Here is a 71,844-nt window from a genome sequence, read left to right on the forward strand (position 1 = left end):
TGATTGATTTCCAATTGGTCTCGCCCTCTTTGCGGCCCTTGGGGTGTATGCTCTCGTTGATTTCCCAATTCAACTCGATCCAACCGTTCGTTAATAGATTCTAACTCACCTCGGATCATGCGTTGGATTTCTCGTAACAAGGCTTGTTGAGCCAAATCCGGCACTCCACCTCCTCCAGGCGCAATGTTTCGGATTGGTTGCCTTCCACCTCCTTCTGCCATATTTCGTTCAGGACTTTGAGACATGTAAATAAAAACCTCACAGCAAAAACCTCACAAAATCTCTCACAGAAAGAATAAACACTCCACTCGTGTTTCACTCAATTTCGGCTTTTAACTTGATGTAACTCTCGTGCCTTTTACCACTCACTTTCCTCTCGTGATTTCGTAAGCGACTCGTAGTGACTTAGTCTTAGTTCAGTGGGTCGGCTTCAAATGGCCTTACAAGGGATTGATGTTAGGTTACGGGTAGGCTAAAAGAAACAAGAAAGGCTTTAGGCTAAGTGTGGCTTAGAAGATGAATAGAAGAGAATGCCAAACTTGCAAACTCGAAACACTTTTTTTTTATATCGAATTTTTTTTATAATTGCGTGAAATTTCACTACGGGGGATATAAAAGAGTGTAGAATGAGATTTTGGAAAAATTTCTATTGAAGTGTCTCCAGACTCTTTTTTTTTACGGATCTTTCACGTTCTTTTCGTCCGCACCTAAACCGTATGCAATTTTTTTTTTCAATTTTTTTTTCGAACTCTTTTTTTTACGTACCTATTTCAAATTGACTTCGAGTGCTCGTACTTCTCATTTTTTACCAGCTCTGATACCAAATGATACGACCTCGGTTTAGTAGTTGAACCCGAGTCGTTTAGTTTCCGATCGTAAACGAAGAAGTATATTAGACCAGAAGAAGATAGAATATATTTGAGTTCAAAGAAGTAAAGTAAGTCCGTGCAAAGTTGGATATGGATTTGGTTTAAGTCGAAATGGTATGACTAGAATGGTCGAGTTCGGTTTAGGATTAATTAAGAAATGGTATTTGGTTTTGGTACGTTTTGGTATTTGGGAATTGGTACGAAATGGTAAGGGATTTGGTACGAAATGGTAAGGGTTCAAAAAGGTCAAGAGTGAACCAACACTAAAGAAAAGTGTCGACCCGAAACTTATAGGACCAAATTGAGTTGGAAATGGTTGATAAGGACCTTGACCCAATACTTAGTAAAGTATGAACCAAAGGTATCAAAGGTGAACGCCACACTCGGGTTTAGGGAGTGATAAGTTCGAAAGAAAGACTCGAAAAGACGCCACTAGAAGCTAGATAAGTCTTACGGGTCCCGAACGAAATTTGAGAGAAAATGCCTCACAAATTTGGCAGCAATTCGTTACTTAAAAAAATGTCAAAAGTCCTTTACAAAGTAAAATTCAGCTATTTATAAGCAACACCTAAGCTAGCCGAATGGTCACTTACATTCCTTAAAAATTAAGCAAATGAATCACTTAAATGAACTAGCTAGATTCGGCTGAACATGGAACTCCATTAGACACCTTCTAGATGAAGCATTGGACTTGGAAAAAACTTGGATGATGCATGGATAGCTAGGTTCGGCCAATGGGCATAAATTAGCTCATTTATGTTGCAACTTTTGGCTGAAAAGTGACCAGCAATTAAGAGGGTAATGAGCACCAATTCAAGTGTGAAAGCTCAACATTGAAGAGTCATGGAGTGTGAACACATGGAACCGAAAAGCCAATATGCATCCAGCAAATGTGAAAGGATTAATTGACAGCTTTGGAGTTGGAAACATTAGCTCTCTTGACTGAATAGTCACCTAGGAATGCCAAATTCAGCTCACCAATTTGATGCATGTATCTCCAGGTTCATTGAATCTATTGTGCATGCACCAAGCTTAAATGCTCCATCCACATTCGGCCAACCTACATAAAACATGAATGAGCTCAAATTAATGTAATATTAGCTGAACATAATTAAAATAAAACTTTGACAAGTTAAACACATTAATTCGGCACTAAAAATCTGCACATATAATTTAGTTTGGACAACACATTAAAACATGTAATGAAATTTGACTCATTAAAAATGCATAAAACATATTAATAAGCTGTAAAAATTAAGACAAACTAATGACATGTAAAAATAACTCAATTAAGATGCAAAATTAAATTTCTCCAGATTTTAAATTATGCAAACAACTAAAATTAATTGAGCTGTAATAAACTAATTAAATTGACTCAAAATAATTATTCAGCTACTAAATTAATGTCCAATTGATATTGAGCTGAATCGTAAGTATTTGAGCTGAAATTGAGCTGATTCGAGCTCATTGAGCTGAAATGGAATTTAATTCAGCTCGTAGTAAAGTGCACGGAAAGCTCATCGGATTAGTCCAAGCTTCTTCAATGTGTCCAACTAAAGTCTCGCCCCAAACTTGATCTACTAAGGCCGAAACTGCCTCCTTAAATTGTTTGGCTCGTGATCGGGTGATAGGACCTTGAGGTAACTCCAAAGGCTCCTTGCTCGAACTAGGTAGGACTTGAGGCGCGGCCGCATCAATATAAGTCTCTACAAATATTAAATTATTTATTGAGTTCGGTGTCACAAGTCATCTAGACATCAACTTAGTTCGGTATCTTTACTAATATTAAACCATTTACTAAGTTTAGTATCATGAGTTAATCAAGCACCAACTTATAATAGGATTTATACTCTCATTCCTACAAAGTAAATTATATTATTTTAATTGTATTTTTTTCATTTCATTTCTTTTATATAGAAAAATAGAAACATAAATACAAATAATAAGATTTGAACTCAATTCTTTATAATTTTTAACTTTTATATTTAACCATTCAAATCAAACCCTTATTTGATGGAAAAAAATGCTTTTTCCAAACTCAAAAGCTATCAATTATAACTTATACGTTTGAGTTCAAAAGTATGTTTAACTTCAAAAGTTGTTGTTTAGCATTTCTCATGCCTCTAAAAATATTAATATAAAAATTATGTCTTAATAAAATAATTTTAGATACAAAAATTATATCTTTACAACACAAAATTTTCTAAATGATATAATATTATTATCTACCATGGCAAGCAACTAACAGATTGCCAATAAGGAATAAGATGTAGAAATTATGGAAGGCCTTTAAGTTAAACCATTAGGAAGAATTATCTGTTGTTGTTTCTTTGGGGTTGTATGAATATTCTTACACTTTTCTCCTCAATAATTAATCAATTATTTCAACTATATTTGTGAAGTTTAATTCGTGTGGAAGTGAAATTGAAATTTTTATACAAATAATATAATAAACGAAATTCAGATATAAAACTTCAAACTCATGTTCTCAAAGCAAAAGGACAAAAAAGGAAGTGAAAAGAAGAAGACAACTGGTACATACAGATACTATGGGATTTTATTAGAACAGAGTATTGAGTAGGTTTGAGGTTGGAATCTCAAACTCTAAGCCTTTCCCCTAATTGAGACCAATATGACATGAATAACTACGGAAATGTCTATACTTGCGACACTTAACCGGCTCATGATAAGAAATATAGACAAAAGTACTACTTCTAAAATAAAAAAGATAGCGGGAAAACTTGTGGGAGTGGCTAAACATTTGCCGATGGAGTAGCATTAGAGGGCAAAGTTTGAGAGTGCACCCTTCTTCCTCTTTCACTTCTGCTGTTATCAGCAAATTTCAAGCTTGCCTGATGTAGACCTTTGCCTTGTTCTTTTGAACTCCATTCAGACAAGTAATAGTCTTCTTCTGTGGCAATCTTTTCCGACGATGGACCACAAAACATCCCACCCCATTGTGGGAAATATATGAGAAATATTGGGAGGGTGCAGCATACGATCATGACACCCATCAGAGTTATTCCAGTTTCTTTAGAATATTTGGAGCCTTTGAAGAAAATTAATTGAGTCAGCACTGCACCCACATTTCCACCTCCTCCTGTCATCCCAGATATGACACCCAATGACCTGAGGCAAATGTAATCCATGCTATCATTACCACCAAACAAATGGAAATTATAGTGTACTAGGCAAACTGTGGAAACCTTACCTTCGGGAAACGAAGGGAACCACTCCAAATGTAAGACCACAAGCCGCTTGAACAAAGACTGAGAAAACAATCATGACTACGATAGATGCGGTCAATGATCCAACCTGCCCCAGAATGATGCAGAATACCCCTCCCAAGGTCTGCACCGCCCATAAGGCCCAAAGCCTACCCCTCATTCCAAACCTCTTCGCCATCATATCAGACAGCACACCTCCTGCAGGTCGTGAAACTATATTTGCTAACCCAAAGCTTGCCGCAATAATTCCTGCTGTATGGAGTTTCAGATTGAACCGGTCGTAAAAGTACTCGGCAATGATGTTGTCCACTGTCAACTCCACCCCGAAACAATATCCATAAGTCAAGGCCAAGATCCATCCTCTGTAATTTGTGATCCCATGGTAGAACACGCGAGAGAATTTATCTTTCTGTTTATTCCCTGAATTTTGCAGCCTTTGGTAATTCCCATCTGGCAAATCCTGGCCAAAGATCAGAATGGCAAAAGCTGATAATGTCTGGAACAGAGCAGGAATGAAGAATGCAATACGCCAAGCTGTGAATTTGACCGCACCAATGTCACGGATGAGAGAAAAAACAAGGGGCATGATAAGCTGTGTGGCGCCGCCTCCGAGGTTGCCCCAGCCGGCTGCTACACCGTTAGCGGTACCGACTACCGGACCTGAAAACATGGAGCTCATCCAGAATTGTGCCGACACAAAAGTGGCAAGGGAGAAGCCTGTGAAAAAACGGACGAGAAGGAAGGAAATGGGCGAGGAGGCGATGGAGGTGAAGTAAACAGCAGGCGCAGTGAGGAGGATGAGGGATGCTGATGCAAGACGGGGTCCGAATAAGTCACAAGCAGTTCCCATGGCAATCCGGGCAAAGACTGCACCAGAGACTGATGCAACCCCTGCATTGCCAATGTCAGTTGCTGTGAGGTTTAAGTTGTCACGTATGATAGGGAGGAGGGGTGGAGCAGCAAAAGTGGATACAAAACAGGAAAAGAATGAGATCCAGGAGAGGTGAAACGCTCGCATGTGCGGTGCAGCCGACGAGAACAAATGAAACTCAGTCGCCTTATGTTCGGAATCCACTGGAAGAGCAAACTTCTGAGGCTCAGTTTCAGTAATAGTACTGGATATTTCCATCTCTTAATGCTTGGCCTTGGATAGAGTTGAATTATGTTTTAGAACAAAAGAGAGACAGAGAGAGAGAGAGAGAGAGAGAGAGAGAGAGAGAGAGAGAGAGAGAGTAGTGTATCCTTATGCAGGTGACTTAAGTTTTGGTCTTTGCTCATTTTTGACAGAAAGTGTACTACTACTTATATAGTGCCGAGTCCGGTACTATACTTGTCATGGTGTTAATTTCTTATAGCATAATGTTGTTGTTTTCGGATTTCATCAGATGTGTGGGAATAATATTTTGATATTTATGCATTAAAAACAACATATTGGAAATTTCAGAGATGTACCTATTGGGGGTTGTAGAAACTGTGACTTGGAGGATTGTTTTCTGCGAGAAATTGCTTCCCGAGGGTGAAAAGGCAACCTTAAAGATCATCAGTACAACGGCCTTGCGCCGAGTCTCATTCTTTAACCATTACTTAACCTTGAAAAAGAAATTGGACTTGAATGCAGTGAAAGGGACAGGTTGGCATGAAATGCATTTCAAGTCTAGCGGCTGATGGCATGAAAACCAGAGTGATGATAATTGTGTGTACTACAATAAAGAGAAAAAATTAAGGTTTTTGGTAAACTACAGTCATGGTCACCCAATTATGAATTAATTTCTTTTTTGTCACTCAACTACAAAAAATTATGAAACCATAACTCAACTTTTTGAATTTTTTTCTAACTGGCGGTTAAATCCTTAACTAAAGATCTAACGTGGTTGTTAAATCAAATATTAATTGCCAGCTAGATTCCACGTAAGAAACATAAAATTTCCATGTCGTTTTACTATAACAATATTTTATAAAAACCTTTTATATATACAACCTCCAAATCCCATTTTTCACCCTAAAACATTTGAAATAGTTTTCTTCTTCTTCATCAAACCCTAAAATGAACCAATGAAGATTTTAAGCAAGAAAAGAAAGAAGAGGAAGAGAAGAAAACCAAAACCCTAACACATTCCCCAAAATTTGAAAAAAAAATAATTTTGGAACAATGCAAATAAAAACTTCTTACCGTGTTGAATAGAAGGCCCTCCCATTTGTCTCCTCCTGCGATCCATTGCTAGTTGCACCACAAGTCAGATTTTCCAGTAAAAAAACCTATATGGAACAAAAGAAAAAAAAAATGAAGAGATGCTTCGTTTGTCTCAATACACTTTTAGTTAGGTTTAAATTTTTATTTCAATTAAATTTTATAACACGTTTTATTTTGAAAACATTAGAACAAAAAATATAAAACCAAAATGCAGCGTTTCTTATGTGGAACCTAGCTGGCAACTAACCTTTGATTAAATGGCCACGCTGGATACCCGTTAAAGATTTAACTGTTAGTGACAAAAAAAAAAGATAAACTTAAAAAATTGAATCATCATTTTATAATTTTTATAATCGAGTGATAAAAAAAATAATCCAGAATTGAGGGACCAATACTGTAATTTACCTTAAAATAAAATTTAATGTAAAAAATCATTTGACTTAGGAGATGAGGGAAGTGGGGGCCCACGGTTTGGAACTTAAATGGCGTTGATTGACTTGGTCGGAGATTCTTCGTGAAGACTTTTCGTTTATTGCTGTAAAAAGACCAGTGTGCCCTCGTCTTTTTTTCTGAGTCCTAAATTGGAGGAAGAAAAAAAGGGGAGGCACAATGATGGCGTGAAGAAAGTGAAGATAGCATACAACATGACTTCAAATGACAGACCACGTTTTACAAATTTTCAAGATCTTTGGGTACAAATAAAAATTTTGGAAGTAGAAATCAAATCAATGCGGCTTCAATTCTATCCGTTGATAGTTGGTTGCTTTAATTATTAAATACATGCTGTAATGCAGTTAAGAGTATTAGTGGAATTTTAGAAACCATTAACAATGGATTAAATAATCTCTCTTTATATTTTAATAACTCGTTTATTATTCATAGGATTGTAAAATTTTCATGAAATAAATGTCCTTTTAAAGTTACCGAATTATGAAAAAGGCATTTTAATTTTGTTTGTATGGATGCGGGGTGCCGTGTTTTATAATCAAACTTCACCTTTGACAAAAATGCAAGTATATTCTTTTGTGTATGAACTGGGTTTCGCCCAAATGATTATTTTAGCATTATTTTTTATTATTATTAGTTTATTGAGGTGGAATATTCAACGGGTATTATAGAATCATTTGTATGATTCAGAGAATATTCAATTCCAATTTAAAAAATAAAACCATTTGCTAAACCCTTGTATCATGAATTCCCCATTTGGCTTTTCTTGTTGTCCACTGCCACGTGGGTAATCCTAAGTTGTTGCTGGAACCCAAAAGTCAAGTGTCGTAGCCAATGACAATTTGATAACATGTTGGCTATTGGCTGTCGCCATCCACAAATTGGAATTTGATTTTTAAGGTATCAATATTATTATTATTATTATTATTATTATTAGAGGTGAAGATATCTGAGAATTTTTGAATGAGTGAGATGTTTAGTTTCAATTATTTTAAATAGCTAAATCAATATTTTGAATTTGTTTGTTTTTATTTTTTTTATAATCAAAGTTAAATTAAATTGATTGATTAAATTGAAAATCGATCTGAAATAAAAAGTTAGATTAATTAATTTACGATTCGGTAGAAATTGGTCATTTAATTAGCTTAAACGTTTATAGATGCTACTGGTGTAGAGCCACATTTAGATCCACGACAAACATTTACTCTATTAGCCTTTTATATGCTGCACGAGGAGTAGCCATCAGTCAAAATTCAACCTTTTTTCTTCCACTTTATGGATCCAACTTAATAGGAAGAACTTATTATTTATGGAAGACAAAAACACATTTAATTTGGATGTTCCTCGTTGGAGGAATGAACATAGCTCCTTCTCAATTTATGGTTGTCTAAACCACGAACGCCGAGCTCGACTAACAGTTTCTTTCCTCCTCCTACACCAAATCCAGAGTGTGTGATATGAAATAAGGCCAAGTTGGTTCTTCTCTACATCAAGTATGTGGTCAGTGAATAAATCTGGGAAACATAGCTCACGTTACCACTGCAAAAGGCGCTTAGCACATACTTGAACGTATTTTTGTATCGTAGTTCCGAGCACATGTTACGCAGCTACGTTGGCAATTCGAAACAATGGTTGAAGGTTACCTTTCAATGATGAAATATGTACAAAAGAAGCAGGTTCTTGCTGCTACACTCAATCCAATTTCCAAAGATGATTTAGTTAATTATATCTTGCATGGTTTGGGAGTGGGATATGATGCGTTGTACTTCTTGGTATGTTACTCCAAAAAGAAAAAGAAGTTAGAACTTTCTATAAAAAAAATTATATTGTCCAATATAGCTAACAAGTAGGAAAACACAACACAGTTTTTAGGGTCTTTCTAGCCTAGAAGGTCTGGAAAATAGCAAAATCAACACCGAGGACCATAACAACAACAAAGTTATGGTTAGAAAAAACAATCATATGCTAGAGTTAATGTTTTTCGGTTAGAAGGGTTAGCCAAACAAGCTTAAAAATGTATGTCAAATTTGTCAAAAGGTTTAACAGGCTACTTTAAAGTGCTATTTTCATCTTTTTTACCAAGCTTTCACTTCAAAAACAACTTAACCAGTTTATGCTAAGATAGCCCCGCATAGCACTATACCAAGAATTCCACTTGTTTTGATTATGGGGCTTCCAATAATCTACTTTGGATTTTAATGATTTCTTTGCACATTCTAAATACAAAGAAAGTTTTGTCTCATTATCTATTTCTTATTTTAATAATCTCTTTTTTCATTCTAAAATGTGTTGAATCGATTAAAAGTTATTTTAATTAGATTAAAGCTAATTTAATTATCTAATTTTATTGTTATAATTTATAAAATGAATGCTTCTTATTTTCTTGATTTTTATTTTTATGCATTTTGTAATTATTATTTTTTTTGAAAATTTTAATCTATTATAGTTCAATGGAAAACTAGTGTATGTGTAGCTCAACAAACCCTTTCAACAACTGTGACAATAATTCTCACCGACATTATTATTGGCATCAGCTATGCCATGGAAAACTTCACTAACTTTGCCATGAAATTCTACTAAACCATCCTCTATCTGACACTAAATATATTTTGGTAGGTTAAGATTCACCTAATACATGGAAAAAGATGAAATGGCCTTAAGAGTCAAAACAATTACTTAGTGCGCCACATCTTTGGGCTTCTTTCAGGCTAAATTGGGCTTTAATGTCTATAGCTTGAAGTTATCTTTCCACCTATAACAATGGTCGAAATAGTGAAGCATGTCCGGATCTAGAATTCTATACAAATCTAAATAAACTTGTATACATTGGATCAACTCCAACATTGGGCTTAATTCCTTGTACTAAAGGGATCTTACCTAAGGTGTTTGTTGAAAACTCTAATCACTTATCTAAATAAGTATTATCTTATTCATTAAAATAAACGTGTCATATTAAAAACTAAAATAGTGAACCTAATTGAATTAATGGAGTGATATTTTTGTATTGAAAAAGTTATCTATAAATCAAAATAAAGTAAAAAAAAATCTATACGTTTTTCATGAGAGAAACAGACACTAGTGATTATTATTAAATAATAATACTTTGTTATTTTAACCTTAAAAAATCCAAAATAGTAAAATGAAAAAGAAAAAAAAGTGTAATTACCATAAATTCCATCCCAAGATAAAGACGTTTAGAGGACCAAAGAGTAAGAATATCCCAAGTCGCCAGTCGCCACCGTTCTCGGACCCCACGTGATTCCTCTTCTTTATCCATTTTAGAACATTAAATTTTGATATTAATCCATTATTTATATGTAAATTATAGATTTAGTCCTTGTATTTTAATATAATTATTTTTAGTTCTTATACTTTTAAATTTTTAAGTTTCAGTCCTAATCAAATGATAGTTGTTAAATTTATTAAGTTCTATTTCTAAAATATTATGTGGTGAAAACATTAACACATATATAATGTCATATCAACTTGTTATTTTCACAGATTTATACATAGAAAAACAATTATGAATTTAATAGTGTTATCATTTGCCTTAAGATTGAAATTTCAACATTTGAAAAAGTATAAGGATTAAAAATGATCAAATTAGAGAGCATGGATTAAATGTACAATTTCATGCATAGTATAGGACTAATAGTAGGACTTAAACCACAAGTACGATTTGACTGCCACTGTATGGATCAATATTGAAAATTTGAAGTACAAATAGTATAAGGACTAAAATTGATCAATTCCACGAGCCATTGAGAGTTGGTAAAGGAGAGGACTTAAGTACTTAGGTCCGAGACCAACCATGCATAATTAAATCTATCATGAGTTGTTATCATGTATTGAGTTTTAGTTCGCTTAGTTAGTTTCGTATTTTGAATTGTTCCAATTCATAATTATTCTAATTCTTAGTTCGTTTGTGTTGTAATAATTTGAATCCTTACTTAGTGCTTACTTGATATGTGTATCTAGAGATTAGAATAGACCAACTTAAAAGTATAGAGAGAGACTAAATCTACAATCATACATAATTCAAGGAGCAACAACATAATTTGAGGTTTTAGAAGACCAAAGAGTTTAAGATATCATATAAGTCGCCACCTTTCACGAACCCCACGTGAATCCGATTTTGGAACGTGACAAATGACGATTCCCAATTCCGAACTTTTTGGTACGTGTCCTTAGGGAAACCTGCAATGTGTGTACCCATGATGATAAATCGCCTTACACAAATGAAGGAAGCCTAATTTCGACAGTTCCCACATTCCACTCGCTGGCGCTAAAGCCTCAACTGAAACTTATATTAATCCATTTGCTAATCGCAAGAAAAGAAAAGGAAAGAACAAGTCTTTCTTTTTTTATTCAGAATCTAATCGTATATTCACTGCAATTTTCTCATCCAGATCTTCAACTCTTTCAAGGTAATTTCTTTCTAAATTCATTCCCACAATCTTACTAGTTTAATATTATTACTTGCATTTCATAAATTTGATTTGATTCTTTTTTCTTTTGGGAAATTATCGAAGAATTGTCATTATTAAGTATAATGGTGAATTGTTTTGTTTTCTTGGATCGTCACTTTCATTTTTGCTCCGGTCATGAATTCGGAAATAATGCGATCAACAATGTTATTCTAGTATTTTTGAGTTTACATCATTCTGGAAAAAAATGCTTGTTGAACTTTTTCACGTAAGTTTTCAAGTAACGTTTGGAATCCAATTCTTCAGGAATACCAAGTCTTAACTAGGAAGATGAGTAATTGCGTTGGCCAGATTTTGATACAGCAGCACTTCCTCCGTCCTGCGGTTTTAAAGCATCAAAGCAAACTCAAAAATTCTTCTGGCGTCCCTAACATATCCTTTTGTGCCAATGCTTCCCTGAGTAATTCGGCCCAGCAGCGCAGGTCTTGGATTTCTACAAAGTTCTATGGCAACAGATTGATAAGTAAGAGGAAGCAGAAAATAGCCATGGGGAGCCGACGGGCCTTTACGTTCATCCCTCAAGCCGTATTAGCTGCTAATCTGGCTTCTGAGGCAAAAAGCATTTCTACTTTTGCTTCTTTTTTTTTTCTTTGGCAATAATGGTAGTTAATTTGTTAAAGAATGGATCTCTATATAATTAAATATTATTATATATATACACATGCGCTCGCGAGATTCTCGCATTACCTGTAAGTTTCTTGTCTTTAATTTGAAATCATGCTGACAAGCATGGGTGGTAAATATTGTTTAGAGCTGTACTTTATAGGCCCAACTTTAGCTCTCTTGCTCTTCTTCCTGACTTGTTTACCAATTTCTTTAGCCTCTCTATAATGGAGGTAGAGGTGAAGATCATTTTAATGGTTGGCTTTTAGAGAAAAGGCAACTCAATAGGTCAATAAAAGGGAAAGGTGATCCCTGTCTATATAGCCACAGTACAATGCTTACCTAGTCAATGTGGGATGGTTTCCCACCTCAACACTAGCCCCCTAGACAAAGGTGTAGACTGTGTTTTTGTCAAGGGTTGGTACAGATCCAAAACATCAGAGACAGTGGTGTTGAGGGGGAAAATTAGCACATATCATCTAGCGAAGAGTTGGAATGTGGCTATATAAGCAAGGAACATCTTCCCCTATTGTTGAATTCAGCTGACCTGATAGTACGTATTTTGGGAACATCTAGTGCCAAAGTCATGGAGTCCCCGATCCCTAAGACAGACAATGTAATGTACTTTATCTGCACCCTTGTGTACTCTATTCCCATTGAAGCATACACTTGGAGTGGGTGCAGGGTGAACAATTTCAAAGCAGAATTCCCATTCATTAGACAGAGAAGATCACCATTGAAGCAGACATTATCCCCTAGTGGGCATAGTCTGGCAACAATAGACTTCACATAAAAATTATCCTTAGGATGAATTTTCTCAGTTATTTTTAACTTTTTGAGCTTTATTTATAAGATCAATATTTTTTTGTGTTTTTTGGCATAAAACAAAGTGTAGCTTTGCTAACTAAAATACTGTTTTGCAGTTTGTGTTTTGTTTATCCATTGAGGCAGTTGTTCTCAGTGCATGCTATGCTAGTTTTATTAATACTTCTATCAAACTTTCAAAATTTGAAGATAAGGCTAGTTTTAAACCTTCTATCAAACTTAGTTTCACTTTGTTTTTTTTTCTTTTTTCAAGTTTGAAGACGAGGGATTCTTTCCCTTGGTAATTCTCCAAGTCTTGAAATCCAGGACCTACTTATTACAACTTACATTTCAGCATTTGGGCTTGGAAACTATGATTCTTTTGGCTAGCAATTTTAGGTTTTCTTACCATGAATTGCATGAAACAAGTATATTGTGATCTATAAAACATAAGTTTATTGATTAAGTATTTTCGTTTACTATTCTTTGGAATCAAAATCTTGCTCCTTATTTTCTTGAAATATCTTTTTAAAAAAAAAAAAAAGTATTTGTTTCTTTCTTGAGTGGAGATGCATAAAGAAGCATTTTTTTTCCTTATTTGTTGTATGAAGGAAAACAAATTATATCTGAAGCACTTTCCATTTTCAGAAATTTGCACGTGCTAGCAAAATTCAGTGGCAAACAAATTTGTTATTTTATTTATCTAAAAATTTTGATGCATTCTTACTTTGATGCAGCAGCACCTTGCAAGATTCAATGTTGATGGGATTACTGAATTGCAGGTAGTAATTGCTTGGTTATAAATAATTTTAGTTACCCCATATACTCCGTATAAACCACTAGTTCACTTGACCTTAGCTTGGTATTTTTAGCTACTTCATGTCTTATAGTTACACGAGATTCACCCTTTTTTAATTGAGCAGGTTGATGCTAGTACTCCTGCTTCAGGATCTATTACACAAGTAAATTTTAGAATCATTTACAGTAGCGACTCTTTACTCTTGCACTGGGGTGTGATATGCGATGGAAACGAGTAAGTTCACTTGTACCAGTTAGGAGTCTACATTGGTTGTGAATTTCAAGTGTTTATCTTGTGTTTCATTTTCATTATCACGGTTTGAGAAAGCTCTGTTCCATGCTTCTTTTCTTCCCCCCCCAACCCCCCTCTCTTTTTCTTCGACAGAAACTGGGTACTTCCTTCACGTCAACCGGAAGGGACCAAAAATTACAAGAATAAGGCCTTACGAACTCCATTTGTGGAGGTAAGAACCAATAAATGAGACAATCACAAAAGTTCTCTTTTGACTATCCTAATTTATTTTGTCTACAAATTGCTTTTCTGTAGTCTGGCTCCAGTTCCTATTTAAAGTTAGAAATTGATGATCCTAGCATCCAAGCTATAGAGTTTATTATATTTGATGAAGCCCGAAATACATGGCAAGTATCTGTTGTTTCTTTTTATTATGTTCATGCCATTTAGAAGGCTACTTAAAATGATTTCACTTTTTTCTTCTCTATTTCCATTTGTAGGATAAAAAATAATGGTCAGAACTTTCATGTGAAGTTACCTCGGAAGGAGACATTGATTTCAAATATTTCATTACCTGAAGATCTTGTTCAGATTCAAGCATATTTGAGGTGGGAGCGAAAGGGTAAACAGATGTACACCCGAGAGAAAGAGAAGGCAAGTAATAAGTTTAATAATTATATAGTTTATTTGTTCATATTGTCAAAGCTAATCCTACATTTCCATTTCTTCTTCTTCTGGTCCTTTTTTGTTGTTTCCTTATTTCGTTGAATTGATTAATACTTACTATTAATTTTTCATTATATACTGCATAAAGAGCTCCACTGATGTGCTTTAAACAGAATATTTTTGTGGAGTGGAGCAATTTATTGTGCAACTTCTGATAAAATTTTTTGGCATGCCCCAGTTTTGGATAATAAACTGTTTTGGCTGCAATACCTTAGTTAGAATTTAAGAAGTATGAAGGGTTCTTCTTGTTATTTCATTTTAGGCTTTTCAATCAGTGGAGCAATCTTCAGAGAAATGCAGGATTGTCATCTATAAATGCACACACAAACAATCATGTCATGAATTAAAGCTTTCTTTCTTCCTTTAAATTCCGAACATGTAGGAAATAGTATTTTTTTTCTGGATTTTTTCAATTTCTTCACTTGTCTCAAATAACTTCCGCTTCTCATAGGAAGAATATGAAGCAGCTCGTGCTGAGCTGTTGGAGGAAATAGCCAGGGGTACTTCTGTGGATGACATTCGGACAAAGCTAACAAAAAAAGGTGGGCAAGAATTTAAGGACTCAGCTATTCTTGAAAAAAAAAACGCGATACCCGATGATCTTGTCCAAATACAATCCTATATACGATGGGAGAAAGCAGGGAAGCCAAATTATTCCCCAGAGCAACAGCTTGTAATTTTCTAATCTCTTTCTAACTGGATATTTTGAGTCCTTTTTTGTTTTAAAGCCCTTTTATATTAAAGCAAATTGGACTAGGTGATTGCCCATTTACTTTTAAAAGGTTGGTTAGGAGGTCTCAGTCATTGCATGTTCTAAATTCTGGCTAAAGTAATGTCTCTATAATCAGAGGGAATTTGATGAAGCAAGGAAAGAGTTGCAATTCGAACTAGAAAAAGGTGCATCTCTTGATGTAATTCGAAAGAAGATTACTAAAGGAGAGATAGAGACAAAGGTTTCAAAGCCACCGCAGAACAAAAGATATTTTAGTGCTCAACGGACTCAGCGCAAGCAGAGGGACCTGATGGTGCTTCTTAATAAGCATTCAGTGAAATCTGCAGAAGGAAGTATAACAGTTGAACCAAAACCATTGACAGCAGTTGAAAGCTTTGCTAAGAAAATTGAACTGGATAGCAGCCTTGTTATGAACAAGAAAATTTACAAATTTGGTGAGAGGGAGGTTTTGGTAAGATAACTAGTGTTTCTCTGACTGCCTTCATTCTTTAGGGATGCTTACATGGAAAATATTTTAAAGTTTTGACTTCTTCCGAATATTCCAGGTGCTTGTCACCAAATCTGCTGATAAGATAAAGATTCACATAGCTAGTGATTTTGAAGAACCGCTTACCCTTCACTGGGCTCTATCTGAAAAGGCTGGAGAGTGGCTGGTAAGATCCCTTTAACTATTACGCTCCTCAGGAAGACTTTGGACTTTGGAATTGATTCACTTTTTCTTTCATATAAATCTGAGACTAGTTTACGCAAACATTTTTCAGCCACCACCTCGCACTGTTCTCCCTCCAGGTTCAGTTTCTTTAGGTGGAGCTGCTGAATCAACATTTTCAACATGCTCTTTTGATGATCTTCCCAAACAGGTTCACTAAGTAGATTTCAATCTTATCATATTTTCCTTGTGAATGAAGTATTATAAAAAACTTTTCCTGTATTCATATCCTGAAATCATCTTTAGGTTCAATGCATTGAGTTGGAGATTGAGGACGGTAATTTTAAAGGGATGCCATTTGTTCTTCTGTCTGGAGAGAAGTGGATAAAACATAATGGCTCCGACTTCTATGTGGACTTCAGCCAGAGATTCAAGCAAGATCAAAAGGTTGTTTCTTATTCATGATATCAACCAGGAAAATTTTTTGTCCATGTTCTGCATATGTTATTTTTAATCAGTGTATTCCTGTATGATTAACTGGCCTTTTCTTGAAAATATAAGGATGCTGGTGATGGCAAAGGTACTTCAAAGGTTTTGTTGGATAGAATAGCTGAAATGGAGAGTGAGGCACAAAAGTCTTTTATGCACAGGTCAGCGACCTTCTGGGATGTAGACTTCATTTTGGTTTTACAGCTCATTTATGATATTGCACTGTTATCAGGAATTTAGTTATTGTAGTTTGCAATACTAAGATAGTCTGCTATCAGCTTCTGGAAGTCTACAATGAAATGGCTATAGGATTCCTTCTCATACAGAGTTTTCACTCCTCTCCTAGAAAAGGCGGACAACCTGTCACATTACGGGCATGTTGCAGTCTTACAGATAAAGCTAGTTACTTGAGTTCAAATAAAAACTATTTAATGTCATCCTTTTGCGTACCGATTGTTCGTTTCCTTTGAACGCACCCTACTTTTGTGAACCAGTAGGGCCTGAACAAAATCCTAGATGTAACCTGTGAGAGAAGTAGTTATACACTTTTATCCTTTCCCTTACCTTCACTTTGATTAAAAATTCTAAATCTATCCAAATTAGTTACCAAGCTTATCCAGATTCTTCAAATTTACTAATTGAATTGCTCTAGTTGCTGGTGAATACAGTTTTCTTTTCCCTTAACGATTTAACTTATTTTGTAAAAATAATGATTTTTTAGTCATTTTCCAATTGAGATAATGTCAGATTAATTTGCGACACCAACTCAATCAGCTATTTAAATAGTAATATAGATTTGATAAATAAAACATTTTAAATTAAATTTTTATAAAAATGAAAATACAAATTTTTATTTATATTTTATACAAATATATTATATATGATAAATAAATATTATTTATGATAATATGATTAATTTTCATGGAATTATTATCTATAATTGCATGAAGGATCCATGCATCCTTGTTCTCTTTTCCAATATACTAGCGTTTGACATTCTTACTTGAGTCTAAGCAATATATAGGTGGTGTGCATCATTTTAGCTCATTCATGTGTTTTTTAATGGGGTCATACTTCCTTTAGGAAAAAAAAGGGTTCATATTTGGTTGAAATTTCACTCCAGCATTTTAGTCTGTCATCTTTGAATTTCCGTCGATGACTTATATTTTTCACATGTAAATTTGTTGGTGTTTTGGGACACTTTATCCGGATGAAGTATGAAGCTTAGTCTGAAACTTGAGCAACAACGTAATAAATCCAGATAAAGAATGAAGAAAAACTTGAAGTTAAAGTCTGATGAATTTTGAGCTTAAAAGAACAGAACAGAATTGAAAGCAAGAAATGTGTTGGAGCATATGGAAGAAAATCTGATGATTTCATTCAAAAGAAAACATAGGCTTAAAGCCATTACATATACCAGACATTGGCTTGTCAAAAAAAAAAAATTATAAATTCATCACCTAAACATTACCTAACTCCACTAGTTACATAGGGACTAGGTGATTTTGCTTGCAAACATAAACAAAGCTGGTGATCAGCTCTATCACCATCAAATTACATCAAACATAAACTAAACTAAGTTCAAAATGAACTAGAACACAAAATATGGACTAAACAAACTAAATCATGAAAACTGAAACAGTAGCATGGTTCTTCATCTGGTTAACTCATATTTTCACTAGATAACTTAAGCTTTGTGATTAACTCTTTATCTGCATGAGTTGCATATCCACCTTTGTTGCTGCATGTGTTGCATGGGAACTAACTTCAACACTCCTCCTTAGTTTCCATGCTTGTAACACCTAGTTGCTTTCTCAGTTTTATAAACCTTGACACACCAAGGGCCTTTGTGAAGATATCTGCAACCTGTTCCTCTGAATCGCAATGAATCAGCTCCACTTCTTGAGCTTGTTCCATCTCCCTTATCACATGTAACTTGATGCTGAAGTGCTTCGTTCTACCATGGAAGACAGGATTCTTTGCAATTGCAACAGCAGACTTGTTATCACAAAAGATCTCTGTTGCCTCCCTTTGATGTAGGTTAAGATCAGCTAGAATTTTTCTCAGCCAAATGGCTTGATTTACAGCATTGACAGCTGCAACATATTCAGCTTCTGCTGTTGATTGAGCCACCATCGATTGTTTCCTTGAGCTCCAACAAAACATGGTTGAGACAAGGGTAAAAGCATATCCAGAGGTGCTTTTCATATCATCACTTGAACTAGCCCAGTCACTATCAGTATAGCCTCTCAACTTCAAACTTTCAGCTTTGTTAAATAACACACCATAGTCAAGAGTGCCTTTGATGTACCTTAGCACTCTCTTTGCTGCTTGAAAGTGCTGGACATTACAGAAATGCATAAACCTTGATAACATATTCACAGCAAACAAGATATCTGGCCTAGTTGCTATCAAATATAACAAGCAACAAACTAGGCTCCTGTAGATAGACTCATTGACTGGTTCATGATCTCCTTGGCTTGATAGCTTCATTCCAACAGCAATAGGAGTGCTTGTTGGCTTACAATTCTCCATTGAGAACTTGGACAAAACCTTCAAGGCAAATGTTCTTTGTCCCAAGAAGATTTTTCCTTCTGCTTGGCGCACCTCCATTCCCAAAAAGTATGTCATTAGCCCCAAGTGAGACATTTCAAACATGTCCTTCATTTTGGCTTTGAATTCAGCCAACATGTTTTGATCTCTTCCAGTCACCAAAAGGTCATCGACATAGAGGGATACAATAAGCTGTATTTCAGCTTCATTCTTCTTGACATATAGTGTTGGCTCACTAACACTTCTGTTAAATCTCAAACTGACCAAGTAACTGTCAATTCGAGCATACCAGGCTCTAGGAGCCTGTTTCAGGCCATACAATGCTTTCTTAAGCCTGTACACCATTTTTTTTTTTGCCAGACACAACGAAGTCTTGAGGCTGATCAATGTAGATCTCTTCTTTAAGGAAGCCATTTAGGAATGCAGACTTCACATCTAACTGATGAATGACCCATTACTTTTGTGTTGCTAAAGAAACTAGCAATCTGATTGTGTCAAGTCTGGCTATTGGTGCAAAAGTCTCCAAGTAGTCCAGGCCATATCTTTGACTGAAGCCTTTGGTAACAAGTCTGGCTTTCAGCTTGTTTAAACTGCCATCAGCATTTTGTTTGGCTCGATAGACCTATTTAACACCAATGATCTTTCTGTTGGTAGGCCTTTCAACTAGCTCCCATGTTTGATTCTTCTGAATCATCTTGATTTCTTCAACCATGGCCTGTTTCCATCCTTCATCAGCTTCAGCTTCTTCAAAACTGCATGGCTCCAATATGGCAACTTGTGCTCTTTCATAAATTTCAGCCAAAGGTCTAATGCCTCTGACTGGCATGTCATCAATGTCCATTTCAGGACTAACTTGATTAGGTTCAACATGATCAGCCATCAGCTCTTCAGAAACAGCCTCTGGCTCATTCTTTTCCCAATTCCAGCATCCTTTTTCATCAAAGATCGCATCTCTGCTTACTTGAATTTTGTTTGTTAAAGGGTCCAAGATCCTGTAGCCCTTTTTGACCATACTATATCCGGCTAAAATACCAGGAAGAGCTCTTTTGGACAACTTATCCCTTTTTACAGTTGGTATTTGGCTGTAACATAGGCAACCAAAGACTTTCATATGAGCCAATGATGGCTTGAACCCGAACCAGACCTCAAAAGGTGTCTTGTGAGCAAGTGCTTTGGTTGGAAGCCTATTCTGAATGTAGACAGTAGTATTGACTGCTTCAGCCCACATGGTATTGGGCAAATTCTTCTCAAACAGTAAACATCTGGCCATATCCATCAAGCTCCTGTTCTTCCTTTCACTTGCACCATTTTGTTGAGGTGTATAAGTGTTGGTGAGCTAGTGTCTAATGCCTGGTTCATCACAGAAGGTATTAAATCCGGATGAAGTATACTCTATTCCATTATCAGACCTAAGGGTCTTGAGTTTACAACCTGTTTCAGTTTCTGCTGTAGCTTTAAATTTCTGGAATATTGAGAGTACTTCATACTTATTCCGGTGAAAGTATGCCCAACAATACCTGGAGTAATCATCAATAAATAAAATGAAGTATTTGCTTCCATTCAATGTTTCAGTCTTCATGGGGCCACACACATTTGTGTGTACACGCTGCAGCTTCTCAGAGGCTCTCCATGCTTGATTGGTAGGAAATGACAATCTTGCTTGTTTTCCCAATTGACAGACCTTACATACCTCTTCTTCCTCAACAGAGTTGGTGAAGTTTTCAACCAAGTCTTCACTGATCATCTGAGTCATTGATATGAAGTTGGCATGCCCAAGCCTTTGGTGCCAAAGCTTGGAATCTTCTGTAGAGGCAATGCAAGCTGAGCGTAAGTCACTTGGCCAGCTGACTTCAAAGCATTTAACAGTCATAGTGATTGACATGAACTTGGATCCACTTGGATCACTTATCTGGCATTCTTCACCTTTGAACACAACAGAATAACCTTTCTCAAGCAATTGAGCAATGCTGAGAAGGTTTCTGTCAATCTCAGGCACAAGCAGCACATTTGGAATGACTTTATTGCCTGTAAGAGTGCATATCAGCACAGCCCCTTTTCCTTCAGCTTTTATGAACTGTTCATTACCAACTTTCACTTTGGTCGTGCAACTTCTATCCAAAGTCTTAAAGATGGTTGCATCAGGTGACATGTGGTTAGTGCAGCCACTGTCCAACAACCAGCCTTTTGAACCTTTCTTCTGGCCAACTAAGCATGAAACAGCAAAGACCTACTCTTCATGGTCACTACTGTCTTCAGCCACTTGAGCTTCAACATTTTTGTATTGTGCTTGATTCTGGCCAGGTCTGCCCTTTTGTTTGCAGACCCTTTCAACATGCCCCTTCTTTTTGCAATGTTAACATACAGCATCTAGTCTGAACCAACATTTGGCCTCTGGATGACCAGGCCTTTTACAAAATCTGCAGAGTTGATCTCTTCCTCTTGCAGCATCAGGCTTAGGCCTATTTTTCGAGGTCTTCATGCCTTTGTAGGCTGAGGAACTTGAAGCAGACTTCGTCTTAGCTTGGAAAGCACCCTCTTGGTGCTCCTCCATCCTGCTAGCTCTCCTTTGCTCCTGAGCATAGAGGGCATTAATGAGCTCAGTTAAGGAGATGCTTGCTAGGTCTCTTGAATCCTCTAAGGAGGATATTTTTGCTTCATACCTTTCTGGTAAGGTAGAGAGCACTTTCTCCACAATCCTTGCCTCATCAAATTGCTCACCAAGGAGCCTTATGCTGTTAACTACAACCATGATTCTGTCAGAATACTTCTTGACAGTTTCTTCTTCCTTCATCTTCAAGTTCTCAAAGTCCCTTCTCAAGTTTAGAAGCTGCTGTTGCCTTGTTCTTTCAGTACCTTGGAACTCCTCCTTCAATTTGTCCCAGGTTTGCTTTGGTGTCTCACAGGCCATAATCCTTGTAAAGATCACATCTGAGACACAATTTTGAATACAGGACATAGCTTTGTGCCTCTTAGTCCTTTCATCAGCATGTTGCCTGATCTGTGCAACTGTTGGATTTGCTCTCAATGGTGCTGGTTCAATATCTGAGTTGACCACCTCTCATAGATCAAATGCTTGGAGATAGGTCCTCATCTTAACCACCCAAATGTGGTATCCTTCTCCACTGAACACTGGTGGTGGCGCTGGTGAGAATCCTGATGAAGACATGGTTCTACAGGTGCACTAAGAATTTGGCTCTAGATACCAATTGTTGGTGTTTTGGGACACTTTATCCGGATGAAGTATGAAGCTTAGTCTGAAGAAAAACTTGAAGTTAAAGTTTGATGAGTTTTGAGCTTAAAAGAACATAACAGAATTGAAAGCAAGAAATGTGTTGGAGCATATAGAAGAAAATCTGATGACTTCATTCAAAAGAAACATAGGCTTAAAGCCATTACATATACCAGACATTGGCTAGTAAAAAAAAAACAATAAATTCATCACCTAAACATTACCTAACTCCACTAGTTACATAGGGACTAGGTGATTTTGCTTGCAAACATAAACAAAGCTGGTGATCAGCTCTATCACCATTAAATTACATCAAACATAAACTAAACTAAGTTCAAAATGAACTAGAACACAAAATATGGACTAAACAAACTAAACCATGAAAACTGAAACAGTAGCATGGTTCTTCATCTGGTTAACTCATATTTTCACTGGATAACTTAAGCTTTGTGATTAACTTCTTATCTGCATGAGCTGCATATCCAAATTTTCTAGTTCTGTGTTCTGTTTAATTATGTTCAGCTGTCCATTGTTCTTCAAGGAATAAGTCTTGCTATTTCCCTTTATAGGTTTAATATTGCATCAGATTTAATGGATCAAGCCAAAGATACTGGCGAATTGGGCCTGGCTGGGATCTTAGTGTGGATGAGGTTTATGGCTACGAGGCAGCTCATATGGAATAAAAACTACAATGTGAAACCACGGTACAGACGAGATTAATTGACTTGAGATTATGAGTGAAACTTCTGTTTACAATTTTTTTGCTATCATGCATGACAGTTTTATTAATGCAAATGTAGTTGTTATTGTATATCGTTCTGCAGGGAGATAAGTAAGGCACAGGATAGACTCACTGACTTGCTCCAGAGTACTTACACTACTCATCCACAGCATCGCGAGCTTTTGCGCATGATTATGTCTACTGTTGGTCATGGAGGTGAAGGGGATGTGGGGCAAAGAATTAGGGATGAAATATTGGTCATCCAGGTCAATCTTGAAGAACAGGTTTTTTTTTTTTTTTCAATTTAACAGTATATTTACATGGGGTTTTATCTATCTATTTCAGAGGAACAATGACTGCAAGGGAGGGATGATGGAGGAATGGCACCAGAAGTTGCATAATAATACTAGTCCAGATGACGTTGTAATCTGTCAGGTATGAGATGTGTATTCAGTCAAAATTCACCAAGAGCGCTCCAGCTAAAAGAAAATATGCTTGCAGGCACTGATCGACTATATTAAAAGTGACTTTGACATTAGCATCTACTGGAAGACTCTAACTGAGAATGGAATAACTAAGGAACGCCTCTTAAGTTATGATCGTGCTATCCATTCTGACCCAAGTTTTGGGAGAGATCAGAAGGATGGTCTATTGCGTGATCTTGGCCATTATATGAGAACCTTGAAGGTCTGTCTTCTTAAACCTTGATAGTTTTCTTCATTATAATGTTCTTGATTTTTCATCACCGTTATGGTGAAGGAGGATATATGATAGGCATCCTTGATACATTGGTCCTAAGTTCCTTGGCTGTACTTTTATCTCATTATCATAGAGATTCCTGTTGTCTTGTTTTAGACATAAGTTTATGTTTATCTACTCTCTCATACTGGATTAATTTTCTTCAATTATTTTTTCATTTGCCATATATAGGATGTTGCACTATATTAATAATTTCATTCTAATTGTGATGTACGCATAGGCTGTTCATTCTGGTGCAGATCTTGAGTCTGCTATTTCTAATTGCATGGGCTACCAAGCAGAGGTAATATCAGAAAGAAGGTAAAATTGTCTGGACAGTGTATTATTGTCAGCATTTGACAAATACTTTCCTTGTTTGCAGGGTGAAGGTTTCATGGTCGGGGTGCAAATAAACCCTGTAGCTGGCTTGCCCTCTGGAATTCCAGTAAGTTTAAGTTTATCTTCAGATTTCTTTCAAATGTGAGGTTTTCCTCCCAAAAAAGGTGACCATAAATTAGACTTACACTTATAACAGGAATTGCTTCAGTTTATACTTCAACATGTTGAAGACAGAAATGTAGAAGCCCTGATTGAGGTTTGTAGCATTTGATTGGAGATCTGGAATAACTCTACCTGTTTATTTTCTCTGACATATCGTCTTTCAACCCCTTTTTCACAGGGTCTACTTGAGGCTCGTCAAGAGCTTCAGCCATTGTTGTCGAAGTCTAGTGATCGTCTGAAGGATCTATTGTTTTTAGACATTGCCCTTGACTCTACTGTTAGGACAGCTACTGAAAGAGCTTATGAGGAGCTGAACAATGCTGGACCAGAGGTAAATCCTGTTGTCTTCACCATATTTGCTGTATCAAACATTTAGTATTTCTGTGCAATGCTCTTACTGATATGTACCTCTATTGCATGATGTTGTGGGGGTCTTTGTTATATATATTTTTGTATATGAAAGCTTGATTAGGTTCTTGTGCTTCTTGCAGAAAATCATGTACTTCATCACTCTCGTCCTAGAAAACCTTGCACTTTCATCTGATGACAATGAGGATCTGATCTATTGTTTGAAGGTAAAATACCTTGTCATACAGTGTTAAGTTTATATTTCTTGGGGAAATTTTGATTAATGATATCGATTACTAAATCAATCGTCCTTCCTCTAGTCGCTAATATTGAGAATTGAGTGCTAGCATATTAATGTGAATGGGTGGGCCCGTCTTGTTGTACTTAGCAAAAGAGAGTTTGTAGAGCTCCATGGAAACACTTCAATTATGGCTTGTCATCATACAAGTTCTCTATCATGGATGCTAACTGCTACTTCATTACTCTTGTAGGGATGGCATCATGCCATAAGCATGTGCAATAGTCAAAGTGCTCACTGGGCACTGTACGCGAAGTCAGTACTGGATAGAACTCGCCTTGGACTGTCTAGTAAGGCTGAGTGGTACCAGCGTATCTTGCAACCATCAGCAGAATATCTTGGATCATTGCTTGAAGTAGATCCATGGGCTGTATGTTATTACCTCTTTAAATCTCAACAATAATTGCTTGCTTTAAATTTTCCGCTGTTAGTTGACGATAAACTTATTAACCAAAATTGGAAAATAAAGTGGAGTCTTTGAATTTTTTCCAGATCAACATATTTACAGAAGAAGTTATCCGTGCTGGATCAGCTGCAACTTTATCTTCGCTTATTAATCGACTTGATCCTGTTCTTAGGGAGACTGCTCATCTTGGAAGGTAGGCATGTAATCATTGGACTGCTAACTGACTCAGTTATTAGAAAATACTGGCAGTGCAACAATATTTTATGCAATTATACCTAGGCTTGATTCATGTAAGCAGATTTCGGCATAGGATTAAAGAAATATGAGCCTGTCACTTTATACAGCCGGGACTTTCTAATGCAAGTTGTCATGTCATGGGACAGTTGGCAGGTTATCAGTCCAGTTGAAGTTGTTGGGTATGTTGATGTTGTAGAAGAGCTGCTTGCTGTACAGAATAAATCTTATGACCGGCCTACTATTTTAGTGGCAAAAAGTGTAAAAGGAGAAGAAGAAATTCCAGATGGCACAGTTGCTGTATTGACACCTGACATGCCTGATGTTTTATCACATGTTTCTGTCCGAGCAAGAAATTGCAAGGTGATTACCTGGTTCATTGATACTTCTCCATAGCTGATAACTAAGTAAAAAATTTGGGCTAATACCAACTGCAGGTTTGCTTTGCTACATGCTTTGATCCTAAAATTCTGGCTGACCTCCAAGCAAACAAAGGGAAATTATTACGCCTAAAACCTTCATCTGCAGATGTAGTTTATAGGTAGTGCTATCTCTATCTTGATCATGAATATGTCTAATCCATCAAATATCATGATGCACGACTAAACAAATTTCTCGTTTTCACATAAGCAAAGGTAATTTGAATTTTGTTCTCTTTTTCATGCATTAACTTAGTGAGGTGAAGGAGGGTGACCTAGCTGATTCAAGTAACTTGAAGGGAGATGGTCCATCATCTATTACTTTGGTTAGAAAGCAGTTTGGTGGTAAATATGCCATATCAGCAGAGGAATTTACACCTGAAATGGTTAGACTTGCAAAATCTTATTCACTCTATATCCGAACTTTTATTTTTTGCTTCTTAACCTACAGAGTTGCAATGAAATTGAAGATTGAACTTTTCAAAGTTCCTTGCATGATATAGCTCTGAATTATGTTTGTAATGGTGTATGTCTAATTTATGCATGGGGACATTTTTGGTCCTCTAGGTCGGTGCTAAATCACGCAATATCTCATATCTAAAAGGAAAAGTTCCATCTTGGGTTGGGATTCCCACATCAGTTGCCCTTCCATTTGGAGTATTTGAGAAGGTTCTTGCAGATAAACTAAACCAGGTTGTTCTCATTCTGAACTTGGATATTGTCTCCCTGCTTTATTAATGCTTCTGTAGATGCAGTTAGTTTACAATGACCTGATTCAGGGGTTCAAGTTTACCATTTTGTTCAGCAGCTTTGAGCTTGCATCAATAAGGTTCAAGCTCTTGGATTTATATTGTTGTGTGACCAGATGTCATATTCTGAAACAAATCTCGCAAGTAAATAATTGATATTCAAGTTAATCTAATTAACACCCCCCCCCCAAAAAAAAAAAAGAAAAAATGAAATGGAAAGGAATAAAAGAAAAGATTAACCAGTGTTATTCCATATTTGTTAAATATTGGATTTCTTCTGGTCCTATATTAAAGTTGAGCCCCTTTTCTCAGCCTCTTCATTTTTTTTGAAGTACTCGTGTCTAACATATAGATATGGGAATATAACCTCTAAGGATCCTCTAAATGCATGGAAAGCCTTAGACAAGCCTAAACACACCTGTTGGACCCGTACCTAACACCGACTCGAGTCTAAGTAGCATAGCTTCTATGTATTGTCAATTGGTTTTAGAGTGGATGCTTAATATGGTATTAGAGCCCAAATTTGGTCATGTTGTCAATCTTGCCTAACCCCATGTGAGGTTGATGCCCCCTAGCAAGGTTGTCTACGTGTAGGCCCTGTGAGCTACATTTGATGGGGAGTATTATGTGGATTTGGCCCTGCACCTATTTCTAACTGGTATGAGGTTGGATACTTAACACTTATCTTTAAAATTACTAGGGGAAAAAAACCTCTGGAAAGGGCAGATATGGGATTTGATATAACTACTCTGGCTTCAGATTGGGGTGTGAAAATTCTTAGAGCACTTAAAGTTGCAAAGGATTGGAAAAAAAGATTATTCCAGAATAAAAATAATCAAATTGCTGATGCAAAATATGTTCTCTTGTGTCAATACACATTCAGATCCTCTACTTGTCAAGATAGTTCTGTTGTGTCAATATGTATTTAGCTTCTCTTCTTGTCAAAATAGTCCTCTTATCTGACCGGTGTTATATCCCATTCTTTCCTCTTTATTTCTCAGAGGGTGGTTGAGAAGTTGCAAATTTTGAAGAAAAAGTTGGGAGAAGGAGACTTTGATGCACTTGGGGAGATTCGTCAGACGGTTCTACAACTGGCAGCACCACCCGAATTGGTATGCATTTTACCTGTTGTGCTTACGATGTTTCTTCTGCTAAGCCTTCATTTCCTACTTGGTAGCATCATTAGAAGCAGTCACAATAGCTTGTGACAGTGTTCTGTTCAGTTCTCTGTTTGACCAAGAAAAATCTCCCTTCTCCCCCTATTACCTATATCTCCATGAAAATCAGAAATTTTTTTCCCCTTTTTGTGAAAGATTTCCGTGCTTTCTTTTCTTGATAGAAGCTGATAGTCTTGAATCAGAGATTTCTTTGGGAGGGAACTAGTCAGATTTATTTCAATTTCTTATAACCTTCAGGTGAAAGAGCTGAAGACCAAGATGCTAAGTTCTGGAATGCCTTGCCCCGGAGATGAAGGTGAACAGAGGTGGGAGCAAGCATGGACTGCTATAACGAAGGTCTGGGCCTCAAAATGGAATGAGAGAGCATATTTCAGCACCAGGAAAGCCAAACTAGACCACGAGTACCTATGCATGGCTGTCCTGGTTCAGGAAATAATCAATGCTGATTATGCATTTGTTATCCATACTACTAATCCTTCTTCAGGGGACTCATCAGAGATCTATGCTGAGGTATGTACCACCAGTTATCATCTTCTTTGATGCTCATTGGGGAAATAAAATGGAATTATTTGCACCATGACGTAGGTGGTGAAGGGACTTGGAGAAACTCTGGTTGGAGCTTATCCAGGTCGTGCTTTGAGTTTTGTTTGCAAGAAAAGCAATCTCAGCTCTCCTCAGGTAAAACATGTCTGCACAGATTTAATTGGAGATTTTAGGTAAATTTTGATACCATAGCTTGAAAAATATGGAATTAATAATGTAATGCAAGCAGCAGAAGAAGAAAGCTATCACTACAATGACCATTTTATCATATTATTGAAATAAAACTATAATAATGTAATGCAAGCAGAAGACGAAAGCTATCACTACAATGACCTTTTTATCATATTAATGAAATAAAACTATATTTGATCACAATGCTGCTATCATATCCATTAACAATTTCTAGAACGTTTCAGGTATTGGGATACCCGAGCAAACCAATTGCTCTCTTCATAAGGCGTTCCATTATCTTCCGCTCTGATTCAAATGGTGAAGATCTAGAAGGTTACGCGGGTGCTGGCCTTTATGACAGGTAATCTCTTTCCGAACTCTCTGCACAAAGACAGTGATGTTTATATTTATTCTGTGTTTGTTTCGGTTTTTCATTTTGTCAGACTAGTGCCCCGAAAGGAGGGGTTGAGATTCTGCTAACCTTTTTCAGTTAATGGTGATCAATGTCTTAACATTATGTTCTTGGGAGATATAGATTGGAAGCTATGTACTTGAAAACATTCATTCATTCCCAATTTTCAACATTCCTGACAAATGATTTTATTTGCAGTGTGCCCATGGATGAAGAAGAGAAAGTAGTGGTTGATTACTCATGTGACCCATTGCTAAACGATGGCAAGTTCCAACAATCTATCCTGTCTAGTATTGCAGGGGCAGGAAAGGCTATAGAGGAACTTTATAGATCCCCGCAAGATATTGAAGGTGTGATTAGGGATGGTAAGGTTTATGTTGTCCAGACAAGACCCCAGATGTGATCCCTTTTTGTTCTATATTATTTCTTCTTTATGGCAAGCCTTTGTAAAGTGACGGGGAAAAGAGAGCAAATGAGGAGAAGGAAGCAGGAAAACAAAAAACAATGAAAGCAAAAATTAGGAAAAGAATAAAGAGGGGTTGTTTAAAACCACAAAAGTAAAAAGTTGGTATGTAGTATCAGATGCCATTTTACAGGTGGCCGATTCAGTGCTATTATTATTATTATTATTATTATTATTATTTTGTAATTTCTAGTAAATACTATGCTTCCTGTCCCAAGGTAGTATTACCATATACTATTGATTATTTTTCAAGTGAAATAATAAAGATACTTTTTATTTTATAATTGTTTCAATACTTTTGTTTAATTTTATTTTTAATTTATTTTCATACGCCATAATGGTTTTGGAAATTTTGGGTTAATTTTTATGTGGTGGCGCAATTTGGGGTGTATTCCCCCTCCCAAAATGGAGTCTAAATTTCTAAGAAAAATGCTGAAAAATATAAAAGTAGAAATTGAGTGTCAATGGAGTGTGAAACTCTTTAACTGATTGATATATTTCATCTATTAATAAAATTATATGATTTAAAATTATATGATTTGAGGAAATATATTTTGGAGATTGCTTTAAATAATATATTTAGTCACCTATTAGATTGAGTTACAACATTGATTGTTTAGTTGTCAAGAATCTACGTTTATCTTGTTCTTTATTATTATAGTGTATTCATCTTATAATATGGTTCATTCAAGGATTTGATATAAATCTTATGTTTGTAAGTTTTAAAATATTTTATATAATTCTTGTATAGGTTATTGTAAAAAGAGAATAAGTACTTAATTTTTTCTTGTGAGAAACTTTATTAGATTAATGTATATTAATAGTAAAACCTTGTTGTGGTTTTACTTGTTGAATTCACATGAGCAAATTTAGTGGTGAAAGTATTATTTTTTAATGTGTAAAGGTGAAGAAAATTATCATGGTTGTGTAATAGATTAGGGTAATTTGTTGCGAGTGTTAAAGTTAGTGAATATTTCTTATTGAGTTGGGCTTCACAGACATAAGGAAACAGAACTGTGTAAACAACTCTTGCGTTTCCTGTTTGTTTATTAATGTTTATTTGGTGCTGAATGAGTGTCCATTCTCTTATTACTCTTTCTAAGTACTTAGCTTATACATCAACAGCATTTTGAGTTTCAATTGGTATATGAGGAGTTGCTAGATTCAAGTTATAGAAAGTTCATCTACTTAAAGACCCCTTATACTAGAGGTTGGCAATTACGCTTATAAGAAAGCACGTTTGAAGGTTTACATTAAGTGATAAGAAGACATGGTGTGTTGTTTTGACTGGATGAGTGTCACTCAAAATGGATACAAGAAGTGGAAGGGTTATTAAGTCAAAAACACAACGGACCATTGAGGAAGAGAAAGTGACAGATAATAACTCAAAAGCTTTATATGCAATATTTTTTGTAGTTGACACGCAAGAGTTTAAAAGGATTGAAAGTACATGATTGTAAAGGCTACTTGGGATATCTTAGAGACTATTCATGAATGAACATCCACAGTCAAGCAATCAAATATGTAAATGTTGACATCAAGGTTTGAGAGCTTAAGGATGCAAGAGTCAGAAACAATTGGAGAATTTTATGTTGAACTGTTTGACTTATCAAATCAGGTTTTTGCTTTCGGTGAAGAATATTTTAATGCTAAAAAGTTACTCTGAAAGATTTTCAATTAAGGTTACAGTTATTGAGGAGGCCAAAAATCTTGAGAGATTGGCAATTGATGAACTGATTGTTTTTTTATAGATCTTTGAGATGAATTTAGATGAGGCTAAACACAATAGAGGAAAAGGGGACAAAAATATTATTCTTTAGGTAAATGAGGAAGTGCCAACTCCTTATAATGCTACTATAGAAGATCACCATGAGTAGATAACTTTTCTCACTTAGAATTTCAATAGGACTTTCAAGAAACAGGTAAGGATATTCAAAAAGTTCGAAGTCAATGTCAATTTCCCAAAAACAAGTCAAATGGGGTAATGGTTAAAGGAGATTATAAGAAGGATAAGAAGAAGGATGTGCAATGCTATTAGTTAAAGATTCCAATGTTTGGACATATAAGAATTTCTTAAAAACTTATAAAATGATGTTAGGCAAATAGAGAATGGTATATGAGATCAATACTCAATTATCATAAGAAAACAAACAATTGAAGGATGAAAATGGAATATTAATTAAACAAGCAACTGCTAAAGAAGCTTTCCTTACAGAGGAATTAAACAACATTGTGATGGTCAAGAAAGAGCTTGCTAAAATGAAACTTATGCTCGAGAAGTTTACTACCAACAAGAACAAACTTGATGAGATTTTGGCAGTTGGGAAGAGAGATCAAGGTAAGGGAAGTTTAGACTTTGTTAATAAAGGTAATATTGTAATATAAAGTCCCACAGTCTTTGGTAAAGAAACCAGTTTACAGGAAGTTGGTGAAAGCTTTAAGTTGGTGTTAGTCAAGCCATCTTATAAGAAATTTCATTCCCATAAGGTGATTTGTCACTATTTTGGTGCTCTTGGTCATACAAACCATCATTTTTCAAGTGTTACATGATTTGTGATGGAGGAATTTAGTGCCTCAGATAGTGCCCACTTCCCGTGGCATTATAGTTGGAAAAGTGTAGAAACGAATATGGATGAAGAAAGAAGCTAAACATTTCATAGTTGGTCATTGTTTCTTAAAGTCCACTATTGATGGAAATTTATATTTTGATAGTGCTTGTTTACGACACATAATAAGTAACCAAACATGCCTTATTGAGTTTAGAGATTTTCCTATTGAAAGAGTGACCTTTAGTGATGAGAATAGAAGCCAGATACTTGCTAGAGGTACCTTGACTATTCCTAGCACACCCATATTGAAGAATGTGCTACTCATAGATGATCTCAAAGCCAATCTTGTAAGCACCAGTCAACTATATAACCAAGGTATGCTTGTGAATTTCACTAAAAATAAGTGTATTGTGACTAATGATTCTGATGAAGTGATCACGGAGGGTGGCCATACCTTTGATACTTGCTACAAGGTGATGTTGTTTATCCATTACTGTAACAACCCAATTTCGATGAAATCAGAACAGTGATTTCGAGACCACAAATTCCAGCCGAAAATAAAATTTATTTTAATTTTATTATATGGTCTATATTATGTTAGAAATGTCGTGTGAAAATTCTGATAAGAAAATTTTTCTGATTAAGTGCTTAATTATGAGAAGTACCAAATCGCATAAAATGTAAAAGTTGAATTCTAGTAGCTAGAAGGATTAAATAACTATGAAATTCAAAACTTGAGGTCCTTATATGGTAATTAAACCATTAATGAAAAGCTAGTAGATATTTTTGGATGATTCATCCATAGAAAATTAGAAAAAGGCTAAGGACTAAATTGGAAATCAAAATAATTAAAAAATGATAAATTATTAAATAGAAATAAAAATCGTTTTATATCATATTATTCCCTAAATATTCCATGGAAACACTAGGAAAGAGAAAACAAGCTTTCTTGGCCAAATTGGGTAAGTTTTCTTGTCCCATTTTTAATAATTTTGATATTTTTGAAATCAGGATAGCTTAATCTATCTATTTGGGGGGATCAATTTGAAAAGTTATCAAAGTATGGAAATTAGGTTATAGATGAATGTGCTGAAAATTTGAAATTTATGGTAGAAAACGAAAGGTTGTTGATAAATAAATAACTTTTACAAAGTGATTTTTGATGAAAACATGATTTAGGGACTAAAATGTAAAGTTGTAAAAATTGAAGAAAAATTCTAAATTTTATAGAATATATGTGCTATAAATTTTATGGTGAAATTTTGGTTAGGCTTTGAATAGAGAGTAAATTGCATAAATTTTATTTTTCGAGCCTAGGGACGAAATTAGAATTTATGGAAAAGTTAGGGGCAAAATAATAATTTTGCATAGGATATAAATTGAGTCCACTTGAATATGAAATGTGATAAATTGATGTTAAATTTACTCATATAGATCCAGATAGACCAAATTTGGAGCTAGAACGAGGAAAAGAGGAAAATGTCGGATTAGTAGATTTTATGTACACGAACATTTGTTGAGGTAAGTTCCTGTAACTAAATTGTGTATGTTTATATGCTTGAATTAAATGTTGTGTTTGTGAATTTTATAAATATTGTATATATATGACATTAAAAATATTTCTAACAAAGGCTGATCAATAATAATGCCCAATAAATGATAAATGATAAAAATGTTACTTATATGCTGGAAATGAATGTGGAACGTGTTTATTTGAATTATATGAATGTTATAGATGTATGAAATAATCGCAAGCCTGATAATGCCTGAAAAATGTTAAATCCTGTTTGAATAAATGAAATATCGATGGATATGCGATTTCTCAAAATGAATGAGGTCCTGCATTTGGGCGGACTGGTAAACCTAATAAAAGTCCTCTCAAGCATATGTTATGGATTGGATTTAGCCCGGACGGGTAATCCAAATCAAACTCTTTAGAGCATGTGTCATAGAAAGGATTTATCCTAGATTGGTAATCCTGACTAAGCTCTATTGAGTATATATATATTGGAGGCATGATTTAACTTGGACTGGTAATCCTGTTGTATACATGTGTGGCTCGAGAGTGTACTCTCTAAAATTGTACCTTATGGGTACCATTGGACATGAATTGACGGATTTTGATTTGTACACCTCGGGTGTACTACCTGTGTATCCATCGATATTCTAAATAAATTCAACGGGTAAAAATCTTGACATGAGAATATATGAATAAGAAATGAGTTATTACACGTATTTGTCTGAAATACATGAAAATGAGGATACATGACAATTGATATATGAAAACATGAGATGATTGATATATGGTAATATGGGATGATGATATTTGTACATGAAATTTATCTGATGAGTATGTTCATCCTTGATTATAGATTTGTACCCCTTGAGTGTACTATTCGTGACCTTGATATTTCGAATGATATGAGTAAGTTCTGACATGAAATAATCTAAACTCAAAATGAACTATTATGAAATTATACTTGTAATATAAATAGATGATTTATACATGTTAAATGAATACATGTTTTGGAAAGCATATGCGCCTGGAAACTTGATCGTTGTTGAGCCCATATATGTTTTGACATTATTATGGAATAAGGGCAATGAGGATATGTGTAGGGCTTGAGGTCAAATTGATTGAATATGCTTTACATAGTTACCTTAAAATAGAATGAATGGTAAGTTAAGTACCATGTTATACGAACTTACTAAGCATTTTATGCTTACTTAGTTTTATTTCCCTGTTTTATAGTAAATCAGAAGCTCGTTAGATTAGAAGCTTGGCAAAGATCACTCACACTATCCATCAACCTATTTCGGTACATATGGTAAATCAATTATGGTTATAATGGCATGTATAGGTTAAATTGGCCATATTGGCATTTAAATGTAAATGATTATTGTAATCTAGCCATTGGAATGGCTAGTAATGATTATGTTTTGGTATATGTATATATGTATTAAGTTTATTCTATGGAGATAACATAAGTGTTTATTATTGATTGATTGAGAAATGTTAAATCAGTACGCTTATAAAGGTAAGATTAAAAGCATGAATATCTGTAACAATATATCATATTAGATGTTATAAATTGCTTGAATTCAATGCTTGGATTGGTTGGTGTTTGGATGTAAGTTTGGTGCAGGAACTTAGTAAAAATTTTGGGTGAGAAATGAAGCTAGAAATGACTTTATTTTTCCACACGAGTAGACACACGGTCAGAGGGTTACACGAGGTCGAACACGGCTTGTAGCACGGGCGTGTCTCTTGGACCACAAGGGCGTGTGAGCCCTGCACCTTGGAAAATTTTTAAAAATTCGCGAAAAATTTTTAAAGTTCCCGGTTAAGTCTCGACTTGATTCCAATGCTCATATTGGGCCTCGAGGGTCCATTTAAAGGAAGTTATGAATAATCTCAGAAAATAAATAGTGATTGACATTATTTATCTGCAAATGTTTTGTAAACTCCAATAATGCTCCAAATCTCTATTTCAGCGATGGATATGGGTTAGGGTTTACAATTGCAATAGTGCTACAACTTCAAAATTGGAGCTATGGCATGAGAAGCTTGGCCATATCTGCTTTGAAAGCTTGAAAGATTTTTGAGATATGAGACAGTTCAAAGTGTTCCTAAACTTACAGGGATCATTCCCAAAGTGTAAATGTGACAGCCCTAAAGTGACCCTAGTCGGAAAGCGGTCTCGGGACCGCTAGACCGAGTCACCAAATTATTTGAATGTGATAATTATTGCCTAAAATATGTGAATATAAATGTGTGAAAGTTTTAAGCTTCGATTTAGTTAATTGCATGTGAATTTAGTTGATAGGACTTATGTGAGAAAATTTAGAAATGTGCTAGGCAAATGCAAGTGGCCTAATAGTGCATGTAATCAAAGGGGTGGACTTGCATGTCAATTTCCCCCATTTAAGTACTAGTGGCCGGCCATGACAAGGGATGATGGGCAAAACATGTCATGAAACATGTTGTGTTAATGGAAAAATAAAATAAGAAACATGGGCAATAAACTAATAAGAAATGGAAGGAAGAAAACAAAAAAAAGAATGTGTGTGAGTGTTCCCCCCATTGCCGTGAGTGAAGAAAAGAAAAAAAAATTTGTTCATCCTTTTTCATTTCTTTTGGCCGAAAATTATAAGGAAGAAAGAAGGAGTTCTTGCTTCATGTTTGGTTTGGAAGAGGATTAGGAGGAGGTTTGGCCATACTTGTATCTAGATTAAGGTATGGTTGAGGTTGTGCCATGAGATTCATGCATGTTTTTAGTTGCTAGCTTGAGTTCTAATTAGCCCATGGTTCAAATCTTTGCTATGTCATGGGGACGATATTCGGCCTAGGTGGATTTTGTGTTAATGCCATTGCATGCTAAATATGAAGCTTGTTAATGATACATGTGATGGTGGATTAATGACTCTTGGATTTCTTTTTAGCATTTTTGAGTGAGACATTAAGTTCTTTGTTTAACCATGACCAAAATTGAAATGGTATGGTGTTGTGATGTATTCGGCCATGGTATATCCATAAGTATGATTTATGCTTATTGCATGGTAGGTAAGATTTGTGTTTTGGATTTATGTTCATGTTTAGTTATAATCAACTTTGAGATTCGGCTCTTGCACATATATATATATGTTTGCACATGACGTATTGGTATGACATATACAATATCTCAAGGTATATATTTACATATGATGGTGTTTCGGTTATGGAGTACATGATGGATGCGTATTGAGTTATAATATGTAATGCATTAGTTAGTAAAAGGTATGCCATTTGTGTGTGGTATTGAGTATATAATTGGCCTCAACATAGACATGCATAATCGGCCACATGAATGAGTACATAGGTTGATGTGTTGTTCGGCCATAGGTAAGCATATTGAAGGCTTTATCTTGACTTAGAAAATTCGGCTAAGGAGAGTATTAACTAATGTGTTGAGTTTGATTCATGATTCCGTACATATGTGACTTTAATGTCTAATGAATATATGTGGGCCAAGTACCTTGAGTTCCTCTTTTCGATGCTCAAATGATTAAATCAATTTATTTGTTAAATTAAGCTCAAGAGCAAAGGGGAACTAAATCCGATAAAGGGAAGGAAAAAGTGGTCGAATAGCCATCGGAATCGTTCGACAACATCCGAGGTAAGTCTTCGAGTAATGACCCTACTTGAATTATATTGAAATGATTAGTCATACTATGACGGATAGCCGAATGTGCATAGAGACTATGTTATAAAGCCAATTGAAATCATGCTCTTTGTGTGTGGCTATTGAGCCGAAATTGGAAAGGTTTAATAAATGTTTGTGTTTGAGCCTTAGTAACGAAAATGAAATATGGATGTGTCATGATTATTGATATATGTGTGCATGAGCATTTGAATGATATCCGGGCTAAGTCCCGAAGGCATTTATGCTAGTGGTTTTATCCGGGCTAAGTCCCGAAGGCATTTATGCTAGTGATTTTATCCGGGCTAAGACCCGAAGGCATTTGTGCGAGTTGATATATCCGGGCTAAGCCCGAAGGCATTTGTGCGAGTTGCTATACCCGGGTTAAGACCCGAAGGAAATTGTGCTTGTGGTTATATCCGGCTAAATTCCGAAGAAACTTGGGTTTGAAGGTGAGCGTTTTGTGCTGTAATAAATTCAATTAATACGCTCGAAAAACCCAAACGATAAGGTATGGTTGCATGTGCATCGGAAAAGTCGATTCGTTTTAAATAGTATTCGTTCAATCGACTAACGAACTTTCGGCTTTTAGATAGGTTAATACCTTGTGTGTGTATATGTTGATGAAGTGTGAAGTAAGTATGTTTATGAGAATGTGTATTAATAAAGTGATTCATTTAGCTATGTGAATGTAATACTTTAGTCAAAGCCGATTTCATTACTTGAAACTTACTAAGCTTTAAAATGCTTACCCCGTTGCTTTGGCTCTCTGTTTTATAGATTTTGTTCGTTAGCTATCGGATTCGGGATCATCGAAGTCGAAGTCATCCACACTATCAAAGCCCTTTTGGTACTCTTTTAGTTGAACTCTGGATATGGCATGTATAGGACTACCCTTCTTGTTGTTGGTCATGTACCCATGGATTTTGTGTAAATTTGGATAGCCATGCGAAAATGGCTTATATACGTTTTTAGCATAGTACTATAATCGTTTTGTATGTTGTCCGTCGAGAGGTATGGAAATGTTTGGAAACGATTAGCCATTGGAATGGTTAATCATGATTATACTTTGTGCTATGTATGCAAAAAAAAAGGGGCTAATTGAATCATGGAAACCATGAAATAGGTAAAGTCTACCTTAAAGGCAGATGCTGACAGCAGCAGCGATGTGGATGTGAAAAATCACTAAAAATAGTAGGAATGGAATTAAATAGTGAATAAATTATGTAAATGAACCTTGATGAATCCACTTTCATATGGAAGAAACGAAACGGTCATATGAGTTGTATGTTAAGAGATAATTAGGTTTTCGTGAAATAGGGCCAGAACGGTTTCTGGATTCCCTGTTCGGACTTTGGAAATTCATTATAAATTAACCAGAGATAATTAGGAGTCATGCAATATATGTATAGATTCCTCTTTGAGTCTTGTTTCTATAGAAACAAACGGAATCAGTATTGAAGCCCTGTACAGGGAGATATCCAAGTCGTAATGCGCGAAGGTCAGTGTAGTCGATCCCTGTAACATGGGAGACTTTAACTAATAAACTGTACTAATTGGCCCAACCAAAAATTATAGAAAAAAAATTGTAGATGCATATATGAGTCTAGTTTCAGGGAAAAATCACGAAAGTGATTTTCGAGTTGTGGAACTCAAGATATGATTTTTAAGGTGACAGCGACACAGTTAGCCAGCTGTCTGGAAATTTTTAAAATGAACTGTGCAAGTAAATGAATTAAGTCGGTCAGCACCTCGTGTTCGACTCCGGCAAAGGTCTCGGGCACGGGGTGTTACAATTTTATTGGTATCAGAGCTACGATTTAGTCGATTCTAGGACTACCGTAATACGTTTGGGTCTAGCTATACATGCCATTATGTGATTAATTGATAGTGTGGTGATTTCTGACATTTGAATTTGTGTTTATTTATAGTAATGGATCCCGATCCCAACCGAGCGATAGCTGATGATGTGAAGAGTGTGGCGCCTGGTCCCGCACAAGGGACAGTGCCGGTGGACTCTCAACCTATTGCTAGCAATCCGAATGATGAGGCTAGGCAAGCTTTTTATAGCGTGATGAATAATTGGTTCAACCAATACATTCGAACTAATACGACTGTTCCACAACCTCCATTCCCGACTAATACAACCCCCGCACCTACAATACCTCCGGTAACTGACCAAATAAGGTCAAATAAGCCCCCAGTTGACAGAATCCGAAAACATGGGGCTACTGAATTTAAAGCTACGGATAGCAACGATGCCGAGCAAGCTGAATTTTGGTTGGACAACACTATCCGGGTACTTGATGAGCTATCTTGTACACCCGATGAATGCCTAAAGTGTACTATCTCCTTGCTACGCGATTCTGCCTACTATTGGTGGAGTACTCTGACTTCTGTTGTGCCCCGGGAGCAAGTAACTTGGGAGTTTTTCCAAACTGAGTTTCGGAAAAAGTATATCAGTCAGAGATTTGTTGATCAAAAACGGAAGGAATTTCTTGAGCTTAAGCAAGGTTCTATGTCAGTTACTGATTACGAGCGAAAATTTGTTAGACTTAGTAGATACGCTCGGGAATGTGTTTCGTCTGAGGCTATCATGTGTAAACGCTTCGAGGATGGGCTGAATGAAGATATAAAAATATTCGTTGGCATTCTTGAAATACGAGAGTTCATAGTACTTGTCGAGCGAGCTTATAAAGCCGAAGAGCTTAGAAAAGAAAAACAAAAAGTTGATGTGGGAACTGGAGAGTTTCGTAAAATATCCTCGGGAAAGTCTCTTCAACAGGCATCGAAGAAATTTCGAGATGATGTAGGCCGGTCTAGAGGCACTTCGGGCCTTTTTAGACGAGATCGTGATCGACCCCCTGTGGGTACACGAGGCACTTCGGCCGCCAGTGTTGGGAATGAACGTCGAGACAGAACGGAGTGTCAGCATTGTGGTAAATGGCATTCGGGGAGCTGTAGGTTCCATGACCACTCCTGCTATAAGTGTGGATCAGCTGACCACTTTATCAAGGATTGCCCGAGGTTGCCTGAACAAAATGTAAGTCAGAGTGGGAAACCAGGTGCTACTACTGCTCGGGGTAGACCGTCTAGAAACACGGGCAATGCTAGTGGCGGTCAGAGAGGATCTAGAGATGCTACAACCAGATCTGAGGCTCGTGCGCCTACTAGATCTTATGCTATACGTGCCCGCGAGGATGCTTCTTCGCCTGATGTTATTACCGGTACTTTTACTCTCTTTGATACTAATGTAATTGCTTTGATTGATCCCGGTTCTACTCATTCTTATATATGTGAAACCTTAGCATCCAGTAAGACTTTACCTATTGAGTCTACTGAGTTCGTAATTCGGGTGTCAAATCCCTTGGGTTGTTACGTGCTTGTCGACAAAGTGTGTAAGAAATGTCCCCTAGTAATTCGAGGTTCCTGTTTTCGGCGGACTTGATGCTTCTGCCGTTTGATGAATTTGATGTTATTCTCGGGTTGGATTGGTTGACCGTGCATGATGCGGTTGTGAATTGCAAAAGCAAGACTATTGATTTGAGGTGCGGAAATAACGAAGTAATCCGAGTTGAGTCTACGGACTGGGATGGGTTGCCAGCTGTAATATCCTCAATGTTGGCTCAGAAATATGTAAGAAAGGGGTATGAAGCATACCTTGCGTATGTACTTGATAACAAGGAATTAGAAAAGAAACTTGAGTCGGTACCAGTAATTTGTGAATACTCGGATGTTTTTCCCGAAGAATTACCGGGTTTGCCACCGTTCGGGAGGTAGAGTTTGGTATTGAGCTTGTACCTGGGACTACGCCGATTTCGATAGCTCCGTATCGTATGGCACCAACCGAGTTAAAAGAGTTGAAAGCTCAGTTGCAAGAATTGATGGATAGAGGTTTCGCTCGACCAAGTTTCTCACCTTGGGGTGCACCAGTATTGTTTGTGAAAAAGAAGGACGGAACCATGAGGTTGTGCATTGACTATCGTCAACTGAATAAAGTGACGATAAAGAATAAATATCCGTTACCGCGTATTGATGATTTGTTTGATCAACTAAAGGGAGCCTCAGTGTTTTCAAAGATAGATTTGAGATCGGGTTATTATCAGTTGCGGATTCGAGATTCGGACGTACCCAAAACTGCTTTCAGAACGAGGTACGGTCACTACGAGTTCTTAGTGATGCCGTTCGGGCTCACTAATGCCCCTGCGGTATTTATGGATTTGATGAATCGGATCTTCAGACAGTATTTGGACCGGTTCGTAGTTGTGTTCATTGATGACATCTTGGTCTATTCAAGAGATGAGACCGAACATGCTGAGCACCTGAGATTAGTGTTGCAAATTTTGCGGGATAAGCAGTTATATGCTAAGTTCAGTAAGTGTGAGTTCTGGTTAAGAGAGGTTAGCTTCTTGGGTCATGTGGTATCCGCATCGGGTATTCGAGTTGATCCGAGCAAAATTTCAGCCATACTTAACTGGAAGCCTCCAAGAAATATTACCGAAGTTCGGAGCTTCCTGGGGATCGCCGGTTATTACCGACGATTTGTAAAAGGTTTCTCGATGATAGCCACACCAATGACGAAGCTACTTCAAAAAGATGTTAAGTTCGAATGGACGGAGAAATGTCAGAAAAGTTTCGATCAACTGAAAACTTATTTGACTGAAGCTCCAATTTTAGTGCAACCCGAATCAGGCAAAGAGTTTGTCATTTATAGTGACACATCCCTACTTGGGTTGGGTTGCGTATTGATGCAAGAAGGTCGAGTTGTGGCCTATGCGTCGAGACAATTGAAGCCACACGAGAGAAATTATCCGACCCATGATCTCGAACTAGGCGCCATCGTATTTGCTTTGAAAATATGGCGACATTATTTGTTTGGTGAGAAGTGCCATGTATTTTCGGATCACAAAAGTCTCAAATATTTGATGACCCAGCGAGACTTGAATCTGCGACAAAGGCGTTGGCTTGAGTTGTTGAAAGATTATGAGCTTGTCATTAATTATCACCCGGGAAAGGCTAATGTGGTTGCGGACGCCTTAAGCCGGAAATCACTGTTTGCTTTGCGAGCGATGAATGTACACTTGTCTGTTCTACCCGACAATGTGTTAGTAGCTGAGTTAAAAGCCAAACCATTATTGATTCATCAAATTCGTGAAGCTCAGAAAGTCGATGATGAATTGGTTGCAAAACGGGCTGAGTGTGTTCCGAACAAGGAATCGGAGTTTCAAATTGATGATGATGATTGTTTGAAGTTTAGAAGTCGTTTGTGTGTTCCAAGGAATTCGGAACTCATTTCGATGATTCTGAACGAAGCCCATTGTAGCCGAATGTCAATTCACCCGGGGAGTACGAAAATGTACAACGATTTGAAACGTCGGTTTTGGTGGCATGGTATGAAACGAGACATCTCTGACTTTGTTTCAAGATGTTTAATATGTCAACAAGTGAAAGCGGAACATCAAGTGCGTTCAGGATTACTTCAGCCGATCATGATACCCGAGTGGAAATGGGATCGAGTCACAATGGACTTTGTGTCCGGACTGCCATTGTCAGCAAGTAAGAAGGATGCGATTTGGGTTGTTGTTGATAGACTGACTAAGTCGGCTAACTTTATCCCCATGCGTACGGATTTTTCATTGGATAAACTAGCTGAATTGTACGTTTCTCAGATTGTGAGATTACACGGGGTACCGATTTCTGTTGTGTCGGATAGAGATCCGAGATTCACCTCGCGATTTTGGAAGAAATTGCAAGAAGCTTTGGGTACCAAGTTGCATTTTAGCACCGCTTTTCATCCACAAACCGATGGTCAATCCGAGCGGGTAATTCAGATACTTGAGGATATGTTGAGATGTTGCATCCTTGAGTTTAGTGGTTCATGGGAACGGTATTTACCATTGATTGAATTCGCTTACGACAATAGTTTTCAATCAAGTATTAAGATGGCACCTTACGAGGCTTTGTACGGGCGTAAATGCCGTACACCATTGTTTTGGACCGAGCTCGGTGAAAGTAAAATTTTCGGAGTGGATTTGATTAAAGATGCTGAACAGAAAGTAAAAGTAATCCGTGAAAGTCTAAAGATAGCCTCAGATCGCCAGAAGTCGTACGCGGATCTGAAACGAAAAGACATTGAGTATCAGGTGGGAGATAAGGTGTTTCTTAAAGTTTCACCTTGGAAAAAGATACTCAGATTTGGGCGTAAGGGCAAATTGAGTCCGAGGTTCATCGGGCCATACGAAATATCCGAACGAGTCGGTCCAGTTGCGTATCGATTGATTTTGCCCCCTGAACTTGAAAAGATTCACGACGTCTTTCATGTTTCGATGCTTCGACGCTATAGATCTGATCCATCGCACATAATTAGCCCATCAGAGGTTGAAATTCAAGCCGATATGAGTTATGAAGAAGAACCGATGCGTATCCTAGCTCGTGAAGTGAAAGAGTTACGAAACAAAAGGGTTCCGTTAGTAAAGGTGTTATGGCTCAAACACGGGATCGAGGAAGCTACTTGGGAAGCCGAGAGCTCGATGAAAGAACGATACCCAAACCTATTTACCGGTAAAATTTTCGGGGACGAAAATTTCTTAAGTGGGGGAGAGTTGTGACAGCCCTAAAGTGACCCTAGTCGGAAAGCGGTCTCGGGACCGCTAGACCGAGTCACCAAATTATTTGAATGTGATAATTATTGCCTAAAATATGTGAATATAAATGTGTGAAAGTTTTAAGCTTCGATTTAGTTAATTGCATGTGAATTTAGTTGATAGGACTTATGTGAGAAAATTTAGAAATGTGCTAGGCAAATGCAAGTGGCCTAATAGTGCATGTAATCAAAGGGGTGGACTTGCATGTCAATTTCCCCCCATTTAAGTACTAGTGGCCGGCCATGACAAGGGATGATGGGCAAAACATGTCATGAAACATGTTGTGTTAATGGAAAAATAAAATAAGAAGCATGGGCAATAAACTAATAAGAAATGGAAGGAAGAAAACAAAAAAAAAAGAATGTGTGTGAGTGTTCCCCCCCATTGCCGTGAGTGAAGAAAAGAAAAAAAAATTTGTTCATCCTTTTTCATTTCTTTTGGCCGAAAATTCTAAGGAAGAAGGAAGGAGTTCTTGCTTCATGTTTGGTTTGGAAGAGGATTAGGAGGAGGTTTGGCCATACTTGTATCTAGATTAAGGTATGTTTGAGGTTATGCCATGAGATTCATGCATGTTTTTAGTTGCTAGCTTGAGTTCTAATTAGCCCATGGTTCAAATCTTTGCTATGTCATGGGGATGATATTCGTCCTAGGTGGATTTTGTGTTAATGCCATTGCATGCTAAATATGAAGCTTGTTAATGATACATGTGATGGTGGATTGATGACTCTTGGATTTTCTTTTTAGCATTTTTGAGTGAGACATTAAGTTCTTTGTTTAACCATGACCAAAATTGAAATGGTATGGTGTTGTGATGTATTCGGCCATGGTATATCCATAAGTATGATTTATGCTTATTGCATGGTAGGTAAGATTTGTGTTTTGGATTTATGTTCATGTTTAGTTATAATCAACTTTGAGAGTCGGCTCTTGCACATATATATATATGTTTGCACATGACGTATTGGTATGACATATACAATATCTCAAGGTATATATTTACATATGATGGTGTTTCGGTTATGGAGTACATGATGGATGCGTATTGAGTTATAATATGTAATGCATTAGTTAGTAAAAGGTATGCCATTTGTGTGTGGTATTGAGTATATAATTGGCCTCAACATAGACATGCATAATCGGCCACATGAATGAGTACATAGGTTGATGTGTTGTTCGGCCATAGGTAAGCATATTGAAGGCTTTATCTTGACTTAGAAAATTCGGCTAAGGAGAGTATTAACTAATGTGTTGAGTTTGATTCATGATTCCGTACATATGTGACTTTAATGTCTAATGAATATATGTGGGCCAAGTACCTTGAGTTCCTCTTTTCGATGCTCAAATGATTAAATCAATTTATTTGTTAAATTAAGCTCAAGAGCAAAGGGGAACTAAATCCGATAAAGGGAAGGAAAAAGTGGTCGAATAGCCATCGGAATCGTTCGACAACATCCGAGGTAAGTCTTCGAGTAATGACCCTACTTGAATTATATTGAAATGATTAGTCATACTATGACGGATAGCCGAATGTGCATAGAGACTATGTTATAAAGCCAATTGAAATCATGCTCTTTGTGTGTGGCTATTGAGCCGAAATTGGAAAGGTTTAATAAATGTTTTGTGTTTGAGCCTTAGTAACGAAAATGAAATATGGATGTGTCATGATTATTGATATATGTGTGCATGAGCATTTGAATGATATCCGGGCTAAGTCCCAAAGGCATTTATGCTAGTGATTTTATCTGGGCTAAGTCCCGAAGGCATTTATGCTAGTGATTTTATCTGGGCTAAGACCCGAAGGCATTTGTGCGAGTTGATATATCCGGGCTAAGACCCGAAGGCATTTGTGCGAGTTGCTATACCCGGGTTAAGACCCGAAGGCAATTGTGCTTGTGGTTATATCCGGCTAAATTCCGAAGAAACTTGGGTTTGAAGGTGAGCGTTTTGTGCTGTAATAAATTCAATTAATACGCTCGAAAAACCCAAACGATAAGGTATGGTTGCATGTGCATCGGAAAAGTCGATTCGTTTTAAATAGTATTCGTTCAATCGACTAACGAACTTTCGGCTTTTAGATAGGTTAATACCTTGTGTGTGTATATGTTGATGAAGTGTGAAGTAAGTATGTTTATGAGAATGTGTATTAATAAAGTGATTCATTTAGCTATGTGAATGTAATACTTTAGTCAAAGCCGATTTCATTACTTGAAACTTACTAAGCTTTAAAATGCTTACCCCGTTGCTTTGGCTCTCTGTTTTATAGATTTTGTTCGTTAGCTATCGGATTCGGGATCATCGAAGTCGAAGTCATCCACACTATCAAAGCCCTTTTGGTACTCTTTTAGTTGAACTCTAGATATGGCATGTTAGGACTACCCTTCTTGTTGTTGGTCATGTACCCATGGATTTTGTGTAAATTTGGATAGCCATGCGAAAATGGCTTATATACGTTTTTAGCATAGTACTATAATCGTTTTGTATGTTGTCCATCGAGAGGATAGGAAATGTTTGGAAACGATTAGCCATTGGAATGGTTAATCATGATTATACTTTGTGCTATGTATGCAAAAAAAAGGGGCTAATTGAATCATGGAAACCATGAAATAGGTAAAGTCTACCTTAAAGGCAGATGCTGACAGCAGCAGCGATGTGGATGTGAAATATCACTAAAAATAGTAGGAATGGAATTAAATAGTGAATAAATTATTTAAATGAACCTTGATGAATCCACTTTCATATGGAAGAAACGAAACGGTCATATGAGTTGTATGTTAAGAGATAATTAGGTTTTCGTGAAACAGGGCCAGAACGGTTTCTGGATTCCTTGTTCTGACTTTGGAAATTCATTATAAATTAACCAGAGATAATTAGGAGTCATTCAATATATGTATAGATTCCTATTTGAGTCTAGTTTCTATAGAAACAAACGGAATCAGTATTGAAGCCCTGTACAGGGAGATATCCAAGTCTTAATGCGCGAAGGTCAGTGTAGTCGATCCCTGTAACATGGGAGACTTTAACTAATAAACTGTACTAATTGGCCTGATAAAAAATTATAGAAAAAAAATTGTAGATGCATATATGAGTCTAGTTTCAGGGAAAAATTACGAAACTGATTTTCGAGTTGTGGAACTCAAGATATGATTTTTAAGGTGACAGCGACACAGTTAGCCAGATGTCTGGAAATTTTTAAAATGAACTGTGCAAGTAAATGAATTAAGTCAGTCAGCACCTCGTGTTCGACTCCGGCAACGGTCTCGGGCACGGGGTGTTACAGTATATCAATTTTATGAAAGGTAAATAACATTGAGAGAAGCATAAAGAGATTACAAATGTTCAGAACAAAGCTCTACTTGAGATCTTGCACATTGATTTGTTTGATCCAATGCAAATAAAAAGCCTTGGAAGAAAGAAATATGTCTTTATGTGTGTTGATGACTACTCCCAATATATGAGTAAGGTTTCTTAAAGAAAAGTTTTATACATTTGATGAGTTAAAAAAACTGTACAGGGGGCTTATGAATGAACATGGAAAGATAATTGGCATGATAAGGAGAATACGTAGTGATCATGGACGTGAATTTAAAAATGATGATTTTTCTAAGTTCTATGATGAACAAGAAATTAGCCATGGATTTTCTACACTAAAGACATCGTAACAACATGGTGTAATGGAGTGTAATAACAAGATTGTGCAAGAAATTATCAGAGTTATGCTCAACAACAAGATTATTGCACATTATTTTTGGGTTGATGTAGTGAACATTGTTATTCATATGATTAATAGAGTGATGATTAGACCAAAGACTCGTGTGACCTTATATGATGTGTGGGAGGGAAACAAGCCTACTATGAAGTGTTTCCATGTTTCTGGGAGTACATGTTTCATCTTAAAAGACAGAGACCACAAAGGTGAATTTGATTTAAAATCTGAAGAGGGTATTTTCTTTAGTTATGCGATTAATAACAAAGCTTATAGGGTGTTCAATAAACGTACTAAGAAGATCATAAAGTTAATCAATGTGGTGGTTGATGATGCTAGAGTTCATGAAATTCGCAGTGATGCTGGTGGAGGCAAAACTCTTAATTCAGTGTCTGAGGGAGAGCTCACTCCTCTTGGCACTACTAAGTCTAAAAAAATAATTAGAAGCAGAAAGTCAAGATGTTCAAGTTATTAATCTAGTCAATGATCAGTATAATGATGATGAGCCACTTCAAACTTTAGTAGGAGTTCAGAAGAATCACTCACCTACTGATATACTTGGTGATTATCATGATAGGATCAAAACAAGAGGCAAAGGAAGTGCCCTCTCCCGTTAGCATTACTAAATTTAAAGAAAAGTTAGAAGTAAAAAGTCAAGATGTTCAAGTTACTGATCTAGTCAATGATCAGTCTAATGATGATAGGCCACTTTAACCTTGAGAAAGAGTTAGTAAGAATCACTTATCTATTGATATAATTGGTGATGTTCATGATTGGATCAAAACAAGGGGTAAACCTAGACTAAACTATAAAGCATGTTTCGTTTGGCTTACTACACTTCTCAAATTGAGCCAAAATGAGTTGAAGAGGTCCTTAAGGTTGTTGATTGAATTCAAGCCATGCAAGAGAAGTTGCAATAGTTTGAGAAGAATGAAACATGGGATCTAGTACCTAGGCCATCTGGTTGCAGCATAATTGGCAGCAAATGAATCTTCAAACACAAGACATGTGAGCAAGTTAACATCATAAGGAACAAAACTTGACTTGTTGCTCAAGGTTACACTTAAGTAGAGGGCAATGATTTTGAAGAAATCTTTACTCTTGTGGCTAGACTTGAGCTATTTCAAATGGATGTTAAGAGGGTTTTATTGAATGAATTTCTAAATGAGGTGAAAGTTTCTCAGCCTAAGGGATTCGAAGATCTATCTTGTCTAAAGTATGTTTATAAATTGAGAAAAGTATTATATGAGTTGAGCATAGTATGAGAGGTTGTCTCATTATTTGATTGGCCAAGGATTTGAAAGAGGTTCTGTGGATAAGGCATTGTTCATAAAAAGTAGAGGGACTACAACCATGGCACAAGTATATGTTGATGACATAGTATTTGGTTCTATTTCAGTTGCTGTCAAAGATTCATTTGTGAAGTTGATGTAAAAATGAGTTTTAAATTAGCATGGTAGGGGAACTATCCTTCTTACTTAGATTTCGAATCAAAAAATTGGAATATGGTACATTTTTTATCATAAGAGAAATATATCAAAAATATTGTGAAAGATTTTGGCATTGATTAATTAAAACTAGCCAAGACACCTATGTTTGTTAATGAGAAACTATGTACAAATGCTAAGGGGGTAGACTACTCCAGACCACCTATAAAAGCATGATTGGAAGCCTTTTGTATCTCGCTACAAGCCATCATGATTTGTGCTTTAGTGTTGGTGTATATGCAAATATCAAACCAATCCATGAAAATCATATGTTAAGATAGCCAAACGGAACATTAGGTATGTCCATGGCACTATTGATCTGGACATTTGATTTACTGAAGATAGCTCTATTGTTTAGTTGGATATAGTGATGTTAACTAGGTTGTGAATATGGATGATTGAAAAAGCACCTCTAGAGGATGTTTTTACTTGAGAAGTAATCTGGTTTAATGGTATAACAAGAAGCAATGGTCTATTTCATTGTATATAGCAGAAGTAGAATACATTGCAATAGGTAGTTGTTCCCAATTGTTATGGATAAGGCAAATGCTAAAGGACTTTGGGAATGCATTTTCGATTTCCACAGCCTATTGTGACAACACAAGTGCCATAAACATATCAAAAAACCTTGTACAATACTCTAGAACCAGACACATCAATATAATGCACCACTTTATTAGGGAAATAGTAGAGAATGGTTTGATTGAGTTAAGATATTTGTCTATAGAAAGTCAGTTAGTTAATTTGTTCACTAAAGCATTGGGTGCCAACAAGTTTGAGAGCTTGAGAAGCTGAGTTGGTGTATGTCTCGCACGAAGTAACTACAGTTAAGAATGCATCCAAACGATTATATTAGATACCATTTTGAAGATTTTATTCCCAATTTTTAGCTGATTTTTAGGGAATAATTTAGTATATTTTTTCTCCAACTGCAATTTTGGTAGGAAAATTTGAAAGATTTTCTCTTTCTAATATCTCAAGATAGATGTGCAATAATGGGGAAGTAACGACTATCTTTCCCTGTATAAATAGTCATTTTGTCATATTTGATTATTTACTTTGGTCTTTTACAAGTTCTCCATAGATATTCTAGCTTACTTGTGGCTAAATTTGTTCATTTTTTTAAGCCCTAATAATCGATTCAAAGTTTTCATTGTTTCTCCTCAATGGCTTGCACAAAGAGGACCATCACTGAAAATTTTAAAAGTCACCAGAAGGCTCAACAACAATTCGATGTTAGAGATTAAGTAACCAAACTCAGGCTACTATTGAGACAATTTAGGGAGTGTTCACTCCCTAAAACCTTGTTAAGATTGAGCCCACTCAAAACCTTCATGAAATCCCTTCCATCAATTTTATTGATTTCATTGGTAAATCAAATGTTATGAAGGAACCAAAAACTATTGAGACTACTGTCACCAATGTCTCTCAAACCCAAACCCTCCTGATGAACCTATTGTTTTGTCTTTCAAGACATATTCTCCAACCTCCTTACCAAACCAGGTCCTTAAATTGAAGCTTTAATCCATGCCTTAACATCCCAAGTATCTAATCTTGAAGCCAATCCTACCCTTGTTCCTATTCAACCATTGAACCTTCTTCAGCCTCAACCAATTTATCAAGGTTCATGCTTTCACCACCAATATCAGAGAACCTTTAGTAGAAGAAAGGGTCGAAAAAAAAATAGAGGAAGAATCCATTAAGGTATTGTTTGAGAAAACATTGTCTGTTTCAGATAGCGATGAAGTACAAAACATTGGAAGAGTGCCAATTGCCTCTGGCACTACCCAAACTAGAAGGGTGCGTGCAAGGTCTATTATGGCCAAGGACCTTGCAGGAATGGCACTGTCTAAGAATAAGAAAGAAAAATGACTTTTGGAAAAAAATTAGGTTCAAAAATGATTTTCCTGGAAAGCGAAAAATTAAAAATTTGAAAATTAAGTCAGTTTGTGATATTTATAGTAATAAACTCTTTACCAAAATCGGACATGTGTTTTTGACTAGACGAATCCTTGTCATTCCCGACTTTTAAATGAACGGTCTTCTTTGCTATTCTCGTACCATGAATTACTTTGAGCGTGGGCTCAAACAAATTCGAATCAAACATAGAACCAAAATAATTTCCTTTACTTTCAATGGGAAAGAAAAATTATCTCTTTAATATAAAATAGTAGAATTATTATTCCGGAAAATAGAATTTATACTTAGAAAATAAATTCTCACTATTTTCGGCTAAAATAACCATATCTTAAAGTTTTGTATTTAGCCCTACCGATGCCATCTATTTAAAGGTAGAAAAAGCGACACATTTGCTGAATTGTAGAAGTCTATTTCAATAAAAAAAAACTAAATCCTAGTCTAACTAGGATTAAAGGGCAACTACCCTTGTTAATTATACTAGGGTTTGTCGTCCCTAACATTATCTATTTGGTAGACTCTGTGTTTAAAAACACTTCCACCGAATTGAAAGAATTCAGGTCTACGATAAACCATCCCACTAGGACGAAGCACCCAATGTTGCTGATCATTTGTAGGTCTACCATTAGGAGTTGGTTCTAGAATCGTTTCCACAGGGCTTCGTGTATTTCCTAAAAGTTCTTCGAGTACTTTTTACTTCGAGGTTTAAAGTCATTCTTGTAAATTTCCTAAAGGAAAGTAGCATAAGTTAACACTATCATAGTTTGCTCTTTCAGGTTACAAAACAAACCACCATTTTTTCTTTTTGGGTATCCTACAAATGTGTACAATTCTATCCATCTAGAATCTTTGGACCTTCTCACAAAAACACACTATTTTAGAATCCTAAGTAACTCATTTTTCTCCCTTCTTCTCCCTTTAGAAGTCGTTAATATTTTTCTTATCACACCTAGTTCTGATAGGCTTAGTCTAGGTTAATTAGTTTGGGGTTCTTTGAAAACAGGTTTCTTCGCTTTTGAGACTGCATTCGATCTCTATTCCAGTAACTTTCCCTAACAATCATGTGCTAATAATCTGCTCCAAGACTCTATTTGGAAAGCCAAAATTTAATCAAATATCCATATTTTCTTGTGGAAATGTGGTTCTAAGATTCTCCTTACACGAGTTATGTTAACCAGTCGAGGGCTAAGCATAACAAGTACTTACCCGTTCTACAACATCAAGTAAGAAAAAATCGGTAATATTTTCATTCACTGTAATACCATAAAAGTTTGTTCACTTGGTTGCAACCCCGCGAAGTGCTTGGATGGACACTTCCACTTAAGGCAATCAACAATCTCAATAGCCTGTTAAAGACAAGTAAGCCACAAGTTAGTGTCGAGCTACAATTCAATCTCGTAAGGCATAGGAAATGCCACCAGTATATCTCATGATCTCTCAGAGGGAAAATGAGTTTATTATATAGAAAGCATGACAACGAGTTACAAAAGGACTCACTTACCCACACCATCAATGGGCTGTAAGGGCAACCCTCGATGGTGACCTAGCACATACCATAACTAGTGGCTTAGCCTAAGAATTGTCGGTTGTCCACCCCCTACAAAGATGGTAAAATATATTTTAGAAATGTTACCAAAAAACATAAAGATTTTTTAACGATGACACTTTCCTAAATAGAAAAGGGCTACCCTCTTAAATTTTCTCTACCTTTTGCCATGGCCCTATACATGAGTAGCCCCTTAGCATCCTATCCTATCATAACCTTATAAGGTGGAATTATGACACCATCATCCGTTAGATACATCCCAACCATTACTATCTTGCCTTCATATGAGTCAATGAGCATGACCTTGAACTATTGTTCCATATCAAACAAAAAGTTCACAAGTTCCTTTGTATTCCACCCCTCATAGCAACGTGGTTCTGGCACCTTGACCCTTTCTCCTCTATCCGTGGAGCTGAAACCCATTTGAATCAAAGCCATCTGAATCAAATTCCTTTAGGCCTTGAGTTCCTTAAACCCTTTTTTAATGGCCCCAATAGCTTCCCGTCTTATTTTTAAGATTTTCAATTGCTTCCTCAAATCCCAATTTGATTGCGTTCAAAGCATCCTTCACTTCATCACCAAAGGTGCTCATTATATCAAATAACTCTCCGCTCGGTCACTCATGACCATGTAGGCATTCAAGGTGGCCATTACGGCCTCCGATTCCTAAATTTTTTTGTGATCATTCGAGCTATTTATATGGGGGTCCTTTGACCTACTACCTCATGTTGTCACCATGTTTTAGTTTACAATGACACAATTTTGCTAGCTCTGGCACCACATGTCACAAACTCAACTTTGTTCACTCAGTTGGAAGCCAATAAGGCACTTTGATGACACTTTTGTTAAAGACAAGCAAGCCACAAGTTAGTCTTGAGCCACAATCTAATCTCGCTGGGCATAGCGAATACCACTAGTATACCTCATGTTCCCCCGAAGGGAAAAATGGGTTTATTATATAGGAAACATTATAACGAGTTATAGAAAAGCACACTTATCCACACCATCAATAGGTCGTAAAGGTCACCCTCAATGATGACCTAGCACATACCTTAATTAGTGGCTCGGCCGAACAATTACTGACTATCCACCCACTATAGAGATGCAAGAATGTTTTTATAGTAATGCTACTAGAAAACATAAAGATGGCTGAAATGATGACACTTTCCTAAATACAAAAGGATTACCCTCCCAAGGTTCCTCTACCCTTTGCCTGGCTTTATACATGGGTGGCCCCTTAGCATCCTACCCTATCATGACTATACAAGGTGGAATCATGACATTGGGCCTCTCTAACTGGAAATGGTAGCTTCCTGTTTACATAGTTTAGTAACTGGGAAGAATGGTTACTGTTCAACCTCAATTCCAAAGCCTGGTGTTCAAATCCTAAGATCCTATGGAAAATAATTTTCACTTATATGCTCTGGGAAATCTATCTTCAACGCAACACCTTTATTTTTGGTGGCCACCGACAAATGGAGGGTTTGACTAAAAGAGCGATTGAAGGTGCTGCTCAATTTTTTGCTATAGTACCTTCAGTCAAGTGCAGAAATCTTTCATCTTTCATTACAGTCTATTGGGATCCCTTAGTCTTTGTCGGTTTAAACTCAATACTGAAGGTCATCACTAGGGAATCTAGGAACTGCGAGTGCAAATTCTTTAATCAAAGATCATAATGGAAATTGGCTAATAGGATCTTTTCGAAACATACCCATAGCGACTAGTGTTGAAGTGGAATTATGCACATTTAAAGATTGTCTTAAATTAGCATTAGATCATAACATTAGGCATCTTGATGTTGAAGTTGATGCCACTACTATTATCCACTTTATATCTAATGTTAACTCTTCTAATCCAATATCATCTTCACTTGTTGATGATTACAAGATGCTCCTTACCATAATAACTTCTAAGAGTCTCAAACATATCTTTCAAGAAAGGACAATGCTCCTTTCCCGACCAGAGAGTAATTTCCGGTCTTCATCTCCCCGAGACGTTATCCTACCAGATGATTTATTTTGTCTGTGACTCTCCCCCTTATTCCCTTTTGTCCTTATTAGCTGCTAATGCTAGGGGAGATATGATGGATCGTACAATTACTTAACTTTTGTTGTAATGTTATGTTCCTTTTCTTAACCCAAAAAACATCCCAAAGTCAAAACTGAATAATGACGACGACCACGATAATAATAATAATAATTCAATTATAAACTTTTAAATATCACATATAGTTAATCAAGTACTTATCAACAAAAAAGCATATATTTTACTTAAAAATATGATTAAGAGATTAAACATTCAAATTTTATTACTCGAAAAAGATAATTAGAAATCAAAGTAGCAAAAAAACCCAAAATTTTATTGCTTTAATATGATTTTCACCTATTTTTATAAACTGAATCAATTTTTATTGGTTCACTGATTATATATATATATCATATACTACACCACACAAGTTACCGATTTTCAATTGTATCAATTTAACCAAACAATCTAATTCGAATAGCGTTCGAATATCTCGACGCTGCATATTTGAAGTCCCCACGTAGCAAATGTCGTATTTCGGTAACCCAAATGATAAGTTGTAATAGGCAGAAGAAGCATGAAACGGCCAAAATGGCAGGAAAGAATTCCCCACTGCCCTCCCTCAATACATTCGAACAATAAATCATTGACAAATTTAAAAAAAAAAAAAAAGAAGAAGAAAAGAAAAGAATTCACAGTATTCGATTTGTAGTTTGATAAGGGAAAAATGTTGGTGATTATAAACTCTCACACCTAATTTAGATAAAACAATTATAACGCATACATTATAAATATGAAGCAGAAAAGTGCTTTGTTTTTTTAGGAGGAACCACTCTTTCATGCTCTTCACAAGGGCTTTTGTTTATCAACCGCTTTCCTTGTATCCTTATGTCCATTCTAACTCTCGAAAAATGCGGTGAACTGGATCTCTCAATATTAAAGGAACTGGCACTAAATAAGTCTTAGTTCATACTCGCCTGCCATTGTAATATATCGTACCCATGGAAGAGCCTGGTAGCCACTTTTTTCAATGATCTTCAGATATCGAACCTACGAAACCCCAATATGTGCGAGTCAGAAAGTTTACCAATAGAAACACAACCCCTGAAATTCCATTAAAGCATATTGAAAGAACATTAAGAATTAAAAAAAAAACATCTGAAGGGAATACCTGTATCCCAGAAACGGTAAAATATGGAATTTCAAACTTCACACGAATAGGAGCTTTTCTCTCTGGAGTTGCCTCTTCATCTGTTATGCTAGGAAGAGTAAACTCGGCCCTCAACATATACTCCTAATGTTATGAATTTCAAAATTATAAGTACCATGGCTAGACAGAGAGCTTTTAATAAGTCTGTAATAGGTAGATGTTACCTTTCCACCAGGAAAAGATCTTATTTTCCACATTAATGCATCATTTTCAGGTGCATAAGCTGCAGATCCCATTGATGTCCGAATATTTCGACTGGAAGCATCAGTAGGCACAGGCATCGCAATCTCAACATTTGTAGCAGTACTGTAAAGAAACATTATATCTTTGTCAGTGCTTAGTAATCTCTAATCTAACATAAGCTCACCTACAGATCCTTGAAATTAAATAGACCAGAATATAGGAATAGGGACAAAACCCAATACCTACGCTCCTTGTACTGACTTCTAGCCTTTACCATAATCTCAACACGGCTTCTTGAATGTTTCTCAACTTGAGCTTCTACCCAGATGAGAGGCTTTACCTAATTAAACAAAAAAAAAAAAAAAAAGGAGCAGACATACTTGTCATCATTAACTGTCAAGAAATAACTGGTTGGCAGAAAGAAAGAGAGAAGGCAGAATGAGAATTCAGATGCCAAACGTCCACCTGAGTACTAAGTCTATATGTCATGAGATCAAAGGACCCATCAGGAGGTATAAAGGATATAGTCCTGTCATTTTCAAATCGGGCCAGACGTACACACCTAGACCAAAGCATTATTGATAGGCAAGAAATTTGCAACGTTAGATTCTGTAGCTGTTGCACCCAAAGGTAAAAAGAGTACATTAAGAGCAAGTGTTCAACTAGAAAAAGAATGTTAAGCTACATACTGATGGAACTTTATATCCTCCAAATCAATTGCCTTTCCCTTTGTCACTCGGCCTTGTGCTTCAAGCAATACTCTATCATTTAGACCAAGTTTACACTCAGGCATACCACTGAAACACAAATTGAAACCAAATAAAATAAATAGATAGCTCAAAAAAGAACTCAACATGAAAAGATATTTTTTATACCATAAAACTCAAGACAAAAATCAATTGTTTGGACCATAACAGTGTGCATGAAGGTTCGAGTTGCCTACAACAGACAATGTTTCAGAGCTTAAATTATAACACACATGAATGACAATCAAACAGAAAGTTCAAATGAATGGTTTCGTCAACAAGGGTGCAAAAGAGAGATGGAAAGACACCAGTTCTCATGAGGCTTAACCCACACTCATGAGGTGCATCCTTCAGGTCAAAGATGACCACAATACCTTGCAGGGCAGGCACCAAACTAGAGAGGTACTGTGAGCTTTGACCCAAAGATCTCACAGTTTTGTCCCACAAAACAAACCTCGTAGTTATTGATTTAAGCCTCTACATATACCATAGTGGACCTTCACAATTTCTAAATGTGGGATTGGGGCATTATCCAGATTGTAGGAAGCTATACATTTGGAACCAGGTCAAATCATATCAATCCTCTACCAAATTAATCAGCATCACCTCACCTCCCTTCTGCCCCACTCCCCTCAACCACCTATGAAATTTACATACACCAACCTATTATTTTCAACTTTGCAGATTACAAAATTGCTACATATTCACTCTAAAATTCAATAGTTGTAGAACTACGAGTAATATTACACTAGATACATTATTTAGAATTGTCACTTTATCAGGCATGCAATTAATCTGCAACAAAAATTCATGTACATTATTGAGTAAAAGATAGAATCAAGATTTGAGATAAAGTACATTCCGTAAGACAAACCATAAATTTTCAAAATATCAGAAAACACACCTCAAATAAGTTCTCATCTTCAATGCCCCAACAACATCCGACCTAATTATTTGTCCATTGCTGTTGACGAGGATGTTCACACTTTCAACCACATCCAGAAAAACCTGAAATGAAGAATAAATCCTCATAATCTAGTGTTTGGAGACAACGATAAATGACTCAAAAGAATAACCATAGAAAAGAGTCGCCTACTTCATTCTTCTTGTAGTTTATTCCTTCACTACGCCAAGAGACCGCATTTGTAACAGCCATTGGAGGCCTCTGTGTTACTTCCATCCTATATGCATCAGTCTTAATAAATTCACTAAGTATTTTTGCTTCTGTGTATTGAGGGTAGCCAAAATCCATAATCTCGTCAAGTAACTCGTACTGCCGAAGGCATAACAAATAGCCAATTATAAACCATTTTAGCATAAATTACAAACCAATACCATCCAACAGCCAGTGGTAGAACTATTTAACCAAAAGGAAAAAGAGTTTGATTTCAACATACCACTACAACAAAGTTATCCCTAAGCGATTCCTCTTCTAACTCCTCAAAATAATGCTTGAAAACCTGGAATAATAATTCAGATCGATAAAAAGAATCAAAGATCATAGACCATCAAGAAAAATAGCAAAGGTAACCGACTCAGTTCAGTTGAAAATTTTGATCACAAAAATGAATGAAACTGCAATTACCAAATTACGCTTACATCAACTACACGGTGCAGGAAGAAAAGAAGACTGGCAGCATTGCAATTCTGCCTCGTTGCAGTCATCAAGTAGACGTTGCTGTGCTGTACAAACATGTAAGTTACTCCATTATCGTATACCACTGGATCTTGCGACTGCGGATCTCCCTGAAAGCCAAATCCGAAGAAGAAATTCAACAATGAGCTAACCATTTCAGCCTCGTTAAAATTGAAAGCTGATTCGAAGTGCAATAGGAAAATTCAAACTTTTTTTATAGAGAATGATTAAATCAATTAACTGAATAATATGGTTTATCCTAAACCGGAAAACAAAAATTAAATCAAAATTCCGAGAAAATATATATATAAGGAAAAGAGGAACCTCTTTTTCGATGAGTTTGGTAAAAAAACGTTCAGCTTGTGCAGCGGAGACATCGCCACGGTAGTCACGCCACACCAGAACGCGGCCCTTTATATCTAGAAGGAATAGTGCCGATGCCGCCCCCGCCATTTCTTTGTTCTTTCGGTTTTTCTATTGATTGATTAATATGATACAGACGAGATGGGTGAATTTCAGGGATTTTCTCAAGATCTGATTGAATCAGAGGGAGGGATGGATGCGAGAGGAAAGATCAAAATGAAGGAAGTGTAAAGTCGGGGGAGCTCGTTGAAGCTGAATCATGATTTGGGAAAATGGGACAACGGTGACTTGGTTAGCAATTGCCTGCCTCCTTCCCCCAAATATTTACAGTTAGATTTTCCAAAACGGCGCCACTTTTGCATTCTTTTTTACTTGGTGAAATCTCACGCGCCAGTAATTTTTTTTCCCCGTGTTTTACCCATCTCAACTTCAATTAGAGTCCAAGCTCTTACTTTCCAAAAGGGTGAAAACCTGAAAAACTCTTAATTAATAATTTATTTTTTATAATATCCCAAAATTATAGCCTTTTAAATCTATTATATTTCTTTTAAGTATTTTTTCAGGTCAATTTTAGTATTGATATAATTGTCTTTTTTAATAATATTATTTTTAAGGTTTCAATTCACTTTCTTATTTTAAGAGTGCGATGTGTTTTATCGATATACCTAATATTTGTTGTTTTTTAAATTTATTATATTAGTAGAAATAAAATTAATTTAATTTTATACTATTATGTATTCAATTAAAATTTTCTTTTATGTTTTATTTATATAGATTACACGTTATACTTTTTCATTTTATATAAATGATTACAATAATTAAAAACAATATAACTTATACGCTATTTAGATATAGGATTAATTAAAAACACAAAACAATTTTATGATATTTATTGATACAAAGTTTGAGTTTGACGATTAGATATAGTGTTTCTCCAAAAATACATTATAGCGTAAGTAGGAAGAAAAAGACTTCCCCTTTCTTGGTGATGGAGGGGCCTTATATAAATGGTGGTTTTAATGGAGTTGATCATTGGCTCCTAATCAGGGAAAGTAGTTTCTTAATTATATAGGCTTAATGCAAACATCATGTTATGCTTTACCAAGATGAGGTGTGACTAAACTTCTATAAGATGAGATTAGTTTGGTTATATGTAATTGATGGTAAGGCTTTTTTTAATGTGTGTTGGTATGCAACAGATGTGATGGGAAAGGTTTCATCGAATCTCGATCAAATTTAGTGGTAGTTCCTGAAAATGGTGAGCCCTTGACTAAGTAAGTCTTTTGTTGAAATCGAGGTGATTGAGTTGGCGAAGGTCTATTGGGTGAGGTAATTATTTATGTATTGTTTGAAAATTTTTTATTTGAAAACAATTTTTTTATACAAGAAAAAATTAAAATTTAAAAAAAAAGAGTTGGTTTGTGATATTTATAACAATACACTTTACTCGAAATTGCACATGTGTTTTCAATTACACGAATCCTTGTCGTTCTCGGCTTTTAAGCGAACAGTCTTTTCCACTACTCTCGTACTATGAATTGCTTCGAGTGTAGGTTCGAACGAATTCAAGTCAAATACAGAACTAGAAATTATTTACTTTACTTTCAGTAAGAAAGCAAAAATTCTTTCTTTAACAGAAACCAGTAAAATTATTATTCCAAAAAATAGAATTTATATTTAAAAATAAGTTCTCACTATTTATAAGGAGAAAAAGTAAAACCCTTTTTAATTAGTAGAAGTCTATTTAATAGAAAAACAACTTCCTAATTGAACTAGGACAGAAAAAGGCTAATAAGGTGTGCTTCCCCGCATATGAATTATAATGGAGATTTGGGTTTCTCCTGTATCAGATCTAATTATATGTGTTTCTTAAACTCTTAACCCAATACATGTTTTTCTATTTCACAAAATAGACATTATTCATAAAATTAATTTAAATAATTTAATTTTCTAACTAATTTTCTCAACCTAATTCTAATTCCGTTAAAATTATAACAACTTTGCCTTAAAAGAATCTATGAGAACATATATTTAATTTTTCTATATTCAACGGATTCACTATGACCAATTAATTTAATTTCATTTTCTATGACCAATTAATTTAATTTCATTTTCTAACTTCAATTAATTAATTAATTAATTAATTAATAATTTGAAAAACCATAAATTTATTTTTAGGTCATTTTCATATTTGGTGAGAAAACCACATTCATTTCCAATTGTGTCTCATTTCTCTAACTTTATCATTTCTATTCATTTTTGTTCATTTGACTTTCAGGTCATTACAGGTCATTACAGAAAGGGACGACAAACCCTAATATAATTAGCTAAGATTGTCACCCCCTATACTTCTATTTAGACTAAGAGTTCATTTTTCTATTTGAAATAGACTTTTACAATTCAACAAGAGTTCATTTCTTCTTTTATAAATAGATGGCACCGATAGGGCTAAAGATAGAACTTTGAGACATTGTTATTTTGCCCGAAAATAGTGAAAGTTTTATTCTCCAAATATAAATTCTATTTTCCATAATAACTATTCTACCGGTTCCTATTGAGAGAGATTTTGCTTTCACACTAAAAGTAAAAAAGAAAAAAACTATTTCTGGTTCTGTGTTTGGTTCGAATAATTTGCGCCCACATTCAAAGCAGTTCGTGGTACAAGAATAGCAGAGAAAGTCGTTCGGTTGAAAGCCAAGAACAACAAGGATCTGTCTAACTGAAAACACATGTGCGATTTCGGTAAAGGATTTGTTACTATAAATATCACAAACCGGCCTAGTTTTCAAATTTTTTATTTTTCACTGTGTAAGAAAACCATTTTTGAACAAGATTTTATCCAACATTATATAACTAGTGGGTTGCATCATATAGATGCTCTCTTCAAGATAGTCGTTCAAGAATGTTTTATTGACATCCATTTTCCAAATCTCATAGTCGAAAGATGTCGCAATGGATAACAATATGCTGAGTGACTTGAGCATGGTAACTGGAGAGAAGGTTTCTTCATAAGCAATACCTTCTTTTCTGAGTATAACTTTTTTGCCACAAGTCTGGCTTTATAAGTTTCCACTTTTTCATCTGCATTCCTTTCCTTCTTGTAGATCTACTTACACCCTATAGGTTTGATCTATTATGGTTAGTCTACAAGTTCCCACACTGAGTTGGAATCCATAAAATCCATCTCAACTTTCATAGTTATTTTTTAGAGATTGGAATCAACACTCTGCATAGCTTTATCATATGTGAGTGGATTATCATCTTCCTGTTTGATAGACTCAGTGTTTAAAACACTTCCGTCAGATTGGAAGAACTTAGGCCTGTGAGAGACCTTCCCGCTGTGATGATGTGCCCTATGTTGCTAATCATTTACAAGTCTAATATTAGAAGTTGGTTTTGGAACCGTTTCTATAAGGCTTTGTGTATTTTCCTAAAGTTCCTTGAGTACTTCTTTATTACGAGTATGAAGTCATTCATGTAACTTTCCTTAAGAAAAGTAGCATGAGTTGACATTATCGTTGTTTGCTCTTTCAGGTTATAAAATAAACCACCATTTATTCCTTTTGGATATCCTACAAAAATGCGTAATTTTGTCCATGAATCCAACTTCCTCACATATTTATCAAATACATGGATTGGGCATCCCCAAATTTTTAAATGATTTAGATTTGGCTTTCTGTCATGCCACAATCTGTATAGAGTTTTAGATGTTGCCTTAGTTGGTACATCATTCAGAATATAACAAGTCATTTTCAATACATATCCCCAAAAGGAAATTGACAACTTCGAATAACTTAACATTAAACGAACCATGTCTAACAACGTTCGATTTTTTCTCACTACCACGCCATTCTATTGTAGGGTGCCCGATGAGGTTAACTAGGATAGAATCTCATTCTCTATAAGATCCCTAAGAACTTATCTGATAAATATTCCACACCTCGATCAGACCGAAGTGCCTTTATGGGTAAACCTAGTTGTTTCTCCACTCTTGCACAAAACTCTTTGAATTTATCAAAGTTTTCACTCTTGCAATGTATTAGGTACACATACTCATATCTAAAATAATCATCCATAAAGGTTACATAATACTCGTAACCACCCCTTACACTGACGTTCAAGGGCCTATACACGTCAGTATGCACAAGTTCTAAGGGTTTCGCTGCCCTTGTTCCTTTTGCATTAAAAAATTGCTTAGTCATCTTATCTTTCAAGCAAGATTCACATTGTAGAATATCAACTTCTTTAAATGAACTCAAAGTGTCATCGTTCACAAGTCTAGTGATTATTTCTTGGTTAATATGACCAAGTTTGTAATGCCAAAGGCACGACTCATTAGAATGAGAAGTTTTAAGTCTTTTATTCGAAATTTTAGTTTTAAGTAATGTTACATCTTTGGTTCGATAAAATAGAAATTATTTGGCATCCATTCATTACAGATAAGTTTACGATTTCTAAATATTTTAAATTTATTTTTGAAAGTCATGGACAAGTCGTCTTTATATAAACATGTAACAAAAATCAAGTTTGTTTTGAAACTTGGTACATAGAAAACATCTTTCAAAATAATCTTCCTAAAATTATCAAAATAAAAATACACATCTCCCACTACTTCAGCTGCCATAGTTGTCTCATTTCTGGTCCGCAATGATAGTTTTTATCTCTAAGATCTTTTGTCTTTACGAACCCTTGTAGAAAAACACATACATTGTCGTTTTTCAATGGTGTCGGGAACTGTAGTTTCGGGATCATAATTCCGATTAGTAAGTCAATGTTTTATTATTTATTTAATATTTATAGAGTTTCTGTAATGTCGTATTAAAATTTGGTTAATAATTTTTTATGTTTAGATAATTAATTAAGTAAAAATGATTAAATCATAAAAGTTGAGAAAGTTAATTGTTATTAGTAAAATGGGTTCAATAGCTTTAGAACTTCATTTGTATGGCCTTCAATGGTAAATAGACTGTATCTTTAGATAGTGAACGGTTGTGGGTTGGTTTTTAGTGAAATATTGATTGTTTTTAAAGGTTAATTTTGTAATTAGATAATTTAGTAAATTAAAACAAAAGATGAAAAAATTATCATCATCTTTCTTTTGCATTTTTTCTTGGAAAACCAATTCCCCATTTTCCTGAAGCAAGGAGTTTGGGCCAAGGTGTAATACTCCGAAAATTTCTACAGTAAGATATTATCTTGAATATAGTAAAATAAGAAAATAAAGTGACAAAAAGAGAAATTTTGAGTTATGTTAACATTGGGAAGTATATTATGATATATTAATTCAAGAAAGGATTAAATCGTAAAAGTGAGAAAAGTTTTATTGCTCAAGAGTAAATACTCAAAATTTGAAGGGTTAAAGTGTAAATATGAAAAAGTTAAAGGACCAATAGTGCAAATATTTTAAGGATGGAATGATCTAGAAACTAAAAAAATGGATGAATTAGGACCAAATTGAATAGGTGAAGAATTATAAGAGACTAAATTATAATTTTACCAAATCAAATGGTGACTCAAGGATGAAATTCTAAAACATCATAAAGGGAAAAATGGTTAATTAGAAGGAGAGAGAAATCTAGAAGACAATGATGATGTTGGAGATATTTTAGATTAATTAAATAAATATTAGTTTATTAATATTTTAATTTAATTTTTAAATGATATTTTATTATTTTATTTAGTATACATATAAAGAAAGAAAGATGAAGAATGATCAACATCTTTCCCATGCACCAACGTGAGAAGAAGAGAGAAAAAAAGAAAGTTTTGCTTTCTTTACAATTTGGTCATTTCACCAAAAATCCACTATTTTCACTTAGAAATCAAAAGAATTTTTATAGTCATCAAGAGAGAAAGATGGCAAAGCGACTATGGGGAGCTAGAATATCAAGTTAGATTTAAGAAATAGAAGCTGAAGGAGAGAGAAAATTAAGTTAAAGCTTGAATTTAATAAGACAAGGTAAGAACATCAAGATTTCAATATATTTTTAAGTTTGATATTGTTGAAAAGGCAGGGAAATGATGTTAATGTAGAGTTTTCTTATATCAGGTTTTATGTTCTTGATATGTTAGTGAAGGAAAATAAGAGAAAGTGACGGGAAATATTATAGAGAAAGGAAATAAAAGTGTTACAAACTTGGTAATTAACATTTTGCACTAAAACAGTTTTGGACAGCAGCAATAGTTTAACTTTGAAAAATCACAAAAACTTTTGAAAATAAAATTAGAAGATGAATAAAATATGAAATTAAAGATTTTTGAGTCTAGTTTTTCATAGAAGAAGCAGTGTAAGCAATGGACTTATAAATTATAAGTTATAGTAAATTTTGTGAGATAAGGTCAGAATGATTTCGGGTTCTCTTGTTCTGAATTTAGAAAATCATTAAAAATTATATAAAAATGATTGAGAGTTTAAATTTATATTTTCAAATTCTTAATGAGTTCATTTTCAAGAGATATAAAACAGGAACATCATTCAAATCCCATACTAAGAGATAATAAATTTTTAGTAAAGAAAGGTCGAAGCTGTCAAACAGCAGAACAGAGATAAATTTGAAGATTTTACTGTAATTATTGGCTAAATTATAAATTCTAAAATTTTTATGGTAGAAATATATTTGAGTCTAGTTTATTTGAGTCTAGTTTCTAAAACATCAAGAGGATCTTAATTTAGAATTCTGTAACTCAATATATAAGTAATTTAGGGACTATGACTCAAGTGGACAGCTTGATATGAACATATAAGTAAATAGTAGAATTATGTATATTAAGGATGTGGAATGGAGAGGAGGTGGAGGAAAATAAATATATGAATATTTAGCTAGCAATGGTTTACATTAAAAATGGATAATTTGCATGTTTTAGGCTCAGGGACTAAATTGAATAAAAGTAAAACTTTAGGGGCAATTTTGTAAAAATGTCAAAAATGACCAAATTGAAGGAAATAAATTGTTTTATTGTCTAAATTAATAAATTGAATGAAATTATTAATTTAGATCAAGATTAGATGAAAACTGGGAAAAAATGAAAAAGTTCCAAAATACCCCTGAATCTTGGTATTTCTGCAATTTAGTCAGGTAAGTTCGTGTAACTTAATTGAGCATGAAAATATGTTAAATTGTATGTTATATTGGATTGAATGTGAAATATTAGTACATGCATATAATATGAATGATATGAATGCAAGAAGTGAACACATGGTCGGAAATAATTGAAAATGATTAAATTTCGTGTGAAAATTGGATTTCGATGGATAAAGGTGATTTCCCTGGTGGAACTACATGTGTTGCAAAATGGATTTAGCCAGACGGGTAATCCAGATATAAGTCTCTTAAGCATATGATTCAATTAGAATTTAGTCTGGATTGGTAATTCTAATTGAGCTTTTATGACCAAATGTTTCAATTAGGATTTAGCCTGGACTAGTAATCCTAATTGACTGGATTTAGCCAAGACTGGTAATCCAGATTTAAGCTTTTTAGAGTATTTTTCACTGAAAATATTTAGCCTGGACTAGTAATCCTAACAAAGCTCTTAGAGCATATGTTACAGACAGGATTTAGCCTGGACTGGTAATCTTGCTGTATGATATGTGGCTCAGAATAAGTGCCCTAATAGGTACCTCTAGAAAGGAATTGACGGGTTAATGATTTGTACGCTTTGTGTGTACTATTGGAGTATCCATCAAAATTTCAATAATTCAACGGATATAAACTCTCGAAATGAGAAATATGAGTTTAAATGAATTTATATCTCAAATATTCCTGAAATACATGAAAATGATGATACATGATATATAGAAGTATGAAATAATGCTTTATGAACATGGAATTTGTTTGATGAATATGTTCATCTATGATTATAGATTTGTACACCTTGAGTGTACTACCCGAGTAATCATCGATATTTTAATTGATTTAATTGGTAAAATTCTGATATGAAACAATATGAATACGAAATGAATTATTACTAGATATGCCCGAAATATATATAATGATTTGTACATGTTATATAGATACATGGTGTGGAAAGTATATGTACATGGAATTTAATTTATGTTAAGTTCATTATGAACTATTACCAGAATAAATATATGTGAAATACATGGAAATTATGGCACATGAAACATTGATATAATTAAATGAATGATATATGTTATTACAAAAAAAGGGTAAGAGAATGATATGTATTATGACATGGTAAGAGAATGATATATATATATCATGACATGTACATATATGATTATCTTTGACACGTTGATACAAGGAAATTATGTAAGTTGAGACGAATATTAAACTCAAGTGTGACATGTCGAGAAAATAAGTATATCAATGTTGAATTTATATGAAATATGTGTAAGTACACTAACAAGTGTTGTTGTTTGATGCTTAGGAAAATGCCAAGCTATTGATTGAATAGTAATATGTTTATTTATATGATGCATTGAATCGATTATCGGAAGCTCGAATGGGTTGGAAGCTTGTTGGAGTTATATCACACTATCCATCGGTTCTATTGGTAGTTTTGGATAATCTGATTCTAGTTATAATGGCATGTATAGATTATTTTGATTAAATATTAGCCTATATAAGTTTGGATATTTTGGTATAGGCCCAATTTGCCTTATAATGTTGATATTCTAAAATGTTTGGTTAGTTTGATGACAAGTTAGGTAAGAATAAGACTAGGAAAAATGGCCTATTTCGTCCACATGGGCATATGTCTCAGCCGTGTGTGACACACAGCCAGATGACATCGTCGTGGATCCACTACAACTTCTAATTTATGCAAAACATAATACCCACACGGCCTAAGACACGGACATGTCTCTCACACGACTTGGCCACACAGCCATGTGATCCCTGCAGTGTTAAAAAAATTTAAATATTTTCGAAAAATTTTCTAAGTTTCCATTTAGTCCCGATAAATATTTTGGGCCCCGGTGGCTCACATAAGGGACATTATGATTAAATTTGATTAATTTGAGGTATGAATATTATATGAAGTAAAATTTTTGTTAAATGATCTGTAAATTCTAGTAATGCTCTGAAACTTTGTTCCGGCGACAGATACAGGTTAGGGGTGTTACACTTGGTTATTTTCATTGCATGGTATGTATTTTGTATTCGTTTTTAGTAATTTTTTATGTTTTTGAGATCGTTACAACTAGGTCCAACTAACCCAAGGATTAATTTGTAAAACTATTAAATGTTTTAGATTATGCCATTGATGATTTTGAAGTGTTTTTGAAGTTTGATGATAAATTATTAAGTTTGGTTGTTAAATAGGATTATTTTATAAAGTGATTTTTAGTGATTTTGATGTTTAAAGATTTAAATGTTAAAGTTGTAAAATATCATGAAAATAATGTGAAATAGAGAAATATAGGGGTTGTTCAAGGTTATAGAAAAATCAGCTAGCTTGATTTAAGCTTAATTGTATTCGATTTGATAGTTTCGGGTTTAGGGACTAAATTGTATAAAGATTAAAGTTTGGGGTAAATTTATAAATATGAATAAAAGGACTTAAATGCATAAATTGATTGCTTATTTCGTTTGACTTGGCTTAATTAAACTAGAAACTCAAAGAGTAAAGGACGTACGAGGAAAAAAATTACCGAATAGCCCTTGATAGCTGAATCATCTGACAAGTAAGTTCATACTACTTTCTGAATTTACAATTTGATATTAAATGATGTTAATTATACAAATATATATTGTCAAATTGGAAAATTTGAGTTATAGTAATAAATTGGATTTTTGGAATATTTCCAATGGAATGAGTAAAAGTATCATATACAAGGTTTCTGAATGATTTTTGTTCTAGACCGAGCTCCAGTATTTGTTGCAGACTCGGATATACATGTGACACAAATTTAGCCTGGACTGGTAATTTGTTGTCATTTTAAAGATTTAGCCTGGACTGGTAACCTTAAATATATACATAGCCCTGGTCAGGCTATATTTCTTCTGTGTTGTCATTGGTTTAACCCGGATGGGTAACCTAAAACATATATCTCTGTACCAGATTAGCTCATATGAGTTTTATTTGTTTTCTGGACTTGTATATTGAAGTCTTTTACGAAGTTCCAATGGAAAATTACTAAATATATAGTGTTAAATGGTTTTATAAATGTGAACATGATTTGAATTTTGAGTATTTGCATATTTATATTTACTGACTCAAAGTTGTTGATTCATGTTGTGATAAGGTTTTTATTTAATGGTTATATTCAATTAGAAATTAAATGTGTATGGTAAGTTAGTGAATTGAAACGTATGAAATTGAAACGTATGAACATACTAAGTATATCTTATACTTGTTTATGTTATTATTTTCTGTAGATTTTGAATACGTGAAGTGTGTCGATCGGATTAGCGGAGCTCACACCTATTGTCATCTATCATCAATAGTTTTTTAAGTCTGGAAATGTGGTTAACTGTGGCATGTATATAGGATGCTCATTTTACAAATGTTTAGGCATGTTTTAGTACTTTGATTGAAAATATACTTTTGTGCAAAATTAGTACATATATATATGGTATGTTTAACATCTTGGTAATGTGTATTTAAGGTATGTTTAATGGTATTTTTGGATGACAATTTTGTAAAAAAGTTGGTATGTTTATTGATAGTTAGATGATTTGAATGAATGAATTAAATTGGTTGATAAATGTTGTTTATATGTGGTGCCAATGATGGCATATTGGTTAGGCACTTAGGTTGGAATGTTTTGGTATATTTTAGGCTTGATTATATGTGTTTTGAAAACATGTTTATGGCCAATTTGGTTTTGGCTTGGTACCTAAGGAATTGATGTTGTTTTACCTTATTTTGGAAGCTATTCTATGTGCACATTGCCTAAGACACAGGCTGTCAGACAGTCGTGTGCCACACACAGTCGCACCATATAGTCGTGTATCATTTTGATTTTTAAGTGCAAGATTTTTCACATGGTCTCAGAAAGTTACATGGCTATGTGACCTTATTTTAAAAACAAACACAGCCTGTGACACGGTTGTGTGACATTATTTCGAATACTCACATATGTGGGCACACAAGCTGAGACACGGTCGTGTGACCCATATTTCAAATTGTACACAGTTTGACTACACGTCTATGTTTCTAAGCCACGTGGTTTGGGCTCTATCACACGACCTAACCACACGACCATCTGACAACTATTTCCAAAACTTTTAAGTTTTTCCGTATTTTTCTATTTTGATTCAAATTAGTCTCTGATTGTTCTCAAACTATTTTTAGGGCTCGTAAGCTCGATTTAAGGCCCATAAATGTGATTATGCTATGAATGAAATATAAATTCGAATGTTGTTATTTAAATTATTAAATGAATGGTTTAATGATGTTAATTGTTTTGATATGTGTCGTAGTACTCCGTAACCCTAATCCGGTGATGGATATGGGTTAAGGGTGTTACATACATGATTAGTGGCTCCAAAATTAATGACCCAGTGGTCTATTGAATCTTCCACTAAGCAAGCTTTTACCTTAAAGAGTTTTATACATTTTCCTTTAGTGGTCAGGTAGTCCTTCCACTGTTTATAGTTTGCCTTGAAGTGCCATTTTTTTTACTGTAGAAGAAACACTTAGACTTAGATAAGTTTTTAGGCTTCTTGGTTTTCTTCATTTCCACTTTAGGTGGCCCAAAGAACTTAGCCTTTTTTTTCTTAGTGTGATTTCCCTTCCCTTTAAAGGAAGATGCAACAATTATGTCTGCTTCTAGTTTTCGAACTAGATGATCTCCATTCAACATCAACTCATAGAATTGTAATTCTTTCATGAGTTGTGTAAGCATTAGATTCTTGTTCCTAAGGTTATATACAACTTAAAAGCCTACAAAATCCTTGGACAAGCTTTTGAACACCATATCAATTTGTGTGTTCTGGTCTAGATTGGACTCATTATCTGCAGCCTCGGCAAAGTACCTCATTAGAGTAATCATATGCTCTTTGATCCAAGTGTTGAGCTTTTGTTAGGCATTCAACAAACTATTACTAGTCGACTATCGAGCCAAGACAGCTTGACCTTTGAGCATGTCTTTTAGTTTGTCTAGAATTGCTTTGGCAGTCTTACAACTTTTAGGTTGCTTATAAAAGATACTGGTGACGCTTGCCAACATATAACAACGAGCTATCTCATCAGAATCCTCCCGGCATTTTCTAGCGTCAGCTTAAGTAGTTAGAGGACATTTATTATCAAAGACTGTTTTTAGTTTCTCACAGCTCAGGACAATCATGAGGTTCCTTTTCCATTCCTTATATTTATTTTCATTCAATTTTTTCTCAGTGACTATATTTAATAAGGGAGTAGGTGTAATTTTTGAACTGAAAATAAAATATTCATTTATTAATATATTTGTATTAAGATATGCATTAGGATGATGCATGCGTCTAACATTAAACATTGAAAACATTAGTAAGTCATTGCAACCATAGTTCCTACACCATTGAATCAAGTCACTGTAGGGTGATCTTGTTCAACTAGTAAGAACATGGATTTCCATCCAATTAGTACATGAACCTAATTCCTTAGGCATTCAGACGTACTAATAATCATTTAACGTTTGGCCATCATTCTAACATAAGTAGAGCGTCATGGGAAGTTACTTAACTAGAAGATCTTAAGTGTATAACCATCAACTTAACACTTATTGCATCATGTACCACAAATGAGTTATTGTGGGATAATCTCACCGAGTGACATGCTGTGACTAGTTACCCTCTTTGAAGAAAAACTTCTTGTTATATCTTATGATAATACCTACAACAGGGCTGACCAACTATCATACTATTACAATATACTTCTTACTTTCAATAAATCTCCTCAGTGAGGTCCACATGATAATCTTACCGTGAGGTAGTTTAATTTTTATGCCATCACAAAAGACCATTGATAGAGGTCGTAGGTCTTGTTTAGGGATCTTCTCCCACTTAATCTTTTAAAAATATGCAAGGTTTTTAACGTCTAGTTTCAGTCATGAATGATCAATATATGCATGACAAGTACATGTGGCATTCTTTTCCTAAACTATATGGCATGCTTATCATATATGCATGAATATACATTCGCAATCAAATAAATATCATCATGCTATCACATATAAAAGCATAAAATTTAAATGACCCTAATCAATCAAAGTTTCCATGATTTCATCCTAGAAAAAATTACAAAATTCACCTCAAAACATACTTTCGGCATTCTATTTTGTCACCACGAACTTTCGTTGTAGTATTGGTTCACGTCATCATCGTTTTTCTACTGTCGCCGACCACCGTCTCTAGCCACCACTAGCCCTTACCATTGATCATCACCATTGGACTTTTACCAGTTTGTTTGGGTCAGTTTTGTGTCATCTCAATCAGCTTGGATGTGTATTGGTTCTCTAGGTTCCGCCAAAAATTATAGGTTACATAAGTC

General features: G+C 35.3%; 3 protein-coding genes across 4 annotated transcripts; 1 reads left to right on the top strand and 2 right to left on the bottom strand.

The window, feature by feature from the left end:
• Positions 1-3,600: 3,600 nt before the first annotated feature.
• Positions 3,601-5,706, bottom strand: LOC107928661 (high affinity nitrate transporter 2.5-like). 2 transcript variants are annotated; one of them, NM_001398625.1, is made up of 3 exons: positions 5,549-5,706; positions 4,081-4,987; positions 3,601-3,998 (listed from the first exon to the last, which is right to left on the bottom strand). In NM_001398625.1, the coding sequence occupies exons 2-3, from the start codon at positions 4,944-4,946 to the stop codon at positions 3,623-3,625; spliced, it is 1,242 nt and encodes a 413-aa protein (NP_001385554.1). In that variant the 5' UTR covers positions 4,947-4,987; positions 5,549-5,706; the 3' UTR covers positions 3,601-3,622. The 2 variants fall into 2 exon arrangements, with proteins under 2 accessions (NP_001385554.1, NP_001385553.1); NM_001398624.1 differs by lacking the exon at positions 5,549-5,706 and having other exon boundaries at positions 4,081-5,359.
• Positions 5,707-11,002: 5,296 nt separating this feature from the next.
• Positions 11,003-29,499, top strand: LOC107928703 (alpha-glucan water dikinase, chloroplastic). The gene is made up of 33 exons (XM_041083034.1): positions 11,003-11,161; positions 11,468-11,773; positions 13,369-13,410; positions 13,552-13,661; positions 13,812-13,890; positions 13,974-14,065; positions 14,159-14,312; positions 14,836-15,057; positions 15,233-15,568; positions 15,663-15,770; positions 15,879-15,977; positions 16,073-16,213; positions 16,328-16,416; positions 22,607-22,741; positions 22,862-23,024; positions 23,104-23,193; positions 23,260-23,445; positions 23,738-23,800; positions 23,879-23,941; positions 24,032-24,091; positions 24,176-24,328; positions 24,489-24,572; positions 24,837-25,013; positions 25,136-25,242; positions 25,433-25,646; positions 25,721-25,824; positions 25,959-26,088; positions 26,270-26,395; positions 27,453-27,563; positions 27,867-28,139; positions 28,215-28,307; positions 28,589-28,704; positions 28,954-29,499. The coding sequence occupies exons 2-33, from the start codon at positions 11,492-11,494 to the stop codon at positions 29,156-29,158; spliced, it is 4,407 nt and encodes a 1,468-aa protein (XP_040938968.1). The 5' UTR covers positions 11,003-11,161; positions 11,468-11,491; the 3' UTR covers positions 29,159-29,499.
• A 25,453-nt stretch (positions 29,500-54,952) lies between these two features.
• LOC107928704 (AP-1 complex subunit mu-2) lies at positions 54,953-58,710 on the bottom strand. Its single transcript, XM_041083035.1, has 11 exons — positions 58,369-58,710; positions 58,008-58,154; positions 57,806-57,868; positions 57,505-57,681; positions 57,313-57,416; positions 56,352-56,459; positions 56,128-56,224; positions 55,905-56,002; positions 55,644-55,785; positions 55,441-55,563; positions 54,953-55,319 (listed from the first exon to the last, which is right to left on the bottom strand). Exons 1-11 carry the CDS (start codon positions 58,495-58,497, stop codon positions 55,221-55,223), a joined length of 1,287 nt encoding a protein of 428 aa, XP_040938969.1. The 5' UTR covers positions 58,498-58,710; the 3' UTR covers positions 54,953-55,220.
• Between the last annotated feature and the right edge of the window lie 13,134 nt (positions 58,711-71,844).

This window comes from Gossypium hirsutum, chromosome A12 (assembly GCF_007990345.1).
Source record: "Gossypium hirsutum isolate 1008001.06 chromosome A12, Gossypium_hirsutum_v2.1, whole genome shotgun sequence".
Classification (NCBI taxonomy): domain Eukaryota; kingdom Viridiplantae; phylum Streptophyta; class Magnoliopsida; order Malvales; family Malvaceae; genus Gossypium; species Gossypium hirsutum.

Coding starts and splice junctions, on each gene's coding strand:
- LOC107928661 (NM_001398624.1), bottom strand. CDS start 5,225: ATGGAAATATCCAGTACTATTACTGAAACTGAGCCTCAGAAGTTTGCT. Junction 3,999..4,080: donor GTTCCCTTCGTTTCCCGAAG/GTAAGGTTTCCA, acceptor CATTTGCCTCAG/GTCATTGGGTGTCATATCTG.
- LOC107928703 (XM_041083034.1), top strand. CDS start 11,492: ATGAGTAATTGCGTTGGCCAGATTTTGATACAGCAGCACTTCCTCCGT. Junction 24,092..24,175: donor ATGTAGAAGCCCTGATTGAG/GTTTGTAGCATT, acceptor CCTTTTTCACAG/GGTCTACTTGAGGCTCGTCA. Junction 24,573..24,836: donor ATCTGATCTATTGTTTGAAG/GTAAAATACCTT, acceptor TTACTCTTGTAG/GGATGGCATCATGCCATAAG.
- LOC107928704 (XM_041083035.1), bottom strand. CDS start 58,497: ATGGCGGGGGCGGCATCGGCACTATTCCTTCTAGATATAAAGGGCCGC. Junction 58,155..58,368: donor CCAAACTCATCGAAAAAGAG/GTTCCTCTTTTC, acceptor TTTGGCTTTCAG/GGAGATCCGCAGTCGCAAGA. Junction 56,460..57,312: donor AAGATGAGAACTTATTTGAG/GTGTGTTTTCTG, acceptor TTTGTGTTTCAG/TGGTATGCCTGAGTGTAAAC.